The sequence below is a fragment of the Adiantum capillus-veneris genome, chromosome 6 (genome assembly GCF_014529385.1).
Source record: "Adiantum capillus-veneris isolate H3 chromosome 6, ASM1452938v2, whole genome shotgun sequence".
Lineage (NCBI taxonomy): Eukaryota > Viridiplantae > Streptophyta > Polypodiopsida > Polypodiales > Pteridaceae > Adiantum > Adiantum capillus-veneris.
This window is the reverse complement of record NC_140936.1, coordinates 154,625,146-154,697,234: the sequence shown is the minus strand read 5'-3', so window position 1 is coordinate 154,697,234 and position 72,089 is coordinate 154,625,146. Positions and strand designations below refer to the sequence as shown.

At 41.4% G+C, this 72,089-nt stretch overlaps 2 protein-coding genes, 1 long non-coding RNA gene and 1 pseudogene across 3 annotated transcripts; 2 read left to right on the top strand and 2 right to left on the bottom strand.

Annotated features, from left to right (window-relative positions):
- Positions 1–41,149: 41,149 nt before the first annotated feature.
- LOC147456536 (uncharacterized) lies at positions 41,150–41,687 on the bottom strand. The gene is made up of 3 exons (XR_015188519.1): positions 41,574–41,687; positions 41,382–41,476; positions 41,150–41,282 (listed from the first exon to the last, which is right to left on the bottom strand). It is a non-coding gene; the product is annotated as an uncharacterized LOC147456536 (long non-coding RNA).
- A 739-nt stretch (positions 41,688–42,426) lies between these two features.
- On the bottom strand, positions 42,427–43,443 carry LOC147456535 (uncharacterized; annotated as a pseudogene).
- A 774-nt stretch (positions 43,444–44,217) lies between these two features.
- LOC147456534 (uncharacterized) lies at positions 44,218–48,480 on the top strand. The gene is made up of 4 exons (XM_086514968.1): positions 44,218–45,744; positions 46,297–46,584; positions 47,230–47,361; positions 47,438–48,480. The coding sequence occupies exons 1-4, from the start codon at positions 44,857–44,859 to the stop codon at positions 48,173–48,175; spliced, it is 2,046 nt and encodes a 681-aa protein (XP_086371094.1). The 5' UTR covers positions 44,218–44,856; the 3' UTR covers positions 48,176–48,480.
- Positions 48,481–48,743: 263 nt separating this feature from the next.
- On the top strand, positions 48,744–59,021 carry LOC147456533 (uncharacterized). The gene is made up of 4 exons (XM_086514969.1): positions 48,744–48,927; positions 49,011–49,065; positions 52,546–52,677; positions 58,853–59,021. Exons 1-4 carry the CDS (start codon positions 48,816–48,818, stop codon positions 59,019–59,021), a joined length of 468 nt encoding a protein of 155 aa, XP_086371095.1. The 5' UTR covers positions 48,744–48,815.
- Positions 59,022–72,089: the final 13,068 nt, after the last annotated feature.

Sequence of the window (72,089 nt, the reverse complement as noted above, 5' to 3'; positions counted from 1 at the left end):
TCATAAAACCATCTCTGAGGAGGTAGTGCTCGTGATGTTGCCCCTCTTGTAACTGTTCAAAGATCCTTGCAAAATCTTCATCAGCAATATATTGTTCCTTCATGTCATCTAACTCATGATGATAAGGAATTGACACAGCTGAAATTTGTGGCTTTCTTGATAACGCATCAGCCACAACATTCTTCTTGCCTTCCACATGCATAATCTGGAAGTGGAACATGGAAAGAATGTTTGCCCATCGCATATGCTTTTCGGATAACTTTGACTGTGTCAAGAAGTATCGCAAGGTCTGATGATCTGTTTGGACAACAAAATTAGCACCTAAGAGGTAGTGCTTCCAGCTAGAAAGCGCATGAATCACGGCCAAGAGCTCTTTCTCATAGACTTGCATAGTCCTCTCTGGCCCTTGCAAAATTCGGCTTTCATAGGCTACTACCCGTCCATCTTGCATTAGCACTGCTCCGATGCTACTGCCACACGCGTCACACTGGACCACAAATGACTTCCTGAGATCTGGCAGAACAATAACTGGATCTGAAGTCAACTTTTCCTTTAAGAGACTAAAAGCTGAAATCTCTTTTTGGGTCCATCTGAAAGTGACCTCTTTCTTTTGCAATGCGTGAAGAGGCGATGCTATCTCTGCAAAATTTCTGATAAACCTTCTATAGTAGGAACACAATCCCAAGAAGCTTCTGACATCGTGCACAGTCTTCAAGTCTGGCCATGTCTTGATAGCTTCGACCTTTGCGGGATCCATTCTAACACCATCCTTTGAGACTATGTGGCCCAGAAAGTGGATCTCTTCGAGGAAGAATTCACTTTTCTTAGGATTGACAAGTAACATGTGACTGCGCAGCTCTTCGAACACAATGGTCAAGTGACGCCTATGCTCCTCTTCATTCTTCGAATACACAATCATGTCATCGAAGAATGTTCCAACAAACTGTTGATGCGAGCGGAAAATCCGGTCCATCATTCTGTTGAACGTGGCAGGAGCATTTGTTAGCCCAAACGGCATCACTAGAAACTCATAAAGACCAAATGTCGTTCTAAACGCAGTCTTGTGCACATCCTCTGGGCTTATACGAATCTGATGGTACCCACTCTGCAGGTCTATCCTCCTGAAAATTGCAGCACCCTCTAAACGATCGAGAATATCATCAATGCGAGGAATAGGGAACCTATTCTTGATGGTATTCTTATTCAACGCACGGTAATCAATACACATGCGCCATGAGCCATCCTTCTTCTGCACTAGGAGCACTGGGGAGCAAAAGGGTGAAGAACTAGGCTGAATCACCCCCTTCTCTAATAACTCCTCAACCTGGCCCATAATCTCTTTCTGCTGCGCCGCACTAACCCTGTAGGGAGGTCTATTTGGTGGGCTACACCCTGGCACCAAATCTATCCGATGGTCCTCAGGTCTCTCTGGCGGCAATTGCGACGGTAATGAATCAAAAAAACAGTCACTAAACTTTTGCAAAAATGCTGATCTTTCTTTATCTAACACAGATAAATTTGACTGATCACTATCTGAGACATCACGTGCAAAAATCAAGTACACAGAAAGATGATTCTTTATTACAGAAGTGATAGCAGAAGCAGATACAATAGGGACTGACTCTCCTTTAAGCTTTACATCCAAGATGTGAGTTTTGCCCCTATGCTGTACAGTGATCTTTTTGTTGTAGGCATCCAAGACTCCATGCACTCGGAACATCCAAGGGATCCCCAACAAGGCGTCACAACCTTCCAGCGGCATGATGTAAAACTCTTCAGTGTCCACATACAACTGAATATGCAGACGCAGTTTTCCAATGATGGGAGTAACACACTCTGAGTGGCCAGGACATGCCAACCCTGCCTCTGCTGTGTACCCCATCTCTTCAGCTTTGATGCCGAGCTTCATAGCTAACTCTGGTGAGATAAAGTTGGCTTTGGCACCTGGATCAAAGAAGATGAGTGCCGTCTGATCTCTAACTTTACCCCATGCCCTGCATAACTCATTGGCATCTGTGTTGGGCCTGTCACCCACCATGTCTGGCACTAAACCTGCCGTGGGTTTAGGCTTCTTGCCTTTCTGGTCTTCTTTATCCTCTGAGTCAGCTGGCCTTTTCCTTCGTGGACAATTGATAGAAATATGATCAGGCTGCTCGCATATAAAGCATTTGTTCTCAGCCATTAGGACCTTCTTTTCCTCGAGCGACTTGCGCACAAAAGGCTTCCTTTTCTGTCTCTTTGCCTGCGCTCCAGAAGTCCCAGCTGAATCCTTGTCTTTGGTGGCCTGTTATGACCCCTGTGACGCATCAGGAGCCGTTTTCACAAAGGGCTTCTTCGCTGAATTTTTCTTCTGCTGCCCTCCTTTATCACTGCTCGGAAATCCACTGTCCTCTCCTTTCAACGGGGCAAGACCAGTGTTCGCAACTTCCATAAGCTGAGTAAGGGTAGCCACTCTATTCTTTGTACAGTAATCGCGAAGCCCTTTAGGCAGCCCACAACAATACTTCTCTATCTGCTCTGTCAATGGCACAAATCTGTAGGAGGTCACTGAGAGTAATGCTTTACAAAGCCTCCTATTGTACTCCAGCAAGCTCTTGCACGAAGCTGCCGTAAGCTGGTGCCAATCTGTCAGGACATCGACTTCAAATTCATTTGATAGCCAAGCAGATGCAAACATTTGCTTGAAGTAAACCCAAGTGGCGGGTGCCTGTCCTTGCATTAACAATGTCGTCCACCATGTAAGCGCATTGTCCTTTAAATAAGTGGCAGCTTTCCTGACCTTCGAGGCCTCTGTAAAATTCCCTCCCGCATAAGCTGTATCAAACTGCTGGAGGAAAGTGAGTGCCTTTGTCTTGTCCTCGAAATCACTGAAGGTACTAAACTTTACTGTTGCACCACCTTCTTTGTAAGCCTTCGGCTTCTCTAGTGCCCCCAAGTTGTCATACGGAATGGTCTGCAACATGGTCACTGTACTAGGCATGATCGGCACGTGTTGGCCATTCACATTTTGCGTCAGAGGTGCGATATCTGGCTGCTGTCCAGAAAAACCAGCCATGCCAAAATGACCCTGTGGCACCCCAAACTGGCCCTGGTTGCCGTGGAAACCTTGCTGCATGCCGATAGTACCATACATGGAGTTTGGCATGATGCCTTGCATACCCCCGAACACTGTTCCTGGCATGTACGGCTGACTTCCAGACGCATAACCAGCCATACTTTGGAACACTGATCCACCCCCGAAATACCCAGGATGTACCGTGGGTGGTGGAAAAACTGAGTGCATAGCCTGGTATCCAGCTCCCTGTCCATTCAAGACAGCATGCTGGCTCTGAAAGGTGGCGGGCTGAACTGGCATAACCTGTGGAATAGGCGTTCTAGCCACCTGTTCTAGCACGGGAGGAACCTGCTTTGGAGCCCCCGACTCCGCAACATGCGAGTGTTCCCTTTCCTCCTGCGCCTCATGAAGTACCTGGGCTTGAGCTTCAACAAGCTCCGTACGCGGCGTAGGTTGCCTATGTTACTGTTGCACTCGTGGCGCTTGCAAGAATTCCATAAACCTCGGATTCTGCACCAGCTGCGAAAAGACATTCACCGCGGCAACTAACTGAGTCTTAAACGCATCATCCTCAAGTTGCCCTGTCATAAAGCCCTGTACTACTGGAGGGACATTCACGTTGACAGTAGGTACAGACTGACGTGGCCGTGAGCTCTCGCCAATCTCAAAAACCATAGGAATCTCCTGCCTGTCCTTTGGAGAGGAACCCTCTTCCATAATTCCCTTCCCCTTGTCGGCCATAGTGTAATCCCCGCGTTCTTGCACTGTGTGTCTTTACCCTGAACAACCCAGGCTCACTCTTTGAGGAAAAAGTGATTGATGTCCCGGCAACGGAACCATGAAACCGGCCCGTAGGGCGGTAGGCGTTGGCTTTCACCCGAAATTCTTTACTTTATACACACACACAGAGCACTTTGCAAAGAGAACCTGTAATGGGAATTAACACTTCAACTCACACACGGCTCGGAAGCTAGAATGCTCCGAGAAGACGCCGACAACCTGTAGGCCCCAAAATTGGCGCCCCTTTCGGTATTTCTTTATTCTTTAGGAGGGTAAATTACAAGGTAAGGTCCTGGAAATCCTTCACGTGTATCCACCTAGATACCATTTGATTTGGCCAAATTTCGGCAGCATAACAGCCCCAAAACTTGCGCGAAACCAATTCCCCTGCTGGAACTCGCTTGCACTGGCGTATACCCTCTGATTCCTGTCCAAAAATAGTAAATTCAGCACGCTGTATTTACTGGTTTTTGCCCTGTTTTCAGCCCCAAACAGTCTCCTAACTATCCTTTGCCAGTGGGGCACGATTCCCAATGATCCTGGCATCCGTATGGCTGAAAAACATTGAATTTACAGCGTATACACAGCGCTGATTTTGCACCTGTATGGTGAGGTTATGACCCTCACCAGTGCCTGCTTTGGAGCAGCAGTTAGCTACCCCTGTTCCTGCTCAAGGAGGCTCTTGCCTCAGCACAAAAGCATGAACCCACACAACTGTACATCAGTCAAATGAGTAGCTCTCTTGTGGGGCATCACATAACTGCACGTAGGGGAGAGAGAGAGCAGTGTGTAGTGTGCAGGGCATCACTCCTAGCACCACACTGTACATGAGAGGGAAAGAAAGCACTCCATAGCTCTTAACCTGTGACAGGTTGCAAATGAGGCTTCTCCCAGCTTACAAATCAGCGCCCATTTTTCTGCAAGAGGAAAGTTCACCAAAATGTGACACTTGGCGCATTTTCAAGCATTTTCCCGTTTCGGGTTTGCCGCTTAAAAATATCCTGACCGGTTGCCCAGTTGACTTCGCGGCAGAGTTATAAAATGTTCCCCTAGTCATACCGGAGGTAATGACGCGAACACATTTCACGGCCCAAAATAGCAGTTCCCTAAATTTTAGGAGATGCTTCCGTTGGGCTCCCACTGGTCTTCTGACCACCTATCCTCATTGGGACCGCATCCAAAAGTGCAATGTGGCCCAACTGTCGGATACTTTTTGTTGGAAGTCCCACCTTGACTTTACGCCTTAATTGAGTTCACTTCCTAGTATCCACCAACTTGCTAAGTGCGATGGGGGGACCTATATGATCTTGCTCTGAGCCTAGACATCCTCTTACCATACGAATTCCAGTGCCGACCACTTCCCGTCTGCGGGTGAATCTACCGTTCACATTGGCCATACAATGTCCGACCGTTTGCTACTTCAAAAAGAGGGTCTCAAAACAAATAAAATAAACCCCATTGGAAAGAAACCAACAACCAAGGTTAGCAGTTGCCACATCTCTGTGACATGGTTAATAACTGCCACGTCCTCGTGACAAGTGACAAACATAGCATGTCACAATTTTATGTAATTCTTTTTTGCTTGCGCTTAATTTGTGCGCCTAATTTGCTTGACAATTTTATGCTTTTAATTTGTTTGTAGACTTGATATAAAGAAGGGTGGTTAATGTCTTGATAGACTTCTCTTTTCTCTTTTTCAGCTGAGCATTTGTGGATTGTCATAATGGATACAGAGGATATACAAGAGACCGCTGATGATAGGCTGATGTCTTTTCTTTACAAAGTTAATGAACTTACAAGATTTCAAAGTGTCAAACAGATTTTTAATGCTGCCTTTGATCTTCAAGCACTTGTGGATGGCTTCTCTACACAAATTAGTGACTTGAAAGAGATATATACAGAATTGATCAGAGATCACAGGCTTGACAATCTTGTTCATTTTGTTGATATATGCAAAGCAGGTAGCTTGTCAAGGACAGGTATTGCAAAGAAGTGGTCAAGCCTTCATCCAGACTGGCAAAAGATCATAAAGCCTTGCAAATTTCATGGTAATATGCATTGCCAGTTGGTAGATTATGACCTTGGACTGATCATTTTCTTCAGTGTACTCCCAACACCAGAGGGCAAAGAGATTCCAAAGCAGATTTCCCAGGCTGAGGAGGACCAGGAGAAAGAGGAGATAGAGATGGAGTTCCATGAAGAGGAAGAGAAGCTACAAAGCACTGAGATGCTGGACATTGCAAAATTTAAAGCAGAAAACATCACTAAAGTGGAGAATGTTGACATTGAGGATGAAGATGTTGATCCTTTGCATTGCACAGCAACATTTCCCACATACAAAGTTAACAAAAAGGAATATGTTTTGTTGAATGACATTCAGCATCTTTTTTATCTAAGGGAAGATTATGCTTTGGCAGTTTTGGCTGAGTGGGGATCTAATGACATAGGATTTATTGATTACTCACCTTGCCCCTTAGCAGTCTTGGACACAGAGGCAGAAAATTTTATTGACAGCTCAAGTGTTGGAAAGCATGTGCAGGACATTGTTCTGAGATATGAGCAACAGGGTGTACCTTCTGAAGAGGAGTTCAATGAGATCCAGAAAAGGCTTAAAATAAAGCATATGGGAGAGGAAAAGACCAGAGATTATGAAGTAAGGCCAACTAGATCCATTGATATATGGGAACCTGCCTTGTTTGAGGAGGATGAGTCTCCTAAGGTATGTTAATGACCATTTTTCCCTGTCTTATTAATGTGCTGAACAATTAACCAAGACATATTTTTGCAGATTGAAATACTGGACACAGACAAATTCCTTGGCAGGGGGAAGGGTTCCAGACCCTTAAATTTAGGAAGGAACCAGAGCTTGGGACACTTTATTGGGAAGCTCAACAAAGAGACTGTCATTATATTCCATAACAAGTTTACAAGAGAACCATTGCTGCCAATGCTTGCAATTAAAGCACTTACAAAGGTTGTTGGTTCATATCAGCTTCCTCCAGGGTTAGAGAAGTTAATATTGGTGGAAAAGGAGGAAGCCATCAGAATTTTTGGATTCTTCCCTGGCCTTACTGGTTCTAGAGCTGGTTATTTTGCAACAATGGCATCCTATGTGCTTGCCCACTCTGGGGACCTCAAGAGACAAATGATAGGCTACAATAAGCAAAAGTTTCTGAAGTTTAGGGGTGAAGTTGATGTACCTTCATCAAAAGACTGACTTTGCTCATACCTGTACTTTGGCCCACTTTCTACCTTGTCTCTCTCTTGTAGCTAGCCATTGTAAGAATTTTTCATTTGCAGATGAACTATTATATGAATTTTGTCTTTTCTGCTTGTTCCTGTGTAAGGCATTTGCTAAATCTGAGTTCAGCAGTGCTTTCTTTGTCATTTTTGATCTGGTTCTATGCCATATTTGTCTATAGAACCATTGGAAAACCTCAAGCAAGCTGTTTGCCTTCACTGCACCTCCTCCATGTCTTGTATGCTTGAAAAACTTGGTTCTTGCTTGATAATGGGATTTCTCCATGCCTTGTGTAGACCATATGGACAGGGAGCCCCATCTCTTTACAAACCAGGGAGTGTGATTGTAAATTATATGCTGGCAAAGTAAAAGTGTGTCAATAATTAGTAAGTATGAGATTAATCATATGCTTCCAAACTTAAAGTATGTACATATTAAAAAGGAATAAAAAACTTACCATGTAATGTGTGAATTCCTGATCCCAAGCATCTTTCATTGCACTTCTTAAGTTATTGAGCACTTTCTTGAAATTTGGCATATCATTTTTTCCCCAGGATGTCTTATCACAGTAGGAAAATACTTTGTCTAGTGATTCCCATACCTCTGCCTTTTTGTTTCTTGATGTACCTTCAAGACCATGATCTTTGATGGCATTGTGGAGAGCTTTCCACTGGTTATACTTCACATTGGATGAACCCTTCTTGGCATTTACCTTTCCTAGTTTGCCATGAAACCCTAGGAAAGCTCTGGCCTTCACACCACCAACAGATACCTTTCTAGGCACATTGTTTCCATTTGAAGACCTCTTCAGGTCTGTTTCAATCTTAACCTTACCACTGTGAAGGCCAATTTCTGATAAAACCGTTTCAATACATTTGATTGCAGCATCTCTAGCTGCTTTTGGCTGTAACTTCCAGGCAAACCCCACATAGAGATGTACAATTTTCTCCACAATTCTGCAAAGAGCATGCAGAGTGCATATGTGGACATTAGCAAGTGGAATATTTAAAACTGCTTTGAAGTTTGGATCTTGAGTATGCCTATTGGGTGCTTTGTTCCAATTTGCAGGATTACATTCTTTTGCTGATGCCATACAATACAGACAAGGGCTCTTTGCCATAGCTCCTTTGGAGACATTGTACATACATTTAAGGGTTTTAAGGTCTCCTCCCATGTGCCATTCCACCCTGTAACTTCCAAACCCTTCAACTTCAAGCTCTTCCCCTAATTCTTGTGCATTAATGACTTCGGGTATTGTTGTTTGATGGAAAACCCAATCCAGAACATCAAAGTCTTCACTCTCTACTTCAAAAGCACCTAGCCACCAGGCATTCTTCTCCGATTGCACGCTGAAGTACTTGGTATCCTTCGGTTTCAATGCTCTGTTCATTAAAGTTATGGAAATCCTCTCAATTTTTTTGTTCTTAACAATCTCACATTCATCAAGCTTTATCACAAAACTGACAACACCATTTGCTTCTGTATGCTCCAGCTCATAGAATCTGATCATTTCCTTCTGAAGTGTCTTCAAGTCAAGGAAAATATTATTGAACTCGTCAAATTGAAGATCCCTCTTTTTACCATGATAGGTACCATGAATGTGGTGAGGCTCACCCAACATCTCCATTATCCTCTCATTGATCTTTTTCCTTGCCTGCTGCACAATGGATGGCTTTGGAAGCAAAGAGGACCTGACCTTACATTGCTTTAACCTTGACTTCATATTTCTGAACAGCTTGCTATAACCATCTCTGCTAATGCCTACCTTATCCATAGTATATTGCACATCCTCCTTGTCCAAGCAAGAGCTCTGCAAAAATCCCTCAATGCACTGCTCCTTTGCCTTTTTAAACTTCTTCTCTGTGAAAATATTTTTGGCAACCTTGAGAGGTAAAACATCACAATAATGTTTAGCTGCCATTTCCATGTTTGATGCAGAGTTTGGTTGTAGCAAAGTCCTAAATCAAAAGGTACAAAATTAACTGATTATTGTCCAAATGACACCAACAAAATAAACAAACTAAATTAAAGTTAACTGAATATTAATCATTTAATAAAGAACAATAGCATAATAACAATAACATAAGCATAATAATGTGGAGCAGAATCACAATACAACTTAACAAAAAGATTAACAACCTAACATAAGCAGAATCATATAAAATAAGCATAACAACCTAACAAAAAGATTAACAACCTAACATAAGCAGAATCATATAAAATAACAATACCTTGCTGCTGTGATTCTCCTACTGCAACCTCCTCCACCACGTCTCAAGGCTTCAATGTTCTTTTACTTCTTTTCTCTTTGTCTGTTTCCTAACATTGTATTCTTGCTTCTAGCTTGTTTGAGCTGAGTTTGTAGCTTTTCGTTGCTCTCTATACATTCCTCAAGTTGTTGTTTAAGAGTATTTATCATTTGTTTGGTCAAATGATCTTCTAACTTAAGAATATCTCTCTCTGCCGCAAGACTCTGTGTATAACCCAACAACCCTCTTTGACCATCACCCACAAATTTTATCAAAGATGAACAATTTGAGAATGGGGGAGTGCTCTTTGTCATTGGGTCCACTGGATACAATCTTCCATCGGTCCAGAGATCAATGTGATTTTTTTGATCTTGCCGCATTGCTTCAAATATGGACGAGGACACCTCTGCACATTTGTTTCTCTTGCGCACTGGACAATATTCTTCATTTAGCTCAATGTGTAGATGGTATAAGCTTCTTCTCTTCCTCATGGAAGTCTGTTAACAGTATTTGTTAGAGATAGTACTATAGGAAAAAGTTGTGCAGATACGAGGAAGAAGACGACACAGAAAAGGTTTGTTTCAGCTTTTGGAAATTTTGAATTTTGGGCCAGAACTGACGTTTTCGTTAGTTTTGGAGGGAGTATTTTTTAGATTACGAAAGATCCTAGAAAGATTTGACAATGACATGTTTCGGTGGAGGTAAAAAGGACGCAAACTCACCTTTTTACAAACATTTCACTATTTTTAAAATAAAGCATATATTCTCTCTCTACATATTCTTACAGGGCACAAAAGTGACCTCAAAATTCCCCTAATGGTTCTCTCTCTCTCAGTCTCTCTTCTTCTTCTTCTCTCTCGGGTGGTCATTTGTAGGCGAGGCACATTGGGCAGGTTACAGGACCTTGCCGAGGCAATTATGGCGGGATGCAGATTCACATAAGTAGAGGTTGCTTGTAAGCATGGGGAAAGGGTGAGATAAGTTGTGTTGCCTGTGGCCAGTACATGCCATCGCAAGGAGAAGTGGCAAGCTTAATACGTGAGGTGAGAGATACAGAGATAGAGAAGTAGGTACGAATGTGGGACCATTTGTAGGCTTAACTTAAACGCCTTGGGTGGAACCCTCAGAGGCAGCAAGAAGCACATGGTTGGGTAGACGCTCCATGTCAAGGCTATAGTGGCGCTGCAGGTTGATCACCTCCTTCATTAGAGCTTTGGTTCGGTGATCAGCAAGCTTCTTGATCTTCAAGTAACGATGGGGGTCGAGGAATGCATAAACACTGCCCGTATGTAGCGCGAAGGCCCTCTCTCTCTCTCTCTCTCTCTCTCTCTCTCTCTCTCTCTCTCTCTCTCTCTCTCTCTCTCTCTCTCTCTCTCTCTCTCTCTCTCTCTCTCTCTCTCTCTCTCTCTCTCTCTCTCTCTCTCTCTCTCTCTCTCCACCTCTGCGTGCAGTCCTCGCTGATCGCGGCTGCAGTGCACACCACCGGATAAAGGAGGTAGCGCCACCTGGCAGCCAGAAACAGCTCCCCTTTTATCTATAGTATAGATAGAGTAGCAACGGCTACATAGAGAAGAGCCTGTTGAAGTTTTGCACAGTTGAAGGTTTGTACATCACATTGGAGAGCTTCTCTGAAAGGAAATGATTGGAAAGGAGTCATGAACACAGAGGTGCTCTCTCTCTCAGTCTCTCTTCTTCTTCTTCTCTCTCGGGTGGTCATTTGTAGGCGAGGCACATTGGGCAGGTTACAGGACCTTGCCGAGGCAATTATGGCAGGATGCAGATTCACATAAGTAGAGGTTGCTTGTAAGCATGGGGAAAGGGTGAGATAAGTTGTGTTGCCTGTGGCCAGTACATGCCATCGCAAGGAGAAGTGGCAAGCTTAATACGTAAGGTGAGAGATATAGAGATAGAGAAGTAGGTACGAATGTGGGACCATTTGTAGGCTTAACTTAAACGCCTTGGGTGGAACCCTCAGAGGCAGCAAGAAGCACATGGTTGGGTAGACGCTCCATGTCAAGGCTATAGTGGCGCTGCAGGTTGATCACCTCCTTCATTAGAGCTTTGGTTCGGTGATCAGCAAGCTTCTTGATCTTCAAGTAACGATGGGGGTCGAGCCAAGAAAGCCAGGGAATGCATAAACACTGCCCGTATGTAGCGCTAAGGCCCCCCCCCCCCCCCCCCCCCTCTCTCTCTCTCTCTCTCTCTCTCTCTCTCTCTCTCTCTCTCTCTCTCTCTCTCTCTCTCTCTCTCTCTCTCTCTCTCTCTCTCTCTCTCTCTCTCTCTCTCTCTCTCTCTCTCTCTCCCTCCACCTCTGCGTGCAGTCCTCGCTGATCGCGGTTGCAGTGCACACCACCGGATAAAGGAGGTAGCGCCACCTGGCAGCCAGAAACAGCTCCCCTTTTATCTATAGTATAGATTACATAAACATGTGACACTATGCAAGAGGCTGATAATTACAAAATAATTAAAAAAAACCATGACTACTCTCTCTCTCAAACATAATCACCAAGAAGGCTTTCCTGCAGTCTTAGGCAGCTCCAATGCTATGCAAGGTACTGATATTTACAAAATAATTCAAAAAAATCCAAGCAGGTACGTTCTCTCTCTCTCTCTCTCTCTCTCTCTCTCTCTCTCTCTCTCTCTCTCTCTCTCTCTCTCTCTCTCTCTCTCTCTCTCTCTCTCTCTCTCTCTCTCTCTCTCTCATACTCTCATAATCACAAAGCATTGGAAAGAGGGCTTACCTGCAATCTTAGGCGGCTCCAAAGAACCTCCACAGCTCGCGATGCAACTCCATGTAGTGCAGTGGCTTCACCTCCAAGAGCTTCAATTCAGTTGTTCGCAATGTACAAATGACACCACCGTGGAGAGAGATAGGGGGTGAGAGAGTGCAGCTAGAGAAGATCTCTGAGGGAGAAAGCGGAAGAGAAAGGGGATGCGATGGTGTGCACTGTAATAAAACAACAAGTAGGCAGAGACGAAGGGGGGGGGGGGGGGGGGGGAGAGAGAGAGAGAGAGAGAGAGAGAGAGAGAGAGAGAGAGAGAGAGAGTGAAGGGAGCGAGAGGAATTTATTTCCTCCTCCTCCCCATGATTGTTCCTTCGCCACCACTCCCTCCTCCACAACTCCCTTCAGCTTTTTTAATTTTTAAGCCTAAAGCTTTTTCTTCTCTAATGATGCTCGTTGTGTTAGCTTGTGCCACGTGGCACGTGGCAATGCAAGGCTCTTTAGTTAATACTAGTACAGCCGGCCGCCTTCGGCAGCCTCTCTCTCTCCCCCTCTCTCCCTCTTTATCGTGTGCAACTGGGCTTTTTTTCGTTTTGGACTTTAGCCTTCAGGTCGGAGATTGCGACACGTGTAAAGGGGAGCCCTTCCGCCATATTATTTTAGTAGATAGTAAGATGAGAACTGTTATAAGTTTCTTGGACTTTGTATGTGGATAAAGAGTTGATTAATTTTGCTTCCCACACATGCCTAAGCTAGGTTTTGTTAAAGACAAGATTTCAAAGGAGTTGAAAGTGCACTCCTTTGGTCCACAACAATGTGAGGGTATTTCATATGAAGAGCTTTGTTCACGGAGATACAAAAATGCTAGCTTTTAGGCTACTGTAATCTTTTTTTTTCAAAACTCGTAATTGTGAGTGATTGTATACAAGTCCGCCACAAGCTCATGTAGAGCCTTGAGGGACATAAGGTTACACTAGTATGTGACCCACGCGTTGCTGCGGCCAAGAAGGAGTATCATTCAATTTTGTGTAACCCCCCCTCCCCCCTTCTTTAGAAGGATAACATGTGTAAGTATTTTTTATGCATCCAATTGAAGATAGTGACAACCATATCTTAAATGCTTTATTATGTGCAATAATGTATTATGGTATCAACCTAAATCACACTAGCTTTGTGCGACAATAGAAAGTGCATAGAGAATTGAATGAACATAACAACTACATAACATAAACTTAAAAGACTACACATGAGGTTGGAGGGGGGATGAGAAGAGAGAGAGAGAGAGAGAGAGAGAGAGAGTAGAATAAGTACATGGTTTTTTTTAACTTTAGAGAGAGAGAGAGAGAGAGAGAGAGAGACGGGAAAAGGGAAACTAAAAGAAAAACAACAATCCACTTCCATTACTATAAGTAGTCTTTGTAAGCCCTAATATTCGTCTCTAAAAAAACTTTTTTGCAAGCCACTAAATCTTAACTAACAAAACAGCTGCAACTTCAAAATGACAGCCTTCGGGATGTTGCATTTGGTACTCGTAGAACCCATGGACCCACACAATGAACGCTCCTACCAAAATGACGATGCCCCTCACACAGGGTGTACAATCCTCCAATTCTCATATCTATCCCTATAAGAGTATTCTGCATTGATGGGCAAGCGATCTCCCAGCTCGCGAACCCTTATGCGTGCTGAACCTGCATTACGATTCAAAGCCACACTGATATGAAAGTACCCTTGGAGTCCTCCGAGAAACTCATGCACTTCCATTAAAATGTTATCACGATAATAGTGATTCCTGCAAGCCAATTGGTTAATTACAATAAGTTCAATAACCAAAAAGTTATTTAAAAAAGCATTGTGCTTCATTGGTGTTCCTTACCTAACAACTTCAAAGCTTTCAATAATGTTTACAACATCACGCGTACTAAGTGGGCCTCTCCAACCAGGTGGATCTAAATGAGAAAATTGTTAGTTTGAACACCAAGCTGGAAATTTTTCAAAGGATATACTTAGATCCTACCATAGATAAGAAACGACGGATGATGAAGCATCCAGCTAAACGTAGATACTGCCCAATGCCTTCTTTGACGTGGCATCTATAAATATAATATTTCAACCCCGTCCAAGAAACATCATAACATCATCTTTTCATGACAATCAAAGTGTATAGAGAATTGAATCAACATAGCAACTATAGTATGCGATCCACATGTTGGTGTAATCCAAAAGAGCACACTATTGATACCATTGAAACTTTGAAGTTTGTAACAAAATCTTAGTTCTCGATCACTCATAGACATGCATAAAGAGCTACACAAATCTACTCGTTTATGTGTACATAAGGCTTAAATTTTCAACATTTTCACATAATGAGATGGAAAAACATGAAAAATATCACGCATAGGCAACAACTTAAAGTAGCGGCAACACATAGTTTTGAGATTTTAAGAAAAGAGAATAACTTCAAATGCAATACCAATAAACCTTCAAACACCGACAGATCTTATTTATGATTGACATTTCCACTCCATGCAAAATGTCAAAACTCTTAGGAAACAATCAACAAAATAGTTAGTGGAAAAGGATGCTTTGGTGGAGTTTCAATTGGTAATATATAATAACTATAATAACATTCAAATTTCCTACACTATCATATATCAATGACCCTTTTGTAAAAATAATCCCACAAACTCTGTTGTCTTGTTTGAACCTTCCACAATTAGGATACATTATACATACTTTGTGGATACACATCATAACAGGGTCTCAATGGTCCCTAATTTCCAAAAGCAAAGGGTTTCATAGGAGGAAGTTTGTTGTTTGCAAAGAGAAAAAAAATTTTAGGCACGTGCATATACATCAATACAATAAAATATCCCATTGAAGTGGTTTGATGTGCATGACCCCAATCTGAAGTTGTCTACAATGGTCATTACGAACTAATAATGGGGTCTGGAAAGTGCTACCCAATTATTTGAGAGTGCATAAAGTGAACCAAATCTAAAGGACTAAGACAATTTCTACTTGTAAACCTAAAGATAACTTTCAGAATGAAATGTAGATAGTGGAAAAATATCATGGAATCTATCAAGCTTCCAAGTATTTCATTGCAATGTCCTTGAACCTCACAAAGCTAAGTATAGTTGTAACGATGGAAGCCTCTTTTCTAAAAACATGCTACCTTATGACCCAAAGCCACAAAGGTAGTACCTCATATTGTTTTGACCAAAAATATCATCTCAACCAAAGTCTCAAAACTTAATTTAAGTATACTCTATGGCTTCATGCCATGTAGATTAAACAACACAAGTATAAAACAAAAAAAAACAACACATTCACTAATTTATCCTACCAACGCAGTTCAAAGCAAGGTATGCTTTAGTACATCAACATGGTGAATCAAATTAACACACAAAAGTACGTGCTTCAACTATTTCTAGTAGCCAAGGTTGAACGTTGCTATATGGCACGGCCATTAGAAGCTCGAGCCATCTTTTTCATCAATGCATTCAATCGATTCAAATGGACCTTGAGCCGGGTTACCTCTCCTTCTAAAGCAAGGACCTGGTCCTTAAGTGCATCAATTTGGACCTGGATTTTCCTATTGGGCATGTGTGAGCTTTGCATTGATTCAAATTGTTGCTCCATGCGCACCAGCATGTTGAATTGGTTCTCCTCAACGTGGGCCATTCCTCCATTGAAGCGTTGTGCACATAAACGCACCTCATTGCGAAGGTCTACAATTTGTTGGCCATTCGCTTGCTGAGCCACGTCCAAAAGTGCTTCCAAGTGTCGTTCAAAGTCCAATTGCCTAGACTCACTATGGACAAAGAAGTCCCATAATGCAGCCATGATTTCATGATTCCCATCATTTACCACAGGATTAATAGAAGAGGATCCCACACATCGAGCACTTCTCTTTGCCGCTCGAACATTGGCAAACCTTGGAGGAGTGGACTCAATACCATCCGACTCGGTCTCAACGATGGCATTGTTATTCATGTTTTCCATAGCTGTACCATTAAAAAGCACATCACAATGCATATAAAGTTGAACTATGTTTCAACTACCACAAAGGAAGCAATCCCTTGCATGATATTACGAACATAACATCTTATCATACAAAAAAACATAATCTACACAAAGCATAAGAGGTGCAAGTTCAAGAAAAGACACACAGAGACTTTAATGTTTTCCTCAAGCAACCTGCATGATTTTCTCTCTTCCTTATTGCACATCTCTCTCTCTCTCTCTCTCTCTCTCTCTCTCTCTCACACACACACACACACACACAACATAGCAACCTATCCTCTCACAAACGTGAGGATCAATGCATAGAATTGTTGTGCTTAAACAAAGATCTCTAAGATATGAACCTAATATCTTGGATCCCTCAAACTCAAGTCGCAAGTGGAAAACTCTATTGCATAGAATTACAAAGTCATAATAAACACCAAGACATTTAGAAATGTATCCATATTTTCAAAGAACATTGCCTAAAATGGATCACAAGCATGGCAAAGCTATTGTATGTTTGTCATAGAAGCAAACACAATCAAGGACATTATCGTGCCACAAATGATCTAAGAGGCAATATCAACGTAGCTCGCTTCATCATGCAATTGGCAATCGGCTTGGAGTTTCTCCATTCCTAAATTAAGGACCGTTTTTCCATCCCAAGGTTGATTATCTTCTGGATTAACAAACAATAGTAGTAAAAAAGGGGGACATTTTTTAAAATAATACAATTGAAGCACCAAACACAAAAATTTACACATACCAGTTATTGCAGCTATGTATGGTACTGCCAAACATGCAAGTTGTTTAGGCAAGTAGATTTGGTAGATCAACTCAGCGAACCTAGAACTCTGGAGGTACTCCCAATCATCGAGAACGGAGTATCCTTCATATCTAGCAAACATTGAGCATCATCTTCATCTTGGGAAGACACACACTCCTTCCTTACCGAGTAGACACCGTACTCAACGTCAGAGGAGTATGCCAAAATACGCAATGTAAAGATATCAATAGATGGAAACTTCCTAAGGTCCATAACACATAAGGAAACAAAAAAACCATGAATCTTACTTTATGTCGTGAATCTCTGATTTCATGCACACACACACTTGGTCTTGTAGTGCTTGCGGATGGTCCTAACAATTTTTTTGTGCAGCAAAGGTGCACACCAAAAAAGTGTCTCGGCTTAAAATAATGGAAAAAAAATCAAGGTCCCAAAGATAACAGAATAAGTCTCCAAATCATGTCTTAATGGTGGACAAAAACATACCAGGATGTAAATGATCTTCTACATTTAATAGAAAGGACACCTCGGAGATGTAATTCATTTGATCCATGATCTATATACCCAAATAGAAACCACAAAATAGACAATGTGAGGAAGGAACAAAACCTTCACATGACATAGTTTAGTATATGTTATGGAGAGAGGTAGAAAATTAATTCACAAAATATTTTATGATTTGAAACATATATAAAGAAGAAGACAATGATGAGAAGGATTGGAGCCTTCATATGGCATTGATTGATATCTCATGGTACATAATGTTTATTGTTAGTACAATTGTTTTGTAATTACATCAATGTCACGTAGGAGAATTTTCACTCCAACAGTTGAGCGTGCGCGTGATAGTGCAACATACAATTGTCCATGAGTGAAGACCAGTGTCACCAGGTATAGGCCCAACATGGTAATGCTTTGGCCATGTGACTTATTTATCGTCATACAAAAAAAACGATTGGAACCTTCATATGGCATTGTTTAATATCTCACGGTACACAATGTTTGTTGTTAGTGCAGTTGTTTCGTTTACATCAATGTCACATAGGAGAATCTTCACTCCAGTGGGCTGAACGTGCACGTGACAATGCAACATACCGTTGTCCATGAGTGAAGACCGGTGTCACCAGGTATAGGCCCAACATGGCAATGCTTTATCCTTGTGACTTATTTATCGTCACACAAAAAGCCAATCTAACTAGGAACTGCCTCCGTCTAAGAACAAATGGCAATTTTGTACCAGAATACACAAAACATATTCGAGGGATGAAAACTCGAGTGCCTACCCGTGTACCTGTAATAACTTCTGCCTACAGAACTCTTGCATGAAATGCCTTGCACACCAAGCGTGTCCCATTACATAGACCTCCACTTGGATCAATGTTTCGTAGTAGAATTATTGGGGCATTCATTTTCAACTCCAAGCAATGTGTTGGAAATCCACCACCCAAGGTGAGACTATTTAAAAACTCCACAGAGTATAAGAAAGGATCTTGCATCGAGTTTTTCGCCACGGAGTCAGCACTAAAGTATTGCACAACATCACCTTTCATTGTGTACAGGGCCTTAGCATTGACAATATCAACTTCAGAGTTTTTTGGAGCAACGATGGCCCGCTCTCTGAAGTATTCTGCATGGACCACATCTTTATCAATTTTCGAATAGATGCAACCTATCAATACATCCAATGAGGATGAAGAAAGCACCCTGTGACGGGGGATTTCTATCATTTGTTCATCACCGATTGTCAAAGTCCCATTTCCTACATCCATAAGCCATTCTCTATCGGCAGAATTTGCAACATCACCACCTCCCACACACATGTTATGTGCCAATCTAAGAATCTTCACACGATTCCATAAGTGCGATCGACAAAATGTAGCATCTACAATGTCAGCACGTGCTTCCTGGAACACCACTGGTAAGATCTGTCTGAAATCTCCCCCAAGAAGCAACACTTTTCCACCAAATGGATTTGTTGAGCACATGATATCTTGCAAAGACCTGTCCAAAGCTTCGAAGGCATATCGATGCATCATAGGAGCCTCATCCCACACAATCAACTTGCACATTCTAAGCAATTCAACAAGTTGACCCTGAACAGGGATATTGCATGTGCTACAACTATCAAGGTCCAAGGGTATCTTGAATCTAGAATGTGCAGTGCGTTCATTTCACAATAGCAATGTTGAAATACCAGAAGATGATGTGGCCAATGCAGCTTCTCCTTCTCCACGCACATGTGACAACAAACAATTATACAAATAAGTTTTCCCAGTCCCTGCAGGACCATCTAGGAAAAAAATAGCCCCACCATCAATAGTATGTCCATGCAACACTGCCTCAAAAGAAATCCTTTGATCTTCATTTAGACTCTGCTCCATTTCACGTGATTCGGATAGCTATTGCATTGTGTCAAGGCATTGCTCTTAGAAAAGCAAGCTATTTTCATCACATGTCACAAAGCGTTCATCAGGCATTGGAATTCCAGGAAATTCAGCTAAACTTCGTCCAAAAGTACCAAGAATGTTATGCAAATCTCTCAATGCATACCCTTTAGCAACCTGTGTACAACCATCTAACGACTCATATCTCATCTCCAACATGTGTTGATAGTCCTCATACAAAAAACGTCGAAATCTTTCCCATAAGAGATGAGGGGAGGAGGGTTCACAAAACAATAGAATGGTCACAAACAAATGTTTCAATTGCAAGCTTGTATGTGTACTGCAAGCTTCCTCCATGCATCCGAACCATCCCCCATCATCTTCCAAGATACCCCTTGCAATGCAAGCTGCCTTGAATGTTGGATACACCATTTGCGGAGCGTAGATCCTCAAATGATTTACATCCTTTACAAATAGTCAAAAGCAAACGGACATAATATCGTTCACCTGCAGAGGGCTGCACAAAATACATCCGCCCAATAGTGTCCCCACGACGTCTCTTTGTCCATTTCTTGGAACCAGAATTCCACACCCACTTTTGAGGAAAATCAATGTACAAACTATCATTTGCTTCACGATTCTCCAAGTTGCATGTGAACCACTCTGTCAAAATGGTCTTCTCTGCATTATCTCTTTGCAAGACATCATTAAGTCTATCATTATCTCGAAAAGTCACCATTTGACCAGTCGGAACATGCACGCTCAATCTCTGAACAACTGGTGCATCATTGTGCAAAGGATATTAAAAAATTCTCCAGCAAGACTCAGATGTAGATACATAGCGGCCATCCGTGTACATGTCTATCTCATCAATGTTCACCCTTTTTGCATCACATACCGATGTATGGAATCTTACAGTTGCCCTATTATGCCCCTTGTAGATGTAGTTATAGACACACTTGACGGCTGAAATTGTCGAGCATACCTCAACATTGATATGCGCACTAAATAGTGTTGACAAAACAGGATTATATGGCACAACCCATCGGTTATCAATAGTAGAACCCCTAACCTTGGTAGTGAAGCCATTGTTTCGTCGCACATAAATGGGGTAGCCATTATTATCCATGCTTGTTTGCTCACAAAATGAACGTGGATAGTTTCTAATACATCGGCCATCAACCATGCAAGGAGATGAACTATTGAACTCACCACATGGACCATGAATGTTACAACTAACAATGATATCATGAAGCACTGGAAATCTATTTTTATCTGGCAGCTCTGCACAAACCATCTTGTCATAGTCAAATGTTGATTGAGGCTGACATCAAGGATCTAGAATCAATAATGTATGAGAATGTGGCAAGCCTCTCTTTTGGAACTCCACGACAGACATGTAAGCCACCACTTTCCCAAAAATATCTTTCTTTAAGATATACTTCATCATGCTCAAGTGTTTCAAGAAGAAAACCCTGGTGGTTATGTCTGGTTGATCAGCGGAAACCTGTCCTGGAAGTAACGCCTCATTTATTTCTGGCCATTTCCGGTTACATGTGAATGTGATAAATAGGTATGGCTTTCCCTTTGCACGCACAATTGCCATTGCATCTTGATACAATTGGTGCATGTGCCGAGGGCCGCCTATAAAAGATGAGGGTAAGACAATTCTTCAACCTGCAGACCATCCAACTACAGCATCACTCCCAAACAAATGCACCATGTCAACCAAGCCTGCATACAATTTTGACCTCAACGTCTGCTGATTTGTATGGACCCGTGCAAGACGACATTCCTCAATGGCACAATATGCATCAACCATAAATTGTTGAAGTAAACGACCCCCACGATGCAAGCATGACTCTGTATCAGCACGAACCTGTAGCCGATATGCATAGTACTCTCTTTGAGTGACACATCGTCGACCAACCAAGGCATCCAAAGGGCCATGTACATTATCATAAGGAAGCTTGATATGCCATCCATCTTCTCCCCGTGGAAAGAGAAGAACATACAATAGTGGCATGTACGACCTCTGTAGATTTGAAATCCTTTGCAGCCTTCCATTTTGACAATGTATCACAATGTCTCAATGGCCAACTGTTTGTACATCCCCTTGACCTGGCATAATTGCAACAACCTCATTGCCAACAGGTATCAAGTACTGCCTGGAAGTATTTCTATTCTCACAAATTTTGTCATTTTGATCTCCACACTTGGACTGTCACGTAACATTCTACCAACATTATAGAAGGCATTCGCATACGGATTACACGATCGCATCATCATTGATAATGCTTCAAGAGTGGACAAATTCAAACCATCCAAGGCACTCATACAATTCCAAACCTCATGCTCAGTATCATATACAAATATTTGTGCAAATTTTGGAGCCCCTGCTTCATGTGGTAGCAAAGAACCAATTCGATGGTACATACCGCCATGTACACGAAAGCAATATGCACCAGACCTACCCATTAATGTCTCATCAATGGTAGCTCCAAGAGATGCAAATGCCATAACACTATTGTAACTCCTTATGTTTCTTCTGAAAGACCTACTCAAAGCATCACTATTAGTGAGTAGCCTCTCCAATACATCTGGCGGTCTTGCAAGAGGAAAGAGGGATACTTTCCCACCTTTGCAACAATATTTTCCCATTGATGGTGTATCTTCCTTCTTCATTTCACACGGCCAAAGACGTGCACCACAAAACTTACAGAAGGAGGACATGGTTCCTGTATGATCTGTAGGCAATGAGACATGTATCAATGGTGGCATGGAAGGGTGGACACCTCGTAGACATGGATAGGCATGTAGAATGCAATCAATTCCTCCAAGTGATGTGTCATGAACATACGGGACCTGTTACTCATTTTGAGCGTCTATGAGAGGGCAAAAGTGTCCATCATGTTGATGGCGCTGTTGTCTTATGTTGGAGCTGCGTTGCCTTGTCCGTTGTCGACGATATCTTCTTGTCGCATCCAAACATGAAAGAGTGTGTTGTCTTCGTCTTTGTCCTTGCATGACAGTTTGCAAAGGAACTTGTGGAATAATAACATCACCATGGATAGAACCCTCCACAAATGTGGAGGGACTCCTACCACGACCATGGCCATTTGTTGAGCATTGCAAGGCATCCTCTAGCAAGTATATCGTACGTTGTATAGCGAGTTGACGTCGATAATTTCATGCAACCTTCCGGCGTGCACGCACATGAGAGGAATGACTTGTAGATTCAGGAAAACAAAGGCATGTGTCCCTTGTCCTCATAAATGCTTATGTCAAGCAACAGAGAAAACACTAAGTTCATAATGAGTGCATAAGTTTTATCATTTTAGTTACTCCCAAATGCAAGCATAAAATATCCTCAATACCTCATAGTATTAATTAAAGTAGTGTACTTAAGGTAGGGAAGTTCCTTATCTATACTAACTTCCAAATGCAAGCATACAATACCCTCAACACATCATATTAATTGGAGTATTATACCCAAGGAAGGAATAAAGAGTGCGCATGAGTTCAAGGCTTGTTTGATAGATCCTTTCTATTGCTTTAACAAACCTTTCCTTTCACGCAGCCTCCCGCTTCTTCTATCAGTAAGATATATTAAATTTAATAGACGTCATAGGATAAATTGAATATGAAATAACACCATTGGAGTTGAAGACTCAGTTGTGAGACTTCTTGAAGGTTATTTAGCATCTCCTATCATTGGTTCTCTCTATGACATCAAGAACAAATTTTTCATGGGTTCTTGCATGAAGAAGGAGAGAAAGGTTGAACCACCCAAGTGTGGTAAGAGTGGTTTTGTGGTTTTCTCACCCAATGTGGTAGATTGGCTTTTCCAATTCCTTCTCCAAATATTGTAGGTTGGTTCTCCCAATTCACATTGAAGTAGTATGCTTAGGTATCAAGACTCATCGGCAAGTCTATTAGCATTGCCCGTATGACATTCAAAACCTGCCCTGTAATGGGGTCTTCCTATTGTGCTACAAAACGTGCCTATCATGGCTACCTACATGAAGAAGAAAAGGAATATTAAAATTTGGTAGATTGTTTATCAGAGTTTCTTGCCCCGTTGCAATAGACTGGCTCTCCCAGCTCCCTCTCCATTTTTTTTGACTGCTATGCTAAGAGCAAGAGTTTCAAGGGGTCTTGCTTGTCTCATGCAATATTTCTCATAATACCGTAAATGAGGTAAGGAGTTCTACGTTTTCCACTGTAATATGAGGAATCACTTGGGTTTCCTTCGAAATAGAAAATTTTGGGGTTAGTTTTTGTCATAAATTTTCTTGACCGCTCTACCTCCCTCCCTCTCTCTCTCTCTCTCTCTCTCTCTCTCTCTCTCTCTCTCTCTCTCTCTCTCTCTCCCTCTACCTCACAATGCTAGGAATTGCATGTGCCATGTGTTTTTTTTTTAAATGCAGAATGCCTTCTTTTATAGTAGGGAATGTTGAGATGAGGTTACATTTGGACTCTTTTATCTCTCTCTATGGTGCTAGAAAATGTGTTTATCATGGCTACATACATTAAGAAGGAGAGGAAGCTTGAAGTTTGGTAGATTGGTTATCAGAGTTTCCTGCCCTGTTGCAATAGATTGGCTCTCCCATTTCCTTCTCCATTTTGGACAGCTATGTTGCCTGTGATTAAGAGGAAAAGTTTAGTTCATTGACATGTGAACATGTCAAGGGGCCTTACTTGTCTCATGCAATATTTCTTTCTTAGAATAACACAAATGAGGTAATGAGCTCTACGTTTATGACTGTAGTATGAGGAATTACTTGGGTTTCGTCTAAAATAGAAAATATTCGAGCTAGTTTTTGGCACAAACTTTCTTGATTGCTCTATCTCTCTCTCTCTCTCTCTCTCTCTCTCTCTCTCTCTCTCTCTCTCTCTCTCTATATATATATATATATATATATATATATATATATAGTTTTTTAGGAATTGCATGTGCCATGTAGTTTTTTAGAAATATAGAGTGCCTTTTGTCATGAGTGTGAATCATGCACTTGCCTGATGTTAAGATATGTTGAGATGAGGTTGTATTCTCCCTCTGTGTGTGTGTGTGTGTGTGTGTGTGCACGCTTCACAAGGCTAGGAATTGCATGTTTCATGTGTAAAAAAAAGAAATAGAGCGGCTTTTCTCATGAGCGTGAATCATGCACTTGCCTGATGCTTGGAGATGTTGAGACGAGGTTCCATTGGGCCTCTTTTACCAGTTCAATATGTATAATCAATTTAGACATCATGGCAGCATGATAGAACATAGGTGTAGTAGTCCCAATGGTCCCGAAGGTTATGGTGCAAAGGTGTAGAGAGGTTGCTAGTGGTCAAAAGTGACTCAGAGAGAGAGAGAGAGAGAGAGAGAGAGAGAGAGAGAGAGAGAGAGAGAGAGAGAGAGAGAGAGAGAGAGAGAGAGATGTTTTAGCAGAGTGATAGACTAAATCACTCCAAAAGAAATCTTAAAGCTCTCAAGTGTTGTAGCATTGATTATTTTTATCCAAGTGCTCAAAAAATAGCTATGTTTAGTGTAATCCCACATAACTTTTACTTTTGAATTTACTTTTGAAATCATTATTTGAAGCTGAGAAAACCTGCAAAGACATAGAGGATAGCTCGTGGCCAAAAGTGGCTATGATAGAAAGAGGGAGGGGGGAGGGAGACAGTTGTCTCAAAAGCTATAATTTTCCGTTAAATATTGTTCAAACCTAGGTTTAGTGCATTCTCACTTGCAAATTTGGAATTCACCTCGAAATTCCAACTGGAAAGCAAGAACACCTCCAAAGCTCAAAGGAATTTAGGGTGTAAAAAACTTCCCTAAATATTTTTTGTTCTGCTTCATTAAGAAGATGCTTGTCAAAGACATCATCTCTCCTGACTATGATATCCTCCTACACCAGACCATAAAATCGCTAGCTTTTGGAAAAAGTGTTATAGCTAGCATATATAATATTTTTATTGGACTTTCAAGACAAACTTTCCAAGTTCCCCCTCTACTTATTTGGAAATGGATTGAGGCATCGAAAGTATTGCTTCATGAGCATATATACCAATTTATCAAAGGTCTCATCCTTACGATAAAGAAAACATATCCAAGCGAAATGATTGGAGTCATCAACCAATAACATCAAATAAAGGGCACTCTCAAGTGATGGAACCTGCATAGGTACACCAAGGCTCCAAAACATTCAAGGCTAGTCTCTCTATGTTGCTTCCCTCAGATAGCAGAACTACATCATTGCATTGGAAGTACTTCTCCACAAGTGTGTGCCATTTATAAAGGTCTCACAAGTCTCATCCCTATGGTAAAGAAACCATATCCAGGCGAAACAATTTGAGTCATCAAAGAGCACCATGAATTACTTATATTGTGCCTACTCGCTCCTCTACTATTTTATTCAATTTGCACTCAGATTCTTCTACCAAACTCTCTCCCAAAGATCTCCTACCTTTACAAAATTAAAGGTCGGAATTCTAACATGTGCCTGTCAAACGCACTCAACCACTCCAGCAAGCCCGCCGCATGGCTCACATTGGCAATCTATGCAAAAAAAAAGATATAATGATTTGCCTCCACCCCAAACTCTGAGTGTCCCCTGCCCCCGTCCCCATCATTGCGTGCATCTAACCACTCTAGCAAGCCCGTCGCCTTGCTCACTCTCGCCTTTTATGGCGAAAATAAAAAGATATAATGATTTGCCTCCACCCCAAAGCCTTTTTTTTTGTCTCACACACGACGCAAATGATTCGCGTTGGAGGGTAGACTCAATCACAATAAGTTTTGGACAGATTCTCACAATAATTCCCACATTATGACTTAACGCAACATCATGAGCTTTTGTGAGGGAGGCACGGCATACCTAGCTAGGTACGATTGGGGGTAGGGGACCGCCGGCCCGATGGGGGGACTAGTGGTCCCGTGTCCCCAATCGCACCTAGCTAGGTACGTGGTGCCTCCCAAGCAGAAGCTCATGATGTTATGCATTGTATGAAAAAAACAATGAAAAAGTCTCCCTTTTCCTACATGAGGAAATTTCTAAATCTTCTTGTGAATGGACCCTTTTAAATAGCCATACAATAGGTTGGCACGAGTGGTTAGAAAAAAACCGGGGTCTAGTGTATTTTAACCGGTTGAAATTGTAAAATCCCGGTTAGATTTCAAGCTTGCCTTTAAGAAAACCGGCCAATTTACACAAGTTTTAGTGTAATTACCGGCAAAAGCTTCAAATTTTGACCTAAAAACCGGGAGAAATTCAAGTTTCCCTCCCTAGCAGAAGCTCATGATGTTATGCATTGTATGAAAAACACTAGAAAAGTCTCCCTTTTCCTACATGAGAAAATTTCTAAATCTTCTTGTGAATGGACCCTTTTAAATAGCCATACAATAGGTTGGCACCAGTGCTAGAAAAAAACCAAGGTCTAGTGTATTTTAACCGGTTGAAATTGTAAAATCCCGGTTAGATGTCAAGCTTGCCTTTAAGAAAACCGGCGAATTTACACAAGTTTTAGTGTAATTATCGGCCAAAGCTTCAAATTTTTTGACCTAAAAATCGGGAGAAATTCAAGTTTCCCCTTGAATTTTGACCTAAAAACTGGGAGAAATTCAAGTTTCCCTCCCGAGCAGAAGCTCATGATGTTATGCATTGTATGAAAAACACTAGAAAAGTCTCCCTTTTCCTACATGAGAAAATTTATAAATCTTCTTGTGAATGGACCCTTTTAAATAGCCATACAATAGGTTGGCACCAGTGCTCGAAAAAAACCGGGGTCTAGTGTATTTTAACCGGTTGAAATTGTAAAATCCGGATTAGATGTCAAGCTTGCCTTTAAGAAAACCGGCAAATTTACACAAGTTTTAGTGTAATTACCGGCAAAAGCTTCAAATTTTGACCTAAAAACCGGGAGAAATTCAAGTTTCCCCTTGAATTTTGACCTAAAAACTGGGAGACCACCCGAGCAAAAGCTCATGATGTTATGCATTGTATGAAAAACACTAGAAAAGTCTCCCTTTTCCTACATGAGAAAATTTCTAAATCTTCTTGTGAATGGACCCTTTTAAATAGCCATACAATAGGTTGGCACCAGTGCTAGAAAAAAACCGGGGTCTAGTGTATTTTAACCGGTTGAAATTGTAAAATCCCGGTTAGATGTCAAGCTTGCCTTTAAGAAAACCGGCGAATTTACACAAGTTTTAGTGTAATTACCGGCAAAAGCTTCAAATTTTTTGACCTAAAAACCGGGAGAAATTCAAGTTTCCCCTTGAATTTTGACCTAAAAACTGGGAGAAATTCAAGTTTCCCTCCCGAGCAGAAGCTCATGATGTTATGCATTGTATGGAAAACATTGAAAAAGTCTCCCTTTTCCTACATGAGAAAATTTCTAAATCTTCTTGTGAATGGACCCTTTTAAATAGCCATACAATAGGTTGGCACCAGTGTTAGAAAAAAACCGGGGTCTAGTGTATTTTAACTGGTTGAAATTGTAAAATCCCGGTTAGATGTCAAGCTTGCCTTTAAGAAACCGGCAAATTTACACAAGTTTTAGTGTAATTACCGGAAAAAGCTTCAAATTTTGACCTAAAAACCGGGAGAAATTCAAGTTTCCCCTTGAATTTTGACCTAAAAAATGGGAGACCTCCCGAGCAGAAGCTCGTGATGTTATGCATTGTATGAAAAACACTAAAAAAGTCTCCCTTTTCTTACATGAGAAAATTTATAAATCTTCTTGTGAATGTACCCTTTTAAATAGCCATAGAATAGGTTGGCAGTTACATGGAATTTCTACAGATGCCTTGTTTGGAGGCCACTTGGAGGAGAGAGAGAAAGAGAGTTGCCACATGACCCGCTTCCCGCCTTGCATTGGGTGAGAGAGAGAGAGAGAGAGAGAGAGAGAGAGAGAGAGAGAGAGAGAGAGAGAGAGATAGACTACGCAAGGGATGGTTGTTGGGGCTGTGTCGAGGGGGGCAGTCCTGCAGGGCACGATGCAAGCTGGACAGAGACGACACACGACACACAGAGACGGAGGAGGCAGCAGGAGTTGGTTAAGAGAGAGAGAGAGAGAGAGAGAGAGAGAGAGAGAGAGAGAGAGAGAGAGAGAGAAACCTTACCTCCAACCGCACACACAGCTGCACCTCGACTGATATGATTACCCTCTCCCTCTCTCATGCACAGACGTCTGTCTCACCCTCACACGCCGCGGACCCGACTGATATGATTACCCTCCTTGAGATTGAGATCTTCTCACGCGCTTGCCTTGAGGGCAGCTCTCCAGCGTAATAGCCTTGAGGGTAGCGCATGCACGGCGGGCAGTCCATTAAACGCAGCCATCAACTCAGCTATATGTCTCTAAGCCATCAACTCAACGCTTGACCCAATTTTTTTTTGAAAAACCAAATCCCTTCAGCATGTGACATGTGGAGGGGCTCAAAGAGCTTGAAAATCTCAAGCTGCATAATCGAAGTATAGATGTGCCTAGCAATGCACTATTACCAACAACCCAATCCTTTATACAACAAGGTTTGACTAGATGGTGAGGGTCGCCCTAAGCCAATCCTCTCTGTTATGCCTTTTACCTACGGCATATATAATCTCCTTACTTTCTTGTTCAATCTTTGAGAAGCTAGCCACCACAGAGAGGTTGTTATCAATACACGGTAGTTCTTTTCCTGAAGAAACATCATCTGATAATTTGAGTGCAGATTAGAAGTGCAAAATTTTGAAATTGTCTCCCACCAAGGCAACGATCCTTCTTGAAAAACCCTAACTTTCATGTTCTTTGTATCCATTTGTACACCTTTCCTACCAGGCCTTTAATCATCGGACATTCCAGGAAAAGGTGGGCGAGGTCTTCGCTAGCCAATATGTGCTACCATATACATGTGGTAGTGATGTGTGTGAACACAGTAGGACCGCCGGGGCATTTTTTCCCTCTTTAGGAGGTTTTTTCCCCCGTGCATTGTATATACGCCCATCACTCTAGGGCTATATATCTTTCCATTGCACACTAAGTAACACACTCTCTATTGTGTGCCTTGAGCTTACTTCGTCTTCTCCAAGCTGTGTGTGTTTCTCTGCAATCCTAATTCCAACAATTGGTATAAGAGCAGGTTACGTCCTCCCATTCCAACAATTGGTATAAGAGCAGGTTACGTCCTCCCGGGCTTAGTGGTCAGCTGCTCCAGCACAGCTCACTTTCTCCGATTACAGTGAGGTTTGGCAAGCGTTTGCAGGTCGACAAAAAATTCGGGAAATCTCGTAGAGCTTAGTCTGCTCATATTTTTTATTCGGGCTCATTTCGGCCTCCGTTTCCACTACACGCAGGTCTGCACAGGCTATTTTGTCATTTTGTGCAGAATTTTTGCCAGTGCCATTTTCTGCATAACAGTTGTCTTACAGTCTTCTACAGTTTTTCTATGCTTCGTTTCTCCTCTTTTCAGGCAATTTTCACATCATGTGCAGCATTTACCATGGCTGACAACAACACAGATGTGTTCAAGATGTTTGTTGCTGAGGACAGGTTGGATGGGGACAATTACCCTATGCGGGCTTACATGATGCAACATGTTCTTGTGTCAAACGGCGTCTGAAATATTGTGCAGGGCATTGATGTACGTCCTGGTTCTGAGGATGCAGGCGATGTTGCAGGTCTTGCTGCAAGGATTGCTGCTATTAGAGTTGTTTTACCTATGATAGAAAAATCTCGTTGGGATGTAAAGGATGCGCATGCTCATGCATTGATTGCGTTGTCTGTGAAGCGCACCATTGTTCCTGCTATCCATGATGCATGCTTGTCAGTTGCTACAAATTCACATGTGTGGTATTTCGACAGTGGTGCTACAAAGCACATTACCTCACATCGTAAATTGTTCACCTCTCTCGAGTTTGTCCATCATGGAAATTCAATCACTTGTGCCAACAATGCCTCTTATCCGGTTCAGGCAGTTGGAAAGATTGTGCTTAATGCTGCAAATGGCAGTTCCTTCACACTTGTTGATGCACTTTATGTACCTGGGATCAAGAAGAATCTCTGTCTATATCTACACTTGCTAGACTTGGACTTGTAGTCAAATTTGTGGATGGCAGATGCACAGTTCATGATCTCAGTTTTGGTGATGAAATTGTTGCATCTGGGCTTTTGTGTCGTGGGCTGTATAAGCTCACTTTGTATAACAAGTGTGGACAAAATTTTGCAAATGCAGTTGTAGATTCAAGGGCTATTTCATATGAAAAAGTTTGGCATGCACGTTTTTGTCATCTGAATTTTGCCAGTTTGCTGCGTTTGGAGAAATCTGATATCGTTGCTTCTTTGCCGTCTCTTGAAGCACCTATCAAACATGTTTGTGAAGGCTGTATTTTGGGTAAGATGCAGTGTTCTAAGTTTCCAAAGGATGGTTCAGTTCAAGCCACATGCACGTTGCAGCTTGTGCATAGTGATGTTTGTGGGCCCATGCAAACTCCGTCCTTTGTCAATTACCTTTACTTCGTGACTTTCATTGATGATTACTCTAGGCATGCATGGGTATTTCCGCTTAAAGCAAAGTCCGAAGTTTTTATGTGCTTCAAACAATTTCTGGCTATGGCCAAAAATGTCTTGAAATGTACTATGGGCACCCTCCGTTCCGATCGAGGGGGGGAGTATATGTCTCATGAATTCAATGCATTTTTGGCTAGTCGTGGAATAAAACACCAATGTACAGTGCCTTATACACCTCAGCAAAATGGTGTTACTGAGAGGAAAAACAGGTCACTTACGGAAATGGCATGATGTATGGTCAAAAGTCAAGCTTTGCCGCATTCTTTTTGGCTTGAGGCCATCATGTGTGCCACTTATGTACTAAACAGGTGTCCTACAAAAGCTTTGCAGTCTATTACTCCATATGCAGCATGGCATGATAGAAAGCCTTCTATTGAGCACATGCGTGTTTTTGGTTGTTTGGCATATGCTTTGGTGCCATAAACACAACGCAGAAAATTGGATGATAAGGCTGTCAAATGTATTTTTGTTGGTTATAGTGCTGAAAGCAAAGGTTACAGATTGTATCATCTGGTTTCATGGGATGTAGTGTTTGTGAAAGATTCTGTTCAGGCCTTGCTGTCATGTACTAGAGACAGTAATGTAAGCTCGCAAGACATTTATGACACTTTTTTGCCTCTTTTCAGTGGTGGAAATACGAATGTAAGTTCCAATGAGGCAAATGTACAGCCAATGGGGGTTTCTGAAAATGTTACAGATCAGCCTATTACTGATGAAGATGTACATGATGCCACTTGATGAGGAAAGGGCTGAAAATGAGGAGGCTAGAGGTATGCCAAAATGGTTGCTGCACACTTTGCGTGACAGTAAATTGGATGCACCTTTGTCTAGTCGTACTCGTTCAGGCTCTCGCCATGCATCTTATGCATCAGATTGTTATGCTTTGGTTGTGTCTAGCTTACATGATGTTGAGGAGCCTCTGTCTTTTGATGAAGCACAAAATTCACAAAATTGGATGGTTGCCATGCAATCAGAATATGATGCACTTATAGAAAATGACACATGGACTTTATGTGATTTGCCTCCTCGAAAAAAGGCCATTGGTACGAAGTGGGTTTACAAGTTGAAATGCAAGCCGAATGGTGAGATTGATCGCCATAAGGCTCGACTTGTTGCAAAGGGTTATGCACAGCAAAAAGGCATAGATTATGAAGAGACCTTTGCTCCCACTTGTCGTATGACTACTGTGCATTGGCAGCTCATTTTGGTTGGGATGTACATCAATCAGACATTGTTACTGCTTTCTTGAATGGTGACATATTTGAGGAAGTTTATGTAACGCAGCCTCGCGGTTTTGTCATAAAAGGACAAGAGGACAAAGTGTGCAGATGTAAAAGGCCTTTGTATGGGTTGAAGCAATCTCCTCGTGCTTGGTATGAGAAAGCTGACACTTATTTGGTCAAACGAGGCTTTTGTAACAGTCCAACAGAAAGCACATTGTATGTAAAGCGTGAGGGTGATGTACTTCTCATTGTGGTTTTTTATGTCGATGATTTTCTGATCACTGGACCAAATGAGAGACATATTGTTGAATTTAAGGCTGATTTGAATGCTACTTTCAAGATGAAAGATTTGGGGCTGTTGCATCATTACTTGTTGGGTATACAGTTTAAGCACTATGATGGTCGCACAGCAGCAACTTCGAGTATCGTTATAAGAGGATATGACCCAATGGCAAAGAGAACAGGGGCCAAGGGGCATCCTTGCTTGATAGATCTTTGGCTTCAAAGGAGCCCACAATTATATCATTGAATAAGAGCTCAGATTGATTGCCTACACCTAGAATGTGTATAAGTCGGAAACGGTGAGGCCAAAAGCCCAATGATTTTATGACATCTTCAATGAAGAACCACATAATCCTATCATATGCCTTGTCTAGGTCAAGCTGCAACAAAATTCACTCCTGCTTCGTGAAGGCTACATACTCAATGCCAACCATTGCTGTCAAGATAGTTGTCAAGATATTGTCATGTATTGACCTTCTTTTACCCGTGCTGATGAGGGGAGATGACTTTGTCCAGGAGGGGGGCAACCCTAAGAGTGACTGCTTTGGCAATGATTTTGTATGCCATCATAGACATCATAGTTATGGCACACCGATGCTTAAGATGCGAGCAACAAACTTGTTTTGGGGTAGGCTTGATAAGTCCTCTTTTCACGCTAGGGTCCATCGACTTCTTGACAAAAGCTTGGTTAGCCATGTACGTGACCGGGACCTTGAGGTCATCCCAGAACTCCCTGAATATTTCAGTGGTTAGACCATCCTAGCTAGGGGACTTCTCCTTGCCAAGAGCTTGCAATGCAAGCAAGCATTCATCTTTAGGAAAGGTCCTCTCAAGATGGTTGGCATCATGCGGGAATTTTTCTATTGACACTCTCGAGCAACGTTTCTCTAACTTCACCCACTTCTTGAGAGTGGACCTCTGGTTGGCCAATGATTTGGCTTAGATGATCAAGCATCATCCTAGCCATTTTTTCTTGGTCTTGTGTAGCATTTTCATTCTCATTTGTGAGCAAGTGGATGGAGTCCCGACTTTTCTTGATTTTCAAGGCCCTATAAAAGTGTGCTTGATTCGCAGCCTCTAGCTGGAGGAAGGTCTCCCTGAATATCAACCTCACCCTCCTGACCTCCTTGAGCTACTGCTTGGCTATGTTGGCTTTAGCTTCCATCCACCTTTTGTGTTCTTCTTCGGAGGCTAGCGTAGTAGCTTTTTGGAAGTTAGATGAGCAGCCTCCTCTTCCATTTTCTTATAATGCTCTTCCCTGGCCTTTTTCATTCAAGGGCCTGAGCTTTTGATCGCTTTTTGGATACTCTGAACAAAGAGGTCCCATGCTTTAGGTTTTTCTATATTAAGATCTTTATTGAGTTTGCTCAAAGATTTCTTGGTAAGCCTACTAAACAGAGGGTCTTTGAACAAGTGCAACCCAGAACAAGCAACTTCTTACTTCCTCAGAGGGAGTGCCCCTCCCCCTTGGCTTTCCTAAGTTTCAAGCGTAAGGTTAAATGGTCTAACATGCTCTTTGTTGACAACACTTTCATCTCAAGCAGTGACAAGATCCAACCAGCATGGTGAGAGCAGTAGTACCTGTGAAGATGGGATGCCATGCGGACATACTGTAGGCTTGTGTATGTGAAGCCCGACATGCTGTTCTAGGGACCCATCTCCCATAGGTCCATCATAGCCCATTTCTCACATAAATCCAGCCATTCAGTTTTTTAGAACCTGCCAACAGACTCATTGAGCCTATTCTATCTTCGCTCTTCTCCACCATATTAAAGTCACCTATCAATAGCCACTCTCCTTCAATAGGGGAATCCCTAAGGTGAATCCACAATTTGGCTCTATCCTTGGCATTGCGGGGGGACCATATATGTTTACTATGGTGAAAGGTTGATTTCTCCACATGACTCTCACTCCTAAGACTCTCCCAGAGGGGTGGTCATTCAGGACCACTTTGGGTTCCAGGTCCTTGTCCACAATAGAGAGGACGCCACTGAACTCATCCACTCCCTCTTAATAGAACACCAACTTCTTCCCAAATTCCTGTTTTCTTTTGCTGCGATCATCCAGATGATGTTCTTGGATGGCCCATCAATCAACTTCCTTATCCTTTCTGGCTTCCTCCCACAAGAGGGTGTGCTTCTTCCGGGTCTTACTACACAAACAATTGTCTTGTTAAACAATAAGGGACCTTTATCCAAGATTCTTGCAACATCGGAGTCATCCTTGAATCTAACTTATCAGAAGCCCTTAGCACAGTATGAAGCTACTACAATCTTCATATGATACCGTAAGAGGGATAAGACAAGGGTTTCCCAACTTGAAGAATCATGTTTTTGTGATATATCCATTAAAATAGCTATTTTGAGAGAGCGTAGAACCTAGGCTCAACTATCTTATAAAGAGATTGATACTTAGATATCAATGGCATGCATGGTGGTGCACTCACAAAAACAAAATCTAAGAAAGTTGAAGAAAAAATGTATTATACCTCTATTTTGAGCACTTCAACTTCAACTAATATAGATACATACAGGAGCGAGCACATCACCTGCAAAGAGCGCTTATAATAAATCATGTTGTCGATCAATTGTCTACATACTCCAATATAGTTGAAAAGCTGGTGGGCACAATTGCAAATAGGGTAGGAAGGGCTACCTCTTTAGGTGCCAATCCCTCGCTCCACTTAGTTGTGCAATTATGCACAATAGATATCATATTGGCTATTGTGTAATTCTTTGCCTACAAAATGTGGACTCCTCGAACGGGTACACAATGGTGTGTAAAGGAGATTACAGATGAAGCTGAGTTGACCACAACCATGCACCTTCAGCAAGCGCTACCTAAGCTCTCCTATGTCCAAATGACTTGGGATGATTGAGGAATGATCTTTAGTTGAGAATAAAAGTACAATTTGGGGACAATTGTGTTCATAGGGTCAAGTAGGTGTACTAGGGCTAGAACTTGTGCCAATGTGAGCCTCACACTCACGATGAGTGTGTAATGCCAATTTTGTGACAAGCTAATCTTTTTTTTAAATTTGGGGGGAGGGGGGGGGTCACTATATGGCACGGCTCCAGCCAGGGGGGATCTATGGTGGGAAAGAGAAGCGAGAATCGCAATGCAATCTCAGCCATCCGTTAGATCGATGAACTAGGATATGGTGAACTAGGGTGGAAAAGTGATTTGCACGTCTTTTTAGGAAGATTCTTGATCAATGATTGGAGGTGAACTAGGCCTAAAAAGTAGATTTGCACATAATCCAAGGACAGTTAAGGGCCAGTCACGATTACTTTGAGAAGACACATTTTAAAAAGCTAAAGCTTCACATTGAGGGACTTTAATGTGCACGTATAGTGAGGAGAGAGAGCTTTGAAATTAGTGAACTAATAGTAAACTAGGGTGAACTAGAAGTAAACTAAGGTTTTCTAACTTTATCATAGTGAACTAGGGGTGAACTAAGGGTAAACTAGTGGTGAACTTAGGGTGGCCTGAGAATGATTCCCAAGAGCATGGATTCATGGAATGTGGGTTCACAGAGGTGAACTAGGGATGAACTAGGGGTGAACTAAGTATGACAAGAAGTAAACTAAACTCAACTTCCTTCAATGTGGAATCACTTGAAGACCATGCAGGCATATTGGAACTAGAATTGGAGAGTGACTCAAGCAGTAGTAACACATGTGATCAAGCTAGTGACTCTTTTGAAGGTGATGAAGTCATCTTGTGGAGGACATAAATAAGGCTACCTTCCTTTGATCCACTAGCATATGTTTCTCCTATTTTCTATTCTTTTGAAAGGAGTACTTATGAGTTGATGAAGAATGTGATTAGGGATGACACTTTACTCACCTTGGAAGCTCTTAAAGCTTGTGATACTAGAGGGGTGCTAGATTTGGGTAGATGGAGAAAAATGAAGAAAGGCTTGTACTTGGGACAATCTAAAGGTGGCATGAGTTATCTTTTTTTACCCTCATCATCTCCAAAACTCAAGATATCTTATCTTGAAGAATGGGAGAACATTGTGCAAGGTTGCCACACAAAGGGACATGGACAAAATCACTTGGGGATAGAGGATACCATTAAAAGGATCAAGCTAGAGTGGTGTGTGGACATTAGAAGACATGGGATTCCACTTGCCTATGTGAAGGACCTTCTCAATGCTTGTGAGTGTAAGAGATGGAAGGAATACTTAGAGGCATGCAGCAGTGCCAAAAGAAAGCATACATATGTGCATCTTTTGCATCACAAAAGTGTAGATGTATCAGAAGTAAAAGAAGCTTTGGTGGATATTATGGTTGAGCATAAAGTGAGGCTTGTTATGGTCCATTCCAGTAAGAGCTGTGGTATCCCTAAGACCACTGTCGAGCACATTTGTCATAGAGGTGGACAACCCCACAATAAAGGTACCAAAAAGAGGCTTAGAAAAACAAAGAAGTGTGGATGCCCTTTCAAAGTCAAAGTAGAATATCTTGATGGTAACAAAAAGGCCTCCATTTTGTTGTTTCCTCTTCATGAAGGACATACCCTGGCAGTCGTGAGGATTTATACCACTTACCTGTCCATCCAAATGTGATTGAGTGTTGTATGGAAGATTTTTTTCATGTTGGCAATGCACGAAGTGTTGCAAAGATGTCCTTATCAAAAGAGCAATTACATTATGAACGGCCTTCTTGTGTTGATCAAGTGACCTTCATAGTCTTTTTATGATACACAAGGAAGTTTCAATGATTTCATTTCAAATACAAAATCAAGGTATTTATTGGGCTATCTCTTTGACTCAAATACACGATGTAATTTCTCATGGTGAAACTAATACATTTTAGGTATACTTCTCCTTTTGTGCTCCAAGGAAAACTTTCTAAGGATGATTGGACATGTATGTTGATGGAGGCTACAATGCTAAAGAAGCAGGGAAAGGTATCCATAATATTTTCAGTTTCGTTTGGGAGAGTTGTAGTGACCAAAAGTTGTTTTTGCATAGTGAAAACATGCAAGTGTGCTACTACCAGCCTTACAATCCTCATGCAACAAATGACATTGAAAAGCCCTTTATTCTTATCGTTCAAGACCAATGGATGTTGGAAATGGCTATGCAATTCTCTCGGCATAATTCATGGGCTATTGATAGCACTTTCAAGACGAATGCATTTGGGTTACCACAATATGCCAATATCTTGCCAAACCAACATGGCGTGGGTATTCCAAATTGGTTTATGATGTGCTCTAATGACCCAGGCTCAGACCATGAGAGGATAGCACTAGAGATAACATTATCTACAATTCTATCTAGAATGGGGAATGTTCGACCTACCTCCCTTGTCATTGACAAATCTCAATTAGAGCTTGAAGCATTCTCAAAGGTCATCTGGAGATGAATATTGTTGGCATTCTGATGAAACGAGACCCCGTGAGCAACGTTTTTGCCACATTATTGTGTGTTGGTTCCACACAAAGAAAGCATGGGTAGAAAATCTTATTTCAAAGGTTTTTAGCCTCTTCTGTGTGAATGCCATGCATGTGTGGGTCCTTATGCACCTTGATAACCAACAGTTCTTGTATATGTAGGTACCAAAGGAGCTCCAAGATCATCTTTATTCATCAATGACAACACTTATGCATGCCTTCAAACGAGGTGGAATTTGAGAATCGCTACCAAGCACTTCTTCAACACTATGCAGCTCATGGTAATGTGCAAAGGTATGTGACAAATGGTTGGTGTGGATGTGACTGCCCATGCTAGCGCTGAAGATGGCCTAAGTTGCCTAAGTTTGGCCGTTTATTCAATTATGGAAATGTTGACACTACCAACTTAGTGGAGCAATTGTGGCAATACATAAAGTATACCTTATTAGATGTGTGGATCAATAGATCTATTGTGGATCTCTTGCATGCTATTGTGGGTGATTCAACAATTGGCTTTAGAATGGGTGGTACTTTATTGGAGTTCTTCAAACAAAAACAAGAAATAGGTAAGACAAGCCCTCGTGGATTTATTTCTCTCTTTGTTATGAAAGAGGGTTCTTAAACTTGATTTCTTTTGGTATTGTTACTCTAGTTGACTCGGGCCACTACAACATATGGGGCTCTTCAAAGCACACACTACGTGATTACATGGTGGGGATAAAATACTACCGCCGTACGAGGGTGATCCTTCCACCTTGGAAATTGTGAATGAGATGACATTATTATTCAAGGTTCGAATTATTTCTAATCCAAGCCAGTGGCATCATGTGAGCATGCAATGCAACTACTGTGATTTCCCAGATTGGGCAAGCGGGTGTAAACACCTATATGCACTTCACCTATCATAAAGAAGTACTTTCCACCCTTGTATCCCTTCGTTCCAACTGTGGATAATGAGCATGCCGTTGATAAAGATCTCCTAAACACAGAAGATACCGATAAATATTTCATGGACAACTCATTTGAGGATGGGGCTGATGATAATGAGGTCTTGAATTGTGTAAGCGATGTCAGAAGCATACTCACAAGGATTGAAGAAGGCTTGAAGGACAATGATCCGGCTCAAAATGCAATCTTATTACGTGAACTTAACATTTGCAAGGATATCTTACTAAAGACCTTGCCACCGAAGGTGATTGAGATGCCTATGAGAGGAAGTATGCGGCAAATACAAGCACATGTGCTCGGGGGGTGCACTATGTAATCATGTTAATGTATAACGTGAGTTCTAAAGGAAGGGTTTTAAAATGCAAAAATTTTAGGCAATTTAACAGAGATACATTAAAATAAGGGGTCATTTTATTCATTCAGACATGTTAAAAGAGGGATTTTTTTAATAACCCATGAACGCACGTTATATAGGGGAGTATTGAATGGTGAACCCCCCGAGCACATGCGACTCAAACAAGACTTGGGCATGGGAAGAGGCCACAAGAAGTGGAGCCAAATATAGAGGTTTATGAAGTAAGGACATCCCAACCAAAAAAAGCGAGCTCACGTAACTGGTATATTGAGAAGGAAGCATCAACGTGGCAGGTCTCGGGTTAGATTTCATGAGACACCCCAAATTTGGTGTCCACATTGCTACACCAAAACATTCAAGGTTGACCCTAGGGTTACCATTACACATGCCACTTGCCATGCATTATTGCCTTTATTGGCACGACATACCCCGACGGATGGAGAGATCTACCTAATAGATAAACATGTGAGGATATGTGATATCCAGCAAATTTAGTATGCAAGATTATTTCTTGTACATCGAGAGAATCCCCAACTGATGAGAGAGACTTCACATTGGTTCAAGACAATGATGAAGTTATCCATGATGTGTTTGCATCCCAATGGAGGCTTGTGCTCGTATGATGGATCCATTTTGGCCATGTATATTTGGTTTAAACTTGGTTTACATCTATTTTGCTTCTAGTTACACTTGTCTTGATAGTCTTGCACTCAAAATATGAATTTACATTTGGTTTGCATTTGGTATACCCTAGGAAATTCTGTGGTGCTCACACCAAATCCACCCCTAGTTCACCTCGAGTTCACCCTTAGTTCACCCCTAGTTCACTTTTGGTTCACCATTGTAGGCCAAAACCCATGCTCACCCCCATTTCACCCTTATTTCACTCTTAGTTCACCCTTAGATCACCCCTAGTTCACTCTTAGTTTACCATTGTTAGGCCAAAACTAATGCTCATCCCTAGTTCAACCCTAGTTCACCCTAGTTCATCCCTAGTTCACCATTGTAGGGCCAAAACTCATGCTCTCGAGAATCATTCTCATATTAGGTCCCTAGTTTATGCCTAGTTTACCCTTAGTTTACCACCACTATAAGGGCCAAACCATGCTCTCAAGAATCATTCAAGATTTGGTCCCTACTTCACCCCTAGTTCACCCCTCGGGAACCATTCTCACTTTAGGTCCCTAGTTCACCCTTAGTTCACTATTGCAAGTCCCGGGAATCATTCTCAAATTTCCTCCCTAGTTCATCCCTAGTTCACTTAGATTTCCATCCTAGTTCACCCTTGGATCACCTCTAGTTCACTCAAATCTCACCCCTAGTTCACCCTTCGTGCACCCCTAGTTCACCCCAAGGTCACCACTTATGCATAGTTTGCATCCCAAATGGAGGCTTGTGCTTATAGTTGTCATGTAATTTGAAATTACCTTAGTTCAAGTATCACTTGCTTATATTTTATAGCAATTCCTCGTTACCATTTGAGTCTTTCACCCCTACAATAATTGGTCTACCAATTTGCGTTGATCACCCCATTAATAACCAAGGCATACTCCATACATGGTCACGTGACTCTTGGAAAGTTCACGATCACTTTTTCTTGCTTTTGTCACCAACAAATGTACCTACCATAAGAACGTGAATCCAAATAGATTGCATTATTGCAATAGCACAATCTTCACTCACAAGGTTTTGGCAACAAGTGCACCTACCTTGGTCACTTTTAGAGAATTAGAATCGATCTTAACAAATCACTCTTACCACACATGAAATAGACAAATTAAACCACTTTTTGGAGAGAACATGATGAGTTAGATCGCATAAAGAACAAAATTTTACATAAAACTCCATCATATAGCATTACATTATTTGTAATTGTGAACTCCGATCACTCTTGGGAATTTGGAATCAGCCTTGATATATCCCTCTTAATACATACAAAAGGTAGGCAATCGATAGCTAAAGTAGATGCATGGAGAGACATATTGGAGGATACAAGATGGATTACATTGAGTAAAGAACAAAAACTTTACATCAAAACTCCATCATGTGACATAAAAGACACTAGCATATTATACACTATGCTCTCATAAGATCTCAAAAGTTACATCACAAAAGTTTTACATAATATGAAGCTATTTCCAACGCATGAGATCAAAAAGAGATGCTACATAAATATTTTAGTTTAGAGTGTCCAAAACACATCATCCTTGCTTTCCATCAAGTCCTAGAGAATTTTTGCTCCAAGCTATAAGCTCCTCTTTTAGCCTTTGAACACATTGTTGCTTGAACCAAGCCTTTGTGAGCTGCACATCAAACATAGAGAGTTAGTGAACCATGTAAATCACTAAATTAAGACCATCACATGAAGTTAAGTGTTTTTTCAATGAAAAACATTTACATACCCAGGTATTTGATCATTTGCCAAAGGCCCCAGTAATAAGATGATTCATATAAGCCATCACATAAAACCCACATAGGCATTTGGTTGACGAGGAACCTAAAGACATGCATCAATTTTCAATAGTACAAAATTATATAAATTGATCTTATTAAGATGAAAACACATGCGTATAACACTTGAGCCATTGACACACCTCATGTATTTCTAGTGGTGATAGTCCTTTTCTTGGTTTTTCCATGAACTCTTTCAAACCCTCGTTCAAACATTTGTGAGATAGAATCTCAAGAACCCTACAAGGAAAGCTCTTAGTTCCAAATCTCACCCAATAACCTCTATATTCCTTACCACATACATAACTATAAACACTAGCAAGATAGGTTGTGCCATTAGAATCCAGCAATGAATTGAAGTACATGATAGCATGTGTCTCCCATGGAAATTTGTCAAGTGTTTTGAAGTGATTGTTGAAGATGACATAAAGGACCCAATGATTCCTTAAACAAGACATAAATATGTAACAAATTAAGCATGACAACCAAAGGTACATCACATCACTTTCAAGCTAAAAGAAAATGAGTAAAGCATACCTACTAACTATTGGTAGAAAAAGGAACCAATGTTGAGACATATCTGAACCTTGCAAGTAATTCTTGATAACTACAATGTCTTCATGGTGACGTAGTGTAACATAGTCATACCATAAACTATGCATGAACCAAAATTTGTCTAAAACCTCTTTTGGCAATGTGTTTTCTATCCAACTATCACCATAAAAATCAAAGACATTGCGTTGAAAACTTACATAACAATGACATATTTTTGAAAGCATTCAAATGAGCTTTAAACTATACTTACATCATAAACAAGTTCATTGTTCTTGTGGAAGCTTTGGCATGGGAAATATCTTCAAGCATTTTCATGTCCACTTCCGAAATTATATTAGATCGATGAGTGAATTGGTGATCCACTTTCAAAACTATATGTCAAAGCAAATTCATACATTAACAAATGATAGAGAGTGATAAATCTTTAGAGGATGGTAATATTCACCTTGCCTGTATGGACTCATTGCCATTACTACTACTTGCTTCCAAGTTAATTCCCCCGTTGCTTATCACCAAAAAAAGTGGCATGTTGCCTTTGCAAAGAGGAGAGTCACTGATCATTTGGATTTGCTTTGACGAACCAATGGTCACCCGAATCTGAAGTATATTGACAAGATCAAGAGAAGCTAAGTAACATTACCTACTATATGCATGATTTAGAACCTCCTAACATGAACAAAGCTTTACCCGTTTCCCTCTTTGAATGGACAACGAATTTTCAAGCAAGGAAGCACCTAACAGTACGGGAGTACCCTCTATGAAGCTTCTTTTTTTCCCTTACTTCACCGGTGCAAGCAAAGGACCATGACCATCATCCAATGTGAGATTTTGCTACAAGACATGCAACTCATTTAATACCAAATTAAAAAACCGCATCATACCATACAAGTAGTCATTTAAAATAACAACACTACATGCGACATACCGGAGTACAAGCTTGCTCAATATCAACTTTCTCCTCTACTTTTTCCTCTTTTTTATGGTTTTTTTCACCGGGATTACGTTTCTAAAAAGAGACCAAAGCGGAAAGCAAAAAACAACTTAATCCTGATAAAATTAAAACGTGATGGTTGGGATAGAAATGCTTACATTCATCATGAAGCCCCCATCAATCCGTTTTTGTATACCCGCCATGCGGGCATCTTTTGTGCTCATGTACTCCTCTAAGGCATTGGCCATTTCTCTTTCTACAAAAGCTTCTTTCGGTCCTTTTGCTAGCTTCTCACTCTCATCGAAAGCATTCTATTTTCGAAGCAAGGACTTCTCTCTCCCTTGTAAAAACTTTGATTTGTTTCTCTCGAATGTATAAGCCGCATCCGTGAACCGCACCTTTGATTGCTTTTCGTATGTGTTTGCCTTTAACGAAGTCCTATTCATCAAGCCTCGACCCTTGCGTAGCGGGATATCACACTTGATGCCCGAAGATGGTCCATCATGTCGATCCTCTTCTCGTAACATATTTTGTTAGCCTGGCACTCTTCCGTTGCAATGCATTGACGAGTTTTTCTCCCATTGTCACGCACAATTTCGATGTAGAGGAGCCTCACATCCCCCATCCCCCATCCCCCATGATTGTTTGTTTGTTAGATGGGGATCTTAATATCAAGGTTGAAAGATTGAAATGCTCTGTAATCTACTGAGCATTTAATGCTCTGTAATCTACACAGTCACTTAAGCTTTAGGAGGGGGAGGTTTTGCAATGGACTTAAGCTTTAGGAGGGGGAGCTTTCACTTAAGCTCTGTTTTGCTACAGAAAACGGTGCTAGAAGGAGGGGAATGGAAGGCTAGACATTGTCCAATGGAGAAGCTTTATTTCAATCAGTTAGCAGTTTCGATTGAACTTTTCGGATGAATATTCCATCACAAAGCAATTTATTATGGGGGGTCCTCTTTTGGGGGCCCACTTTTTAGTGGGCCCTCTACCCTAGACACACTCAAGATCCAATAATGGTATACTTTTAAACAAATCACCAACCAAAAACATAAGCAAGATTCTAAGAATATGCTAAATTTTTGGTCTGTAAATTGGTGGATAGTATCAGAGGTCAAACTTTTTCGTCTTGAGGATTGGCGCCTTTACTCTATTGCATTCATCAATGTGGTTCACTTATTACCTTAAGTGTATAATTGCCCGAAATTCTACCTTTGAATTGCTGATGAGGATCTTCCCACCAAAGATGAGCTCTCTATTATGAGTCTCACCTGCTCTCTCTATCTCTCTCTCTCTCTCTCTCTCTCTCCCCACCCACCGACTCACTTCTCTGTTGTACAAACAGGTTGGCGTTTTTCCCTGCTCTCACAGACTCTTTTAGCGCTCTGCTTGACCAGCAGAGCTGTATGAGTATTCATTGGGTAACATGGTTTTGCCGAAGACTGTTTGAAAGATAGGAATCTCTCTCTCTCTCTCTCTCTCTCTCTCTCTCGTGCACACATAAACGCACATGCTTATGTTGTGTCCAGTGTGTATTTCGTTTGGCCTTGCGAAATTGCCATTGCCTTACCAGGGACGCATTGTCTGCTACTGCCATGGCTTACAGCATAGCGTTGTCACCATGGGGCGACATTTAAAGTCTTGGCAGAGGAAAGCCACACACACACAATTTACACACAAACACACAGACTGACTCTCTCTCTCTCTCTCTCTCTCTCTCTCTCTCTCTCACACACACACACACACACACACGCACTGATCGTCCTTCATCGCTCACATGGGCTTACAGAAATATCACGCCCACTTCAGCTGCATTGGGTCGCTTAGCAGGTGAAATCTCCATGTCAGCTTGCCACCCACAGTTTAACGTTCTGCGCACGCCCATATGTGCCCAATCTGCTGGAGCTTCAAAGGCTGATGCAAATTGATTACCCACAAATATGGGCTGCTTCCCGGTTCAGCAACGGCGACACAGAGCTAAACACAAGCTGTCGTCAGCTGCCTCATCATCGTCTCTTGTGCATCCATCTCTCAAGATTCTAAAAGAGCTCAAGACTGGGGGTCTTTCTTCTCAATTGAACAACGGTTGCAACAGCAATGGCAGAAACAAAGCAATGAACCATTACCGCAGTGCACCTCACAGTATTGTCACCCCATATACTCGCGCTAGGGCCGCATTACGCAGTGCATCTTCTAAGCTTGTGAGGCCTAACACGAGGGCATTGGCGTCTTCATCCTTTAGTAAAGTCCAGATTTATCATACAGAGGTAGAAAGAAGAGGAGGTGAAGAGAGATCAATTATTTCACATTCAGCTCCTCTTCTACCATCTGCAAAGGATGGGAATGAAGCTACTCCTTCTGCTCAGTTATTCCCACTTCCCCCACCACCTTACACAAGAATATCCATGGCAGCTCCGTCTGAGGATGCATCTTTGCAGTCAATGTCCTCTACAAGCTCAGGATCGTCATCTTCATCATGCTCTTCAGCACCCTTCTCTGGGTGTGCTGTATCTGCCTATTCACAAACTTACAAAAGCTATGACAACCCATTGAGTGCTCGCTCCTGCTCGAGGACCAATGCTGTAGACGCAAAGTTGCCCTCTTGTTTTGCTCAGCCCTTACCTCGGCCTCCTGCTTCGGAGATGGGTACGTCGCTCAGAGAATTCTCATATGATGAGCTGGCTGGAGCTTGCCTGAATTTTGCAAAGGAGTTTTTCATAAGGGATGGAGGTGCTGGGCCTGTGTTTAAAGCTCTGGTGAGGCAAATTTTGGATCAGGAGAGTGCGGTTGACATTGCGGTTACGAGGTTGAGCAGAGGGCATTTTCATGTAAGAATGGCAACCTGTCTGAATTGATTTCAACATTGGTAGTAGAATGTCATTCATTCATGATGATCGTTCTGGGGTAGATTTGGCATAGCGCATCTGGTATGTGTGGATATGTGCACGAACATCATATATGTGCAGACATCATTGAAAGCCTTTCTGTATGGCTATGATGGGCAGACAGGGTTGTGAATGCATGAATGTGCTGCTTTGCGCACACTGGAAATGATGGTTGTGTCTAAATCAGCATTCAACCCAAGACAGAAGAAATTCTGTGCAAGTTAGGCTGAGCTGAGCTTTCATTGATGCTGTTAATGATGTATTGCACATTATTGGTGATGTAGTGGAGCACAGAAGCCATGAATGATGTCGGTTGCTTTGATTAGTTTGTAGATAGCTTACTGTGGATATGTAAGGGCCCTTGAGGCAAATTCTTGTAGACATTAATGCCTTTGAATTGATTTGAGCTCCCATATGTAGTCAAGATTATGTTTCCATTTTTTGGACTGTGGAATGTTATACCTGATTGAGGTGTTCTTGCATCTGTCTGTGTAGAGTTTCAAGAAATGGAGGGCTGAAGTTGGAACGCTTGCTCGGCTTTCACACCCCAATATTTGCAAAGTGCTGGGATTTTCTAGAGAGGACCCTTCAGCACTGTCTGACAAGGTGGTGAGTGTCCAAAGAGAGAGGCTTCTGGTGTATGAGCACACGTCCAATGGGAGCTTGGAGAGTTTGCTCTATGGCAGGAAGGGTAGAGCACCTCTTGATTGGGGCACTAGGGTCAAGATTGCTTTGGGAGCAGCTCAAGGTCTCGCTTTTCTCCATGAAAGAACACCCAGACAGGTGAACCTCTTGCTTTTGTTCAGTTATTTTCAGGTGATTTGTAAGCTCTTTAGCAAGAGGATTACAAAATCTATTGTTGAGAAATCTACCAATTGGGCTAGCAGAACTGGAGGTGGGGTAGTTACCAATTTATATTATGGAGTTATCGTTCAAGGGGGACATGCCAATTTTCTTTCAGCAAGAATGCGAGTGATGAGCCAGAGCTGAAGGAAGAGAATTGCTTGGTTGTAATTAGAGCTCACAACTTGGCATAGAGACTGTTGGAGAGAGGCCATTTGAAAGGTTACAGTTGAGTAGGATAAAAGTTTGCTGTTTGGGAATTTTGCTGTATGTTGCGGAAATTCGCTGGTTGGCTTGCTAAGCATGCCCATGTGAAAATTGAGATGTGTCACCTTGCTTAATGCTCTTTTGAATGAAGCACTAGGGGGCCAAAATGCACATAGCACAGGAGAGGTATACTTGTGTGAAGGCTCCTTGGGGCACATGAGGGATCTCATAACATTTGGAATGCAGAGTTTGAGCTACTCATGGTGATGAGTCCAGATGGTGCAACTTGCAAGCTTTGATTTGCTGTGCATGTGCGCGGTAAAGTTTTAGAGGCATAGTTTTCCCATGCTCTAACATCTAGCAGTTCTGCAACCTCAGATTGTCTACAAGAACTTCAAAACGTTGAATATCCAAGTGGACCACAACTTCAGTGCCAAGTTGTCTGACTTTGGGTTTGCAAGGACTCCAAAAGAGCTACCGTTTGAAACCCCCGCTCGCTCTCTGCCACTGGTAAGCACCACAATTATTGTCAAATGATTGCAACATTGCTATGGTGTTTTTTGCATTGATCATTGTTACTGTGTAGGATGATGCCTATGCGGCGCCGGAAACAAAAAGCTATAATGAAGTAACCCCCAAAAGCAATGTATGGAGCTTCGGAATAGTGTTGCTTGAGCTCTTATCAGGACGGCAGAATATGGATGACTTCTTTGCAGCCGAGGAAAGAAATCTACTACAATGGTGCCGACCTTACCTGCTAGATCCCAAACGGCTGTATTTGGTGATGGATCCAGAATTGAAGGGAAGGTACTCAACAAGGAAGGCTAAAATGGTAGCTGATTTGGCCCTTCAATGCCTGGCAGAGGCCCCGACCGCAAGGCCTAGCATGCGAGAAGTAGCAACATCCCTGTACTGGCTTCTGCCTACAAGCGACATGCCCGATGCTAAGGGGGATGAAACCTTGCTATTCAGCGATTCTCGTAGCACTGATAAGAGCCACATTGGAAATAGCAGCTATTTGGGCAGTAGCATCCACTTCAAGTATTCAAAAAGCTATAGCCTGGCAAGTGTATTGGCAAGCCCGGCAAGGTCCTTCCCATCAAGCTTGCATTTGAACGAGCCCTTATATAGCCCTGCACGCAATGGCAGAACAAGGTTTAGTGGGTTTCTATCGGGAGAGATTGCAAAGGAGTCTTCTTATTTGTTGGAAGGGGCCAGAGGAGACCATCCTTTTCTCTCTCGATCCTCGTTTCTCACTGGTGAAGTCACGGCTCATGCGGGTGAGCCTCGTCTGCTGAGGTCCTCGTCTACCTCCAAAAAATGACATTTGTGCTGATATTCCACAGTCCATATGTACCTACTCAACTTTTAGTAGGAGCTAACATGTAAAGCAGGCTTTGCCTACATACCAGAATTGTAACCAGTAAGAGAGTGACTGACTGCCTGGGTGTATGCGAGGAAACCTAATAACTGGTGGGTGCGGGTGCTCTATTGCATCACAGCTTCAGTACAGCTACTTATTTCAACCTCTGTAGCTAACCTCCTCAATTTTTTGTTAACTAATTCTTGCATTTGTAGGTGCTTTATTGCATCACAGCTTCAGTGCAACGACCTTCCTCCTTTATTCAACCACGTTTGAAGCTAACCTCCTTGCATAATATGGCTTCATCAACTTGATGTAGGCATGCTTGTTATGTGACCCCAAGTTGTCTCTCTTGGTTTGCAGGCTACATCTTTTCTTCGGTGACGTTTCGGCTTTCTTGGGTGACTTCTTTGCTGACTTGTCTGCCTTCTTGGGTGACTTTGTCGCTGACTTCTCTGCCTTCTAGGGTGACTGATCTTCCAAAGGCATCAAGTTCCAACGACAAAAGGCTTAGAATGCCGGCATGAGGCAATTGTCATTGAATTGGTGGAAATGCTGGACATGTTTGTGAACCTTGATTGGCCTTTCAGCATTTATCTGTATGTTGGCTGCAGTGAATAGCACTCAGTCTTTGTGGAAACCAAAGTCAAGAAAGCAAGTCATAATGAGCATTGTAAGCCAGATATGTGAGCCTTCTGTCTCATCTGTATTTGGTATGTATTCTCACGATCTCGTTTGTGGGACGTATCACAGGCACTCACGCACATACATGTTTCTTTCTGTTTGTTGGCTCTAGGAAGGGAGGGAGTTTTAAGCCTGTTTACAGCAGAGTACCCTTCATGCTTTTTAAGGTACGTCTTCTTTTTCCATCTTTAATCTATATACTATATAGTCTCTCTCTCTCTCTCTCTCTCTCTCTCTCTCTCTCCATAGTTTTTACCATGGAGGACATTGAACCTCTACAGCCTTTTGGATACTGATGTTTCTATTGTCAGAGAGCTCCATTGTCCCCCCCTCTTTTGTATCCCCCCTTTGTATCACCTTTCACCCCATCCCTACCCACTATTTTCTTTTCAGTTCTTTGTACTTTTTGTACCGTTCTTTGTATTTTTTTGTACCCAGACTTTGTATTAGATTCACCACATGTAACCTTTTGGTCTCATAGGTCATTTTGGCCTTTTGAAGACGCTAGTATTACATTTCATTTCATTTCTACTAGAGGGCCCACAAGGGGAGGTGCTTATCCCTTCCAAATATTAGTCATGAAACATGGTCGAGCAAGGGCTGCAAGTTCAAACAAGGCGTCTGGAGATAGATGTTGGTCACTTCGGGGGGGGGGGGGGGAGGGGAGAGAGAGAGAGAGAGAGGGGGGGGGAGAGGTCACCAACGAGTTGGTCTAATGGCAAGGCTTTGGCCTCTTAACCTATAGGTTGTGGGTTCAAATCACCCATTGGGTCCCCTCTAGAGGGACACCTTGTGCTCACCTAGTGTTCATGTTACACTCAAGTGCATCCGCTTCCTCGGGTGGGTCACCCAAGGAGGAGGTTTCTAGCTGGTTGCTACGAGTTCTCTCCATTGTTCCCAATACGCGGTGCATCAATAAGGTGGCCATAGTGATGCCTATTTTGGAGTGTTGTCACATTTGGATGTCATTCATCCTTGAGTGAGCTTGCTCAAGTGACTTACTCACCTCATTTTCTCTAAAATTTGCTATTGGTGCGTCCGATGAAGATGGAACTTGATAATGTCAATGAGGTCGTCACTTTTTAGAATGTGTGCAATATCATGTGGGTTAACAAGAATAAAAATGTATCCTTAATGTATGCAGCAAATTGGGATTGGTCTTTCTAAAAGACTTCCATAGTATTATATATCATGTATATGGGACTATTATTATTATTCATAATCTCTTGAGCGCGTTTGATATGGGGAGCCTTTGATGAGTGACCAGGTTAGGATAAGTAGTTCCTTGATGTTGATACAATGAGCATCCTCAACAGTGTGGCCACATGGGGATGAGAAGTTCCTTGACATTGATGCCAAGAGTATCAAGCATTTCGATAGTGTTATTGAGGAAACATGCGTAAATGTGCTTGTGATTTACAAGATGAATTGCATGATTGCATAGATGTGGCAAAGTTGGAGCATTAGCTTGCTCAATGGAAAGTAGTAATGGGAAAATCCAAGTGTGCAAGATTCATTGACAGCTAATTTTTTAGGGTTCTTCATGAAGGCTTATCCAATGACCCAAAGCAAACAACATGATTTGAGGAGCCACAACATGTACATTGTAGTTTGCTTGTCTAAACGTGCAACTTTAATTTGGGAATCCCCAACAAAGCTATTAGGAGAGGGAAAAAATCTAGCTCATGAGCATATGGCATGGGATATATAGCCCACATGGAGGGCATACCCCTTTAGCTCCCGATTACTTTTTATTGAGCAAAGGAGTTCAAGGGCTAGCAAGTCTCTCCGAGTCACAATGAGAGCAATGTAGACATGAGTCATAGATGCATCTTGCAACCTCTAGCCCACACTTGACGCCCATCTAGATCCTAATCTTTCTCTTCTTTATCGGGGACTCTCTAGGTGATTTTTGTTGGAATGCGTGCGTTCCTCAAGAGGCTCACTTCGCAATGTCCTTGTATGTCAAGGTGAGAGAGAAGAAAAAGGAAACCAATGAGGAGATGGAGCAAGCGAGAAGTCTTTGCAACCATGGACATAGCTATGCTTATCCCTCCCTGGTGCAAGCATTGGCATTCAACCATGGAGGGTGTTATTCACACCTACTTGCACCCTTGGAACATCGTGTTGGAATCGACAAAAGAAGGGCTATCCCAAAAATGGACATCATTGATTAGGTCCTTGCTTTGTGGGTGGGCTATGAGAATAAGCCCACTAATGTGATTGCCTACCCAAAAAAGCACAAGGTTCTTCCATGTGAGTAGACAAGATTTTGGGATGGGAAATTATTCTACCCCATGGAGTAAAGCCATCAAATTCGACGTTCTTGCATGGGTGATTGTTTAGATATACCTCTTTTGCAAAGAGTTTGCACTGCACTTCAAAAATGATTTTCTCAAAAGAAAGGTTTTTGTTGGCGTCCATGTCTTATGTTCAATCATCTATGCGACATATCTAAAGCAAGCACCAAAAGAAAGAAAATCGCTTAATCTTCAAAGACTTGATGCCAACCTTGAGCGTTTCCAATGTTTGAACACTTATTTAACCGTCTAAACTGTCATCCAAGTGTAGGAGGTATTGTATGATGGTTGCTCTATTCGAGTATTGTATTGGTGTTGATTCTATTCAAGTGTTGTGCGTTGAATGTGCAATGAATACAAACCCAATTTTCTCTTATAGGGGTGTACCTTTCCAAATGTTTGCACACTTATTTAATTGTCTAAACTTTCATCCAAGTGTTGCTGAACAATCTTAGTTCAAGCACTATAGGAGTTATATGATAGTGTTTTCTCTATTCAAGTATTGTATTGGTGTTGATTCTATTGACATTGATGCTAGTTTCTCCATGTCAGGTGCTATGGAGCATGTCTCATTCAAGGATAATGTAGGGTTAGAAGTTTCAAATAAGGATAGTTGTAGAGATTGTGTTAGTTCAAATGCTATTGTAGTGGTGTGAATTTATTTGTGGTTTTTTTGCAAACTCAATGATAGTGGTCTTTTTGTAATGCAATGTCAAGACTTTTTAACTGGTTTTGAATCTCAAGGAGGTCCCCTAAAATATATCTATCACATGGGTTCAACAGAAAGATACTTTCAATTTCCCCAAAAGTTGCATTCTATTTATAGAGGGGAATAAAAATAAAAATTATAGAGGGGTGTCATTTCAAGGATTGTCAAAAAAAAAAAAGACTGAATAGGGAACGGGTGTGAGGTAATCTTGAAACTTTTGCAAATAAGTGATTCTCATAGTACCCCTTGAATAAACAAGATATAGTAGTTACATATGGTGAACACCCTGTGCTTTGAATGAAATTTTTTAGTTTAAACATGCAATGAAGTTTCTTTGTTGTTTTGATGGTCTACTTTGAGTGCCTATGCTAAATGGGGAGGCCAAATGACACAATGCATATCCATCTGTTGTAGTGAGTGGGCCATTCCGATGGGGGCTAAAAGGAAGGAATTTAATACCATTTTCTATCAAGATATGGGGAAGCCCATTTGTCTGGGTGTCAATGGTAGCAACATCAAGAAGGGGAGCTTACGATACAATGAATTAAAGGCCAATGTAGAGCATATCTACCTACATGTGATGGGGCATCCATTGCACCACATGGATTTCCTCTTATGGTTTGCAATGTGATTTACAGGCCAATGGACTTTACCTCACGACCTCCACACTTGGTAATAGAGGATATAAAAAGCAGATTCATGATGATCACTTTAGAGGAGCTGCATCTGGCCATGCTGGAGGCATTGATGGAGGAATGTGAGGTTAAGAGGTGCAAACACATCTATAATAGGCCACTCAAGCCTCTCCAAGGACCTCATCCACTAATCAAGATTTGCAATTTGAAGTTAAATTATTCTTGCCAACTGCGTCAAATGGAGCAATAGTTGACACTGAGTCACACCGTGACTATCCTCATGCACCCAAACTCCATCAAAGCCTATGTGTTGAGGGGGGGGGGGGGGGGGGGGGGGGGGGGGGGGGACTTGTCCAATTTGCTATAGCAGAGGTCTTTTTTTCCAGATGCTTACAAGGGAAATTACTACACATTGGATGATACAACTAGATTGACCAATTGTTTTAAGTATTTTCCAAAAAAGTGATTTCTCATGGTGTGATATATAGGTGATGGGAAACCTACATTGTATTCCCTAAATTTCTTCCATGCATAACAAATCACCATGGACATGGATCCACCCGTGTGTAATACATCCATAATACATAGTACTTGCCATTGACACAATTGAGCCTCTTTCAACATTGTGGCACGAAAGCTGTCCTTCAAACTAACTTGCCCAACCTAAAATTCTAGAGGGCACCATGATTTAGATGTAACCCCAATGACTAAGCAACACTACTAAAATTGATGGTTGATGTATTTCCATTTGAAGGTTTCTCGATGTTCGATTTCAAGAAGCTGGGGTTTGTTGATTCATTAATGATATCCTAAATCTCTTTTGTTCATGCATCTTATGATCTAAGCTTAGGTCGCTAACCATTTTTAGCTACTAAGAAAATAATAATATTAATAATTTGAATGGTACATAAGGGAAGTGGTAGAAGCCAAAGTCAAATACTTTATATAGACACCCCCAAAAGTATGGTGTGATGGGTTGGGGTAAGCCCAACAATGGAATATAAGTGGTGCCTAGCTATAAGACTTGCATAATTGGTTACACCAGAGGTCCTTGACACCTTAATGATTTGTGGTATGGATGGCTAGACAAGTTTTTGACCTTGCAGTTAAGTCTGCATGTGTAAGAGAAGTACTCGGATGATGAACCTATTGGGAAGGTTGTACCCCCATGCCATATCAACTAGCATCAGAGCCAAGTTCAAAGTCCAACATCCAAGTCCAAAATTTAAGTTGAAGATGTGACCAAGAAAAAGGTGGACCATCCTTTGAGCGGGAGAAGTGCCAAGATGAACCTCTTAGCCCATGAAGAGTTCATCCTCTGAGTGGGAAGAGTGCCAAGTTGAGTCTCTAATCTCATGGACAACTTCAACTTTTGAACCAATAAAGTGGACCAAGTTGGCACCAAGGGGATCCCAAGCTTGGGTAAGGGAGGCAGTTGTTAGGGTAAGCCCAATGTGTGACATATAAGTGATGCTTAACTATAAGGCTTGCATACATTGGCTAGACCGTAGAGGTTCCCAACACCTAAAGATTTTGAGTTATGGATGGCTATTACTAGTTTGTCAAACCTTGTAGTTAAGAACACATGTGCAAGAAAAATATTGGGATGGTTGACCTCTCTTGAAGGTACACCCCCATGTGATTCAGAAAATATCTGATGAGTTGATTTTAGCAGGTAATGTTAATTACTATCTTATAAACATGATCAAAACATTGCAATCAACTACGATAATCAACAATTAACAAATAACGCGCTTCTGTACTTTGAATCAATGGTTATGTTGATTGTACTTACGCTTAAGTTTTTCTCTTTTCAAGATATTATGATGAATAGAGGGAAAACCCCACTGACTACTTCAACTGATTCAACTTTTGTTCTATATGTGGATCCATCTCTTCCCCTTGACAATGTGACAACTAGAAGTTTGTTCCTTATTTCCACAATGGAGGACATTTGCTTGTCTATTAGGGAGGATTGGTATTTTGAACAATTTTAGGCATTTGGTTTAGCTATCACGTGTAGTTTTACACATCTAATTATTGTCTCAAATACTAGAAAGTAGCTCAAATCATATATTTGTGTGCAATGTACTTTTCATGCAAGTAGGAGCCCACTTTATTGGCTACTTTAAGAGTTCAAAAAATAATCCAATCAAGGACATGGCCAAAGGAAGAAAATTCTCTAGGAAACTTTGCTCATAGCATAGAGAATCACACTTCAGAATTACCCACAAGAGCATTATATAGCTCATATATAGCATCAAAAGCTCAAACAAAACCGTGGGTTTTCTTTCCATTTCAATGGCTCTCATCAAGGCAACGGTTCTACAATGTAGACAAAAGCCACTACCTTGGGAGGCCCAATTCTCATTTTGGTCTTGTTCAATAAATTTTGATCAGTTGGCCTTTTATTTTTTGTTCCAAATGCACAAATCTTGTGCGAATCGAAGCAAAAATTCGTGAGAGCTACGAGGTCGCTTGGCCACACTCAAACCCATGACCTGGGTCACGACAATCAACCAACCAAGCTAGCTCCTTTGGACAGTTGGCAATTTTTTTTAAAAGGATCTATGTAATCAAAGCACTTAAAGTGACACATGTTGTGAGAAGGATACTTTCTTGTATAGCTTGCACCTGTGGACACACAAGGAATTACCCAACATCATACCATGCTATACCATGTTTAAAAAGACAAACAAACAGGAAGCCATTTTGGGCACTGTTTGCTCTGTGAGAGAGGGTTTACAGTGGTGGCAACCTGAATGGTCATACTCATATGTTTATGATTGTAGGTTTTGTGGCTTCCCTGTAAAAAAACCATGATCTTTGGACTGGTATGTGGGATGTTTGAACTCTATGCGTCTGTGGCTCGCTTTGAGCGCATATTCTTGAACTCTATGCGTCTATGCCTCGCTTTGAGCACAAATTTTACGTAATTTTTTTATTTTATAACATATATTCACTCACACTATGTGAGTTTTTTTTTTTTTTGCATTTGGGGGGGGGGGGGGACAAAAACAAACAAGGACGAAGTATATTAGGAAAGGGCCAAACTATAGGTCCAAATATACATTCTAGGATGAGGTGAGCTTGGATATATGCTCATAAACATTAGCCTATAATGCCATGTTAGTCTATGCTCAATGTACATATGCATTTTACCTTTGGACCATATTGACCACATATAAGAAAAAATATCTAGTTGAGGAATTGTGTGCCAAGTTCGTGGTCTCAATTGCAAGAAAGGATCAATATTGGACTATCATGACCAACGATACGATGGACAAGGCAAAGCTTCGCTCTAAAGGTAGTTAGTGGAAAGGGATAGAGGTGCATGACAAACTATTAGCCTCGAGGTGGTCTAGCTTGAGGCTGGGTGGCACGAGGGGGAGCTGGTGCGAAAGTGCAATAGAGCAATAGAGGTAGTAGAATGGGGGGAAGTAACCAGATACTTCCAGAACTCCGTCTAGCATCGGTCCCCTTGATTGCCTAAACCTGTTGGTGTAATTATGAACCCTTATTGGATAGATATTGCCAGAAAGATGAACAATAGAGGAATACAACATTTGATTTACTTTTGGGATTAAAAAAACAAGTGATATGACCAGTTGGCTACCCAATTTCAACTCTATGGCACCGAGAGGTTACTTGTCAACAGAGCTGTAGAAGGCTTGGACAATATTCTACTTATCTGGAATCTAGTTTTGAGTGGAATGCTTGGAAAAGACCCATGAGTATCCAATCCTTTAAACCTCAAAACAAGGGCATTAACCAACCATTAATGCACGAGGCTCACTGGTTCGCCCCTCAAACATTGGAAGAAACAATGGTCGAAAGATTGATGGGTTGAGGTCATGAAAAACATTTGGAATCCACAGTGGCCTCATTTTATGAAGGTATTTTTGTGGAAGGTGCTTTGGGGGGCTTTGCCAACAGGCATCAAGATTCAAGCACGTGGTATTGGGTCCGATAGATGATAAGGATGCAGATTGGTTAGCAAAGAGCTCGTCCACCTTTTTATGGAATGCCCGACGATTAGAGGCTTGGCAGGGAAGGTGTGAAAATGGATTCAAAGAACGTGGAAGATTGGGTTTTTCAAGAAGGATCTATGTCTAGGTGGGAAACAATTTTGAGTCCAACAATTATAATCTGAACTCAAATTGTCAGAAGATACTGTTTTTTCAGCAACATCAGGAAAGCCCGAAACTGCCGAGTTTTTGATAGCAACCTCTGGGACACTAGCGTTTGAGAGATTGTACAAAGAAGTAAGGAGATAATATATGTGATAGGTAAAAGGCAAAACTCGGATGATTGGATTAGGCCAACTCCTGCCATCCGGACAAGCCTTGTTATGTAAAGGACTAGGCTCTTGGTGATTGTACTTCTAGCTAGCTTCATTGTGAGACTCTGATGTAACCATCTGCCCCTCAAGGCTTGGAATGAGCTTGAGGTTGATTGTATAATTCTCGATGGCATTTCTAATACATTTACTCACAGTTGTGAGTTTTGAAAACAAGGTGAGAAAACACGAAGGCGTGCTAAGTTAAGGGGAGGATGAGATTTATGGAGAGTGAGTTTCAATGAGTGCCTAAAATCACATGGCATTTTTGTTGTGTTTTAATATAAAATTATATTATCCATTATACATACATAATAAAAAATGGTTTACCAAATACCTTGCTAATTTGTGAAAAATCCCAAAATACTTCTCAAATTTCAAAAATTCCAAAGTATCCCCAATATTTTATCATAAATTTTTAAAAAACCCTTCAAATTCTTCAAAATCCCCAAAATACCACTGGTTGTGAGGTTAAATATCTCCAAAGACAAGAAAAAATGTAGCTTTTTGTAAGAAGACCGATTCTCTATCAATACAAGATGTTAAAACTAGAATTTGACTTGGTTATGTAGGCTTTGGATATGAATTGCTTCATTATTATTAGACATAATTGCCTTTTTTGTGAGGTAATTTGCGACAAATTACATGCCAAGCATTCAAAAATGGATCTCAATTGTCAAAAAGAAATAAAGATTAAAAAAACTTGAACAATCCAACCAAAATAGATACTAGGGTATTTTGGGGATTTTTTAAACTTGAGAGATATTTCGAGAATTTTCACAAATTAGAGGGATATTTTGGTAATTTATCAAAAGAATAAAGTGAAACGTGCACATTGCACATTATCATTTGCAACCAAAATAAAATAAAAATAAATATAAAATATAAAAAATAAATTGAATAGATTGAAAACTAAAACAAAAGAATATTTTAATGTCTTCATAAAAATAGATTCAATAAGCATAGAAAATAATCAAACAATTTAATGAAATAAATTTTTGTAAAGTCCTTAAATGAAATGACTCTTTATAAATCAAAATATTAAAAAACAAATGTTGAATCAATACTTCACATCATGGATCAAACTCCTATGGATACACTCTTTATTCCTTTGTTTTCTAAAGCTTTTTCGAGGGACACGTTCACAACTAGAATTGAATGACCTTCATCCCATATGGATACTAAAGGCCTTTAGCAAGCCAAAAAAAAAAAGAGACAAATTACCCAACACCATGTCATGCTATGTCAATGTTGCTCAAACAAGGTGAAGAGGCACGAAGGCCTGCTAAGTTAAGGGGGGAATGAGATTTATGGAATGTAAATTTAAATGAGTGCCTACAATCACATGAAATTTTTATTATGTTTTAATATTAAATTATACTATCCATTATAAACATATAATCTCAAGTGGTTTATATATTAGAAAAGGTCCCACTTAAATAATAAAGTGAAAGATGCACATTGCACACTATCATTTGAAAACAAAATAAAATGATATAAAGGGACACATGTCAAGCAAACAAATTTGAACGACCTTCGCCCATATGGATACCAAGGCCTTTAGCAAGCCAAAAATTTGTCTTGAATGTGACTTTCATTATCATTGAAAGACTCTAGACCTTCACTAAATGAATTTCAAAGATGGATGAAAAGTGCTAGAGAGGGAAGTTTTCAAAAGATTTGTAGTAAGGCTGAGAGCTATTTAGGCAACGGTCAGGGATGTAGCTGCTGTTTGTGCATGCGTCTCTCTCTCTCTCTCTCTCTCTCTCTCTCTCTCTCTCTCTCTCTCTCTCTCTCTCTCTCTCAGATGCAACTTCAAAAACTCCCATATTTCTAGGCAGGATTCCATACCCTTCGCTTATACCCTCTCTAGGTTGGTTGTCCCCAAATCTCTCTTGCAGCCAAGATTCCATACTCTGTGTGACTCAGTTGACCAATCTCCTGACCAAGGAGGTGCAATTGACAGTGCAGAGGCATAAGAGGTTGCAAAACTTGGACGGATGTAGTAGAGCCGCAGTATGAGATCAGAGGGGCTGATGGTATAGTGAGAGCAGAGGAGCTGAGACTACAGTCATGCAACCTGGTGGCATCAAATGTGGGAGATGGAGAAGGTGCTTACAACATGGGCAAAGGAGTATGACAAGGAGGACATTGCGAAGGTGAGTGGGACGCAAAGGTAGCAACGAAGCAGGAGCAAAGATGAAGACGAAGCAAGAGCAGAGATGAAGACTAAGTAGGAGAAGGGAATCGTGGCTTTTTTAAAAATTTAATAAATCCTTCTAAGGCATCTAGTTTCGTGAGTGTGCAAAGGGTTGAGCTTCTCAAGGGATCTAGATTGAATCCCATTCATCCTCTTTTATGGTAAGGTAAGGTCCTTCGTAGCAGAACATGTATGGATTCAAAGGCATCTACCAAAAAAATTGTATATAATAAAGAACCTACCAGTAATGTAACATGCCAATAAGATTAGGTTTCCACAATCTCAAAAAGACAAGAACTCCTTTCAAAACATCTAAAACACAAAAGTGAAGGGTAAAAAGTATACGAAATGAAAATCCTCTTGAAATTGAAAAGTAAAAAAACTTCTATTATTCTATTTCTTTATGCAGCTTGCAAAAATAGCAAGCAGCGAGCTGTGTCACACGTCGACAACTTGCTCCTCGAACTTGCACGCCTAGGTCTCTGTGTGTGGATAAGTGTGTGTGTGTGTGTGTGTGTGTGTGAGAGAGAGAGAGAGAGAGAGAGAGAGAGAGAGAGAGAGAGAGAGAGAGAGAGAGAGAGAGAGAGAGAGAGAGAGAGAGAGAGAGAGGTTGCAGATTACACATATGTGGTGAGCAGGAGAAGCCCATATAGGGACGTCGAGACTTTGATTAAAGAAATGGCCCCCAAAGTCGATTGAACAGTTGTCCAGAAGCCAAGGTATGTATTTAACAAGTTTATTCTCATTGAAGTCGGAGGAGTGAGATGAGTTGTTTTTTTTAATCCATCTAGGCTTAGTAACGAGAGAAAAGTAGACAAAACCTTTTAACCTAGCATGGTTAAACGAATCTTAGTTATTTTCTTTAGAACATTCTTCAGTTCCATATCCCCATACAGAGGTATGTTCTCATAACATTGAGTGATGTCAACCAAAACGAGATGGAATATTTTGACTTAGGAGGTTGAGAGTGACCTTGGTAAAGTTCTTAACCAGCCAAAAGGGGTTATAGTATATTTTGAGAGAGTCTGAATTTTTTTTTTGTTTATTTGCTGCAAATAGATTCAAACTCAAAAAGTACAAGGTCAAGGCATATAGTAATGTCTTCAGTAATGCTTGTAAACATACCATTTGAAGCATCAGATATCCATCGGAACTTGTGTTTGTGATGCGTATACATGGAAAATAGAACATGAAGTTTGACTGTTTCAATAGAGTATCCAAGGCCAATAAGATGCCTAGCAACATTGTTGATGACAAAATTAGGGGATAAATTAAGCATAGTAAAGTCCCCATCAGAAAGGTGAGAGTGAGCTGCTTTCCAAGCAAGGGTTTTTCAAATAAGAGTGGGGTAATTGGCGCTTTTATCAAGGCCTACAACAAACCAATTATGTGCGAGCTTTTGAAATTTCAAACCGAGGTCCAATGTGATCCACGTGCTATTTGTAGACAGCTATTGTGCGCTAAGAGGGAGATTTTTTGAAAAAAACATTGTTAAGCCAATTTTATTAAGTCCAGTAGGACTGTCTTCTCCAGTCAGAGAGAATTGACAAGGTCGATTAAGCAGCTAAGTAAAGTTGATAGATCAAGGTACGGGTTTTTTAGAAAACTAGGGATGTGATTCAGTCCTTTTGCTAAGGTTTTTTGGACCATGGTATCATTAATAACATTAAGATCACAAGTGCAAACATGCTTGCCTAAATCACAAAAGTATTTACAAAAATTGCTTTCCTTAATACAAGCACAATCCAAAATAGTAATGTAACGTAAAAAATCATTCTGTGGACTAAACTTTTGATAGGCCGATGATATGTCCAACCAATTAAGACATTATCCAACATTTTGTGGTTGCCAAAAAGTAAGTCAAATCACTCATAGAATATAGTTTTGGGTGCATACCAATCCAAAAGTTCATTCTAGTACATACAATGTATATAGATAAAATCCGATGTAGAGGTCTTTTTTTAGAGACGCATCCTTCCACATGGGCCACAAAATACGTGCAAAGTGACGATGATTACAAGTCAAAGAGATGTTGGATTGGAGCATTTCTACCTCTTCCTCTAGTAGCTGCAAGACTTTCCCATATTAAAGCTGGAGGAAGTAAAAGAAGTGAAAGAATTATTAAGGGTGGTTAAAGAGTTAGGTCTTTTTAGTGAGGGGGAATCCTCATCCTCAATACATTGCTTGGGTAACCCAGTAATGATTTTGACACCTTTGTAATTGGCGTAAAAAGTGAGATATGTGCTAGGCTCATCAGATTTAAGTTCTTTAAGAATATCCTATATCAGCCCACAAAACATGTTAAAAGAAATTTGTGCAATAACTAGTTGCTTGGCATGCCCCCCCCCCCCCCCCCCCCCCCCCCCCAACCAAGAGCAGACAAGGGATATATAAAATTCCACATTTTTCTCTGAAAAGAGCTGATCCAACTGATTGAGAATATACCAAATAGCATGGTCAAACCATATGATATTGGAATCACAAGAGGCTTTAGGGTCAAGAAATTTGCAGGCACATTTAAGATAAGGCTTGTAAACATTCCAAATAGATTCAATATAGAAGTCTAGGTTGCTCTTAGCGAACTCCATGCCTTTGTATGAATATATAACCCTGCATTAGATGAACATTTAGAATGGTCAACAAAGTTAAGGCTGAAGGGAGCCTTGATGAGTTACCCTTTGTCCAGGAACTAGCCTCCTTTCAAAAGTTTGAGTCCACAATCCTCCATAGTGGAAACAAGGAGGTTGGCCAGATATACCCAAGTTTTGCTAAGGAAGGTGCTAGAAAGGCTTTGTTGGGGAGGACCCAAAACTAATGGTCCACACCAAATGAATCCACCTTGTTTTGTCTAACCAGTAAAAAAGAAAAAAATTAGACACTTTGAGCACCATATCCAATAGGTTGGAGTTACAGTAGCAAAGGTTGTTTTGAAATTCCTTGACGGCTTCCAAAGTAGCACTATCCCTGCAGAAGATGTTAGGAAATATAACGTAGCTAAGCAAATAATTGAGTAGTTTACTTAATGGAGAGAGATAATTTTCACACATGAGAGATTAGAGAGAGAGAGAGAGAGAGAGAGAGAGAGAGAGAGAGAGAGAGAGAGAGAGAGAGAGAGAGCACATACGATATACGTGGTTCATCCAATGTGGGCTATGTCCACGGGAAAGCAGCCACCCAATGGCTTTAGTACTTCAAAACAAGAAGTAGAATACAAAGGGATTATACCTTTTTGGAGCTCCTGCCTTGCTTCAATCTCATCACCTCACGTCAACTTCACAATGCACCACAATGCTTCACAATTCATTTTTGTGTGTAGAAGAGGCCTCCTTTTATAGGCCAAAAGTGCTACCTCCTCTCATGAGAGGCAACCGTGTGTAGCAGCCCTTGTGTATACAAGTCCAAATTGGACCCTCCAATCCGCCCATGTGTGGTTGCCCTTGACGACAAGTCCGCTTTTGAAATCGGCGACCGGCCATTGAATACCGGCCACCTGGCCTGGCCAACCAATTGGCCATTTTTCGACCACTTTCCGACAGCCATCCGGCCATAATATTTCGACAAAAAAGAATATTTCGGTGAGTGATTTTTGTTCATGCACAATGGCTTCTCCTCATAATGGGGGCCTTACAAATGTGCCTTTTTAATGCAGAAAATTACAAGGGGTACATCAGGCTCCATACTTAATAATCTCCCACTTAGAGACTGATCTCCAAACCAAACCTGACTGCTTTCCATCCAGGCTTCTTATCCTTAAATGCCGATTGAAGATGAGCAAAAGCTCAACTTCTCCTTGTTGAGAGTTGTTGGCCACCTTTGTAAACATGTTTGCAGGATTTTCACTTGTATGCACCTTTCCTAGCTTTAGCTGTCCCTCTTCCAAAAGAGTGCGTATGAAGTGATATCTCACCTCAATGTGCTTTGTCCTTGAATGAAAGGCTAAGTTCTTTGCAAGATGGATAACACTTTGGCTATCACTATACAAGACACATTTGTCTTGTTTGAATCCAAGCTCTTCTAAGAATCTCTGAAGCCACATAATTTCTTTGCTTGCCTCTATCATTGCTACATACTCTGCTTCCGTGGTAGAAAGTGAGACCACTTTCTGCATCTTTAAAGCCCAGCTTATTGTTGTGCCTCCAACCGTGAATACATAGCCAGTAGTGCTCCTTCAAGTATCTTTGTCACCTGCAATATCTGCATCAACATACCCTTAAAGAAAAATATCAGTTCCTCCAAAATACAAAGCATTTGTTGTTGTCCCTTTTAGATACCTAAGTATCCACTTCACGGCTTGTCAGTGCTCTTACCTGGGTTTCCCATGAACCTACTTACAACTCCCACTACATGTGCAATGTCTGGCCTTGTCCACACCATAGCATACATAAGAGAACCTACCACTCGGAGGGTTCACTATGTGTAAAACTACCATATCACGTGCGTTCAAGACATGTTTAGAAAACCCCTTATCTGTGAATTTTGTTAGGAATATAATGTACCATTTTTTAAAAAAATCTTTAAGTTTTTTTCAAATTTGAAAAAATAATGCCCTTCTGTATATATATTTATGTGAGTTTCAAGAACTTTAAATACCCTTCTGTTGAACTCACGTGATAGGTTACATTTTTATTAGGTGACCTCCCCGGGACCTACCACTACAACATATGGAACTTTAGACATATAGGCTATCTCTTCTTGTGTCTTTGGACACATATCCTTGGTTAGTTTAAAGTGACCAACCAAAGGTGTAGAATTGTTTTTGCATTTTGCATTGTAAAACTTTCTAGTACCTTCTTGATGTAATCCTCTTGAGATAGCTTTATTGTCTTCTTCGTCTTGTCCCTTGATATCTTCATACCAAGTATCATGTTTGCAACACCTAAATCTTTCATTGAAAAAGATTTAGATAACTCCTCTTTTAGGTCTTTGATATCCTGCATGTTAGCATTTGCAATCAACATGTCATCAACATACAACATTAGGATGATGAACTTCCCATCTCCCAAATTCTTTATGTGGACGCAGTGATCTGAGTTGCATCTTGTGAATCCATGATCCAACATCCATCAATCGAACTTCCAGTACCACTGTCTTAATGCTTGCTTTAAACCATACAAGCTCTTCTTTAATCTGCAAACCATTTTCTCCTTTCCTTTTAATTCATACCACTTTGGTTGAAGCATGTAGATTTCCTCCTCTCAGTCACCGTAAGGGAATGCCATATTTACATCCATTTGCTCAAGATTTAAATCATGAGCGGCCACAAGGCTGCTCATGTTTACTTTGGTCAAAGCATGTAGATTTCCTCCTCTAAGTCAATTTAAATCAATGTCATATTTACTTTGGTTGAAGCATGTAGATTTCCTCCTCTAAGTCACCGTAAGGGAATGCCATATTTACATCCATTTTCTCCTTTCCTTTTAATTCATACCACTTTGGTTGAAGCATGTAGATTTCCTCCTCTAAGTCACCGTAAGGGAATGCCATATTTACATCCATTTGCTCAAGATTTAAATCATGAGTAGCCACAAGGCTTAAGACAATCCTAATTGAGTTCATTTTTACAACAGGAGAAAATATTTCATTGAAGTCAATACCTTTCTTTTAAGAAAACCCTTTTACCACAAGCCTAGAGTTGTACCTTTTCTTCCCACCTTCCTCTTCCTTCAGCTTGTTCACCCATTTGTTCTGAAGTGCTCGCTTATCTTTAGGCAACTCAACCAACTCCCATGTTTGGTTGCGATGTAATGAGTCCATCTCCACTTGCATGCTCTTTATCCATTCTTCTTTGGATTCGTGTTGCATAACTTCCTCGTATGATTTTGGCTCTCCAGAATTTGAGACCAAGAGATGGGTGAAGGAAGGAAAACCTTTCTGGAGGTCTCCTTGCTCTTGTAGATCTTCTAGGAATACGTTGAGGCTCCTCATTTGGTTGACATGTTGTACGTTGTCATCGTTTGCACTCCTTGAGTCTTCATCGTCCTCAAGCTCCATATACTTATCACCTGTTTCTTTTGTTTGTTTTCTTTCCAAGTAATCTTTGTACATATTTTGTTCATCAAAAATTACATCCCTACTCCTAAAAACTTTACCATCTTGAGGATTCCATAGGCGATACCCAATGTCACCTTCTCCATAGACGATGAAGAAACACTTTTTGGACTTTGCATCTAGCTTTGACCTTAGGCTTCTATCTATGTGCATGAAATCCTCGCATCCGAACACTTTGAGAAATGAATAGTTCACCGGTTTACCTGTCCACGCCTCCTCTGGAACTCCCCCATCCAATGCTATTGAGGGTGATGGATTGATTAAGTACACAAATGTACTTTCTGCTTTCGCCCAAAGCTCAAGCGGTAGGCCTGCATGTAGCCGTATGCTTTGTGCTCGCTCCATGATTGTCCTATTCATCCTTTTTGAAATCCCATTTTGTTGAAGTGTCCTTGGGGTTGTCTTTTGCCTCCAAATGCCATTGCTAGCACAAAAGCTTGGTTGCAATATTTGCCTTCAGTGTGGATCTGAGGCATATAAACTTAGTACCTGTTTCATTCTCCACAAAGGCTTTCCACCTTTGAAATATGGAAAACACATCCGATTTATTCTTCAGTACATAAACCCATGTTTTTCTAGTCGCATCATCTATGAATGTTACATTGTACAATGAGTCACCAAGTGATGGTGTACTTGCAGGACCCCAAACATTAGAATGAACCAACTCAAGTTTTTTATTTTTTCTTTCATTTCCTGATTTTTGAAAGTTTACCTCTTTTGTTTACCATAAACACAATCTTCACCGCCTACTAGTGGCAAATAAAGGTCCTTCTGGTAGAGATAGTCTTCAATCTACATCTTCCAATGTTGGTAGTTTTTACTGTTGAACTTCTTAATCTTGAGCTTCCCTTCCTCCACCATTACTCCCACTCAATTCAATGAATCCTTTCCTTAAGACAATCTAGCTACGAGCACACCTCGCTCTGATACCAATTGTTAAGAACTATGACGTAGCTAAGCAGATAATTGAGTAGTTTACTTAATGGAGAGAGATAATTTTCACGCATGAGAGCTTATAGAGTAGAGAGAGAGAGAGAGAGAGAGAGAGAGAGAGAGAGAGAGAGAGAGAGAGAGAGAGAGCACAAAATATACATGGTTCACCCAATGTGGGCTACATCCACGGGAAAGCAGCCACTCAATGGCTTTAGTACTTCAAAACAAGAAGTAGATTACAAAAGGATTATACCCTTTTGGAGCTCCTGCCTTGCTTCACTCTCACAACCTCACATCAACTTCACAATGTACCACAATGCTTCACAATCCATTTTTGTGTGTAGAAGAGGCCTCCTTTTATAGGCCAAAAGGGTTACCCTCTCTCATAAGAGGCAATCGTGTGTAGCCGCCCTTGTGTAGACAAGTCCAAATTGGACCCTCCAATCCACCCATGTGTGGACGCCCTTGAGAAGACAAGTCCGCTTTTGAAATCGGCCATCGACCATTGAATTCGGCCACCAACCACCGGCCATTGACTTTTGACCACCGGCCACCGGTCAACCAACCGTTTTTCGACCACTTTCCAACTACTGTCCGCGCCGGCCATAATATCGAGCTGTGAAAATTTTGGTTTTCGGACAGTGATTTTTCTTAACGCACAATGGCTTCTCCTCATAAGGGGGGCCATACAAATGTGCATTTTTTAGTACAAAAAATTACAAGGGGTAAATCAGGCTTCATACTTAACAGAAGATGCCACCAGATTGAGGGATAGCAGGAGTACTAGGGGTACTAATAAAAGTTGGGTTAAGGCCGTATAAATTTTTAAGAAAGTTAGATAAATTCAGCCCCCGATGAAGAGAATAGAGTCACCTCCTAGTTGTATTGTAAAGAGAGTATAGGCAATTGAACAATGTATTGAGAAATCATACACCATCCTTACTATCCTTGTCTAAAGTGACCAAGATCCCCGAGGGATTCACCATGGAAAACTTACCAAACCACAAAAGTGTAGGGGAGGGGTTTTTTTCTACAAGTTACATAAGCGTATAAGTTAGGGGTAAGTCCCCAATAATTTATCTCCCAAGCTTGAAAATAAGGGAGGGGGATATCATTTTTTTTTTCTGGGGGGGGGGAGGGGGACCTGACCCGGGTTGATTACTTGTCACTGGTGTGCACTAGAACTCGAATAAATTTTGGGAAAGTTGTTTATCAGGTCACACATCAAATTTTGCATGAAGCCGGTCATAAATAAGGGCTCATTTGGAGCAGGTCAAAGGTTGATTTACACCAGCTTTGGATGGGTCAGAATTGGACGAGTAGCCACAATGCAAGCTGATTGGGCACGTAGTTTGAAACTCAAGCTAGGACACATTGAGGGTATGTCATAATAATCAATATCTAATTCTCCTAAATGATTTTCTCATATTAAACTGATCATTTAATGTGGGGAAGTGCCAAGGGAGAAAAAGCTAGAATATTGGTTAAGTTAGCAGACCGGCCACAGTAGGGATCCAAAGGAGGGAAAATAGGGATCCAAAGGGGGGGCCATCTGCAAAAGAGCCATGTGAAACAACGGGCTAAAAAGACCCTAAGGTTCAGCCCATTAAGACTTCCAAAATGCTAAGGTTCCAAAATTCAAAGGTTGTGTCCAAAGGTCAACCTTAGGGAAAATTGGATGCTTAGTGTGTGTGCCCAAAAAGTCTTTCTGCATCCCTACATGGGAGGGGGCGAGCCCCAAAGCTAGGGGATGAGAGAGAAAACCACACACACACACACAGGCTCCCTTTACACAAAGGGAATGAGGGACACATGTCAGCTCCCTAGGCCAGATGCCCACAAGGTGTGCCCAATTCCTATTGGAAGACCCTTGAAGTGGACCAATGAGAATTAAGCTAGAGTAAATCTAGTTTAATTAATTTAAAAACATTTAATAAAAGAAACCAATAAGAATTAAGTGTCCTAGAAGACTATTGGGCAGTCTCCCAAGGGGTCCAATGAGCATGCAGGAGCCCCATGGCTTGCCTGATTCCTATTGGCCAGGAGGCAAAGGGGTCCAATGAGAGTTTAGTTTAATTATTTAATTACCTAAAGCTCTCACAAAAGGGGAAAGGGGGACACATGTCAGAAGGCTATCACTTATGCTGCTTAATCCCTATTGGCTTGACCTGGGGAGGTCCAATGAGGCAAAAGCCAGCCTAACTTAGCAGCTAGGGCTCGCCCAAGAGAGAGAGGGGGCTGATTTTTGCTTGGCATTGACACACACACTCTCACAGTTGACCATGTGTGAAGGAAAAACACTCTATCTCCTCCCAAGCTTTAATGGAGAGCTCATCACCTACTCCAAGCTTGTGAGATAGAAGCCTACATCAACACTCTCTTGGCATGTGGATGCAAATCCAACCAAGAGCCAAGCTTCAATGCATGCTCATCTTCTCTACCAAGCTAATTACTAAGCTAAAGCTATGCTAATATGAGTGATTATGTGAGGAGATATACTTCTTTCTCGTAAGATACTTCTTTTTCCTCTCAATCTACTCTCATACCCTGCTAGCTCTCACCATCTTCGAAGGTGTGTGAGGTCTTGGGTCTGAGAACGGGGATAATTCAAGTTGTGTTTGATTAAGTGTTTTGCTTGGTGTATGAAGCTTCCATCTTCATTGCACTAGCTAGTCTTGAAGGAACACAAAGAATTGTATTGTACAATGTCTCTCTTGATGGGAGAAACCATAATACAAAGCCTTTTGGAGGGGGGACCGGCTCCATGCAAATCCGGTCCTCAACTGTTGTCAATAGTTTAATTGCTCTCTCTCTCTCTTTTGAAAGTATTGTCGATGCTATCTAACTAGGTGTTATGCTTTTTGTTGCTCTCTCCACCCAAGCACTCTTGTAATTATCATTAGGAATCTATTCTAATGAAATGCCCACTATGTTCATGCTAATTTCCGCTACAAATAAGATTTTAGGCCATTAAATGTTACATTGGTATCAGAGCTCAAGGTTTCTCTTTTCTTGCTCAAGAAGGGAGGTCCTCAAGCTAGCTACAAATGGTTGGTATTATTAATTGCCTGTGAGTAAGTAGAATAGGGATTTTTCAGCCTTGCAGTGCGCCTGCCTTTGTGCAGTTAACGGGGCATCACCGTCGAGAGCTATGGTCTTAATAGTGGAGTCCTACGGGGCTTGCCTACGGCTTAACCACTATTGAGCTATTAGAAGCTTGACAGGAGCCGGTGCTGTTTTGGTGTCGAAAGACCCTCTCTTCTATTCCTTGCAATTAATGGTATTCGAGCCGCGGGTACAGTAGCTTGAGTGCTTTTTCTAAAGGGGTAAAGAGGAGTAGCAACTAGGGCTTGAAGTGCCAAAGTACACCTAAAAAGTTTACACCTAAAAATTGTTAGAATGGCTGACAATATTAAAGAGAGTGAAGTTAATGTTGATAACTTTGATTTTGCTCATGAGCAAGCTACTAATGATGCTTCAATGCTTGTTAATTATCTTGTTTCTAGGCTTCAACAAGCCATGGGCAATCCATCTCTCCAAAGTGAAGTGCAACGGCAGCTCCGTGCTCACGGGATTCTCCAAGCTCATCACCATGACGAGAGAACACCTAGGAAGCCTCCTTGTGAGACTACCAAAAGAGGTCTCTCTCCGATTCGGGAAGAAGAAGAGAATCCATATGAAGGGCTCAAGAACTTACTTCTTGATGATGCATCTCCTTCCCAAAGGAGAACTCAAGAGCCTCCACCGAAGGAACGAGAAAGAAGCGAGTCTCCCGCCACCTCGGCGGAGATGGCTCCACGAAGACGGCGGGCTAAACGCTCTCCATCACCACCAAAGCGGAGAAGACCATCACACTCTTCTCCACGCCATAATTCAAAGAGGGATGATAAAAAGCAAGAGAAGAAAAAGGCGAGAAAGAGGACACCCTCTTCTCCATCTTCTTTATCCTCTTCCTCTTATGAAAGCTATGGTGAAGACGACAAAGATCAAGACAAGAAAAAGGCGAGAAAGAGGTCACCCTCTTCTCCACCTTCTTCAAATTCTTCATCTTCTGAAGAAAGTGATGGTGCAACTTTTGAACCATCAAAAAGAAGAGGCCATAGGAAATCCTATGCCGCATGGAAGAGGTCGTCCAAGCTGAAGAAATTCAAAGAGGGAGGGAAGAGCATCTCTTTCCTTACCTATGATGGTACCTTTGGTGCTACAGACAAAGTTTTGGCCTTTATCCAGCAATTCGATGCGGCGTTTGGAGATGAGGGCTTCACGGAGTCCTCTAAGCTACGCCATGTAGCTATGCACTTTCAAAAGTCCGCCAGACAATGGTGGTCTAGCCTACGAGCCAACGGTGAAGCTCCACGAACATGGAAGGCTTTAAGAGCTTCCATTATGAAGCAGTTTTTGGCCACCGATGCCAAAGACAAAGTACTCACCGAATGGCGAAGCTTAAAGCTCTCTCCCAATGAATCCATCCACAAATATGTAGACAAGTTTTGGGACTTACAGCTCAAAGCCACTGTCTTCAAAAGGTTGGATTTTGGAGAGCAAAAGCAACAATTTTGTGCGGGCTTAACCGAAGAAATGGCGGAGTATGTCAACTCCCAAAGGCCACGTACCATATCGGCGGTAATACATCATACTATGGTGGCCTCGCGAATCAATTTCCAAACGGGGGGTAAAAGAAATAATAAGCCCCCGGAAAACAAGGGTTCCAATGAGCCTAAGGGGAAGGACAATGTCCAAAAGTCTCCTAAGGGCAATTCCAACAAAGCCAAAGAGAAGGGAGTTTACAAAGGAAAGAATAAACTCTCTCCTGAAGAGCTTGAGCGTTATCGTAAAGATAACCGGTGTTTCAAGTGCGGCGAACAAGGGCATGCGTACCGCGCTTGTCCCCAAAAGAACAACCGCCAAGATCCTCCTAGAGCTTCTTTGGTTGAAATCCAAGAGGAGGAGATTCATCAAACTCACCACAAAGGATCTCCTCTATGCCATGCTTGGGGAAAGGTAAGAGAACATGATGCTTTTATTCTCTTTGACCCTGGTTCTACTCACAATTTCATATCTATGGAGTTAGCCACCAAGCTAGGCATACAATCCTACGAGATGGGAGATATCCTACCCGCAGACAGTGCCTTCAAGGGGCAAGAAGCTTCAGTCACTCCCTTAATCGGGAAATTGAGGCTTCATGTCCAAGGCTATGTGGACAAAGAGGATTTCTTTATCTCTCCTCTCAAGCATGAGGATGTAATCCTAGGGGCACCATGGTTTGACCGTCTGGCTGCCCATGTTAAATTTCCTGAAAGGAGAATCTCCTTTAAGTTCAGGGAAAAGGACATGTATATAGATGCTAGGGAGATGGGTAACACCATCCCCATTGTACATACACCAGCTTTCAACAAGTCAATAAAGAGCTCTATTTCCGTGTACATGATTTTTGTTAAAGATTCTCAAAATGAACCTAATGCTTTAGCAAAAGAAAATAAAAGCAACCAAAAGGAATTAGAGTTATCCAATTTTCTCAAGGGGTTTCAAGATGTCTTTATTGACGACATCCCTTGTGAGCTACCTCCTAAACGAGGTAATGACGACCATGCAATTGAACTTCTTCCAGGAAGTTCACCGCCTAACAAACCTCCTTATAGAGTTTCTCAAGCTCAACAAGAGGAGATTATGCGGCAAGTGCATGAGTTAATTGAGAAGGGCATGGTTAGGCCTAGCTCATCTCCATTTTGCTCACCTGTGCTATTAGTGCAAAAGAAAGACGGCACATATCGCATGTGTGTCGACTATAGAGCACTAAATAGGATCACTATCAAGAATAGGTTTCCCGTTCCACGGGTAGAAGACCTATTTGATAAGCTACAAGGATCGACCTACTTCAGTAGGATTGACCTAAAAAGTGGCTATCATCAAATAAGGATAGTTGATCAAGACATTGTAAAGACCGCATTTCGTACTACATTTGGTCTTTACGAATACATTGTCATGCCTTTTGGCTTGACTAATGCACCAGCCACATTTAACCGCTTG

What these genes read in the sequence shown, in the direction of transcription:
- LOC147456534 (XM_086514968.1), top strand. Translation starts at nt 44,857, where the DNA reads ATGGGCTGCTTCCCGGTTCAGCAACGGCGACACAGAGCTAAACACAAG. An exon ending in TGAGCAGAGGGCATTTTCAT is followed by an intron (nt 45,745 to 46,296) that starts GTAAGAATGGCA and finishes CTGTCTGTGTAG; the next exon opens with AGTTTCAAGAAATGGAGGGC. An exon ending in CCGCTCGCTCTCTGCCACTG is followed by an intron (nt 47,362 to 47,437) that starts GTAAGCACCACA and finishes GTTACTGTGTAG; the next exon opens with GATGATGCCTATGCGGCGCC.
- LOC147456533 (XM_086514969.1), top strand. Translation starts at nt 48,816, where the DNA reads ATGTTGGCTGCAGTGAATAGCACTCAGTCTTTGTGGAAACCAAAGTCA. An exon ending in TTCTGTCTCATCTGTATTTG is followed by an intron (nt 48,928 to 49,010) that starts GTATGTATTCTC and finishes TGTTGGCTCTAG; the next exon opens with GAAGGGAGGGAGTTTTAAGC. An exon ending in GAGGAATGTGAGGTTAAGAG is followed by an intron (nt 52,678 to 58,852) that starts GTGCAAACACAT and finishes TTGACAGTGCAG; the next exon opens with AGGCATAAGAGGTTGCAAAA.